We start from the raw sequence: 72,089 nt of genomic DNA, 5'->3' as shown, positions 1-72,089 counted from the left end.
CTAACCTAACCATCACTGAAATTAAAATAATTCGAGATTGTAAGATTTACACAAAACTCGCTTATTTCACAAAACTTAACCCAACGTAACCCAACCCTCACCGAAATTAAAGAATTCGACATTGCCAAAATATCCACAAATCGTGCTTACTTCTCCAAACCTAACCCAACCTAACCTAACCATCACCGAAATCAAAAAAATGGACATTGCATAAATATACATAAAACGTGCTTACTTCACGAAACCTAACCCAAACTAACCTAACCTTCACCGAAATCAAATAATTCGAGATTGTAAGATTTACACAAAACTCGCTTATATCACCAAACTTTACCCAACCTAACCTAACCATCACCGAAATTAAAGAATTCGACATTGCCAAAATATCCACAAAACGTGCTTACTTCACTAAACCTAACCTAACCTTACCTAACCGTCACCGAAATCAAAGAATTCGACATTGCAAAAATATACAAAAAACGTGCTTACTTCTCCAATCCTAACCCAACCTAACCTAACCATCACCGAAATCAATGAATTCGACATTGCAAAAATATACACAAATCGTGCTCACCTCACCGAACCTAACCCAACCTTACCGAACCATCTCCAAATTCAAAGAATTCGACATTGCCAAAATATCCACAAAACGTTCATACCTCACTAAACCTAACCCAACCTAACCTTTCCATCGCCGAAATCAAAGAATTGGACATTGCAAAAATATACACCAAGCGTGTTTACTTCACGAAACCTAACCCAACCTAACCTAGCCATCATAGAAATCAAAGAATTCAAGATTGTAAGATTTACACAAAACTCGCTTATTTCACAAAACTTAACCCAACCTAACCCAACCCTCACCGAAATGAAAGAATTCGACATTGCCAAAATATCCACAAATCGTGCTTACTTCTCCAAACCTAACCCAACCTAACCTTACCATCACCGAAATCAAAAAAATGGACATTGCATAAATATACATAAAACGTGCTTACTTCTCGAAACCTAACCCAACCTAACCTAACCGTCACCGAAATCAAATAATTCGAGATTGTAAGATTTACACAAAACTCGCTTATTTCACCAAACCTAACCCAACCTAACCTAACCCTCCCCAAAATAAAGAATTCGACATTGCCAAAATATCCACAAAACTTGCTTACTTCACCAAACCTAACCCAACCTAACCTAACCATCACCGAAATCAAATAATTTGAAATTGTAAGATTTACACAAAACTTGCTTATTTCACCAAACCTAACCCAACCTAACCTAACCGTCACCGAAATTAAAGAATTCGACATTGCCAAAATATCCACAAAACGTGCTTACTTCACCAAACCTCACCCAACCTAACCTAACCATCACCGAAATCAAATAATTCGAGATTGTAAGATTTACACAAAACTCGCTTATTTCACCAAACCTAACCCAACCTAACCTAACCCTCACCGAAATGAAAGAATTCGACATTGCCAAAATATCCACAAATCGTGCTTACTTCTCCAAACCTAACCCAACCTAACCTTACCATCACCGAAATCAAAAAAATGGACATTGCATAAATATACATAAAACGTGCTTACTTCTCGAAACCTAACCCAACCTAACCTAACCGTCACCGAAATCAAATAATTCGAGATTGTAAGATTTACACAAAACTCGCTTATTTCACCAAACCTAACCCAACCTAACCTAACCCTCCCCAAAATAAAGAATTCGACATTGCCAAAATATCCACAAAACTTGCTTACTTCACCAAACCTAACCCAACCTAACCTAACCATCACTGAAATTAAAATAATTCGGGATTGTAAGATTTACACAAAACTTGCTTATTTCACCAAACCTAACCCAACCTAACCTAACCATCACCGAAATCAAATAATTCGAGATTGTAAGATTTACACAAAACTCGCTTATTTCACAAAACTTAACCCAACCTAACCCAACCCTCACCGAAATTAAAGAATTCGACATTGCCAAAATATCCACAAATCGTGCTTACTTCTCCAGACCTAACCCAACCTAACCTAACCTTCACCGAAATCAAATAATTCAAGATTGTAAGATTTACACAAAACTTGCTTATTTCACCAAACCTAACCCAACCTTACCTAACCGTCACCGAAATTAAAGAATTCGACATTGCCAAAATATCCACAAAACGTGCTTACTTCACCAAACCTAACCCAACCTAACCTAACCATCACCGAAATCAAATAATTCGAGATTGTAAGATTTACACAAAACTCGCTTATATCACCAAACTTTACCCAACCTAATTTAACCATCACCGAAATTAAAGAATTCGACATTGCCAAAATATCCACAAAACGTGCTTACTTCACTAAACCTAACCTAACCTTACCTAACTATCACCGAAATCAAAGAATTCGACATTGCAAAAATATACAAAAAACGTGCTTACTTCTCCAATCCTAACCCAACCTAACCTAACCATCACCGAAATCAATGAATTCGACATTGCAAAAATATACACAAATCGTGCTCACCTCACCGAACCTAACCCAACCTTACCGAACCATCTCCAAATTCAAAGAATTCGACATTGCCAAAAAATCCACAAAACGTTCATACCTCACTAAACCTAACCCAACCTAACCTTTCCATCGCCGAAATCAAAGAATTGGACATTGCAAAAATATACACCAAGCGTGTTTACTTCACGAAACCTAACCCAACCTAACCTAGCCATCATAGAAATCAAAGAATTCAAGATTGTAAGATTTACACAAAACTCGCTTATTTCACAAAACTTAACCCAACCTAACCCAACCCTCACCGAAATGAAAGAATTCGACATTCCAAAAATATCCACAAATCGTGCTTACTTCTCCAAACCTAACCCAACCTAACCTTACCATCACCGAAATCAAAAAAATGGACATTGCATAAATATACATAAAACGTGCTTACTTCTCGAAACCTAACCCAACCTAACCTAACCGTCACCGAAATCAAATAATTCGAGATTGTAAGATTTACACAAAACTCGCTTATTTCACCAAACCTAACCCAACCTAACCTTACCCTCCCCAAAATAAAGAATTCGACATTGCCAAAATATCCACAAAACTTGCTTACTTCACCAAACCTAACCCAACCTAACCTAACCATTACCGAAATCAAATAATTCGAAATTGTAAGATTTACACAAAACTTGCTTATTTCACCAAACGTAACCCAACCTAACCTAACCGTCACCGAAATTAAAGAATTCGACATTGCCAAAATATCCACAAATCGTGCTTTCTTCTCCAAACCTAACCCAACCTAACCTAACCTTCACCGAAATCAAATAATTCGAGATTGTAAGATTTACACAAAACTCGCTTATTTCACAAAACTTAACCCAACCTAACCCAACCCTCACCGAAATTAAAGAATTCGACATTGCCAAAATATCCACAAATCGTGCTTACTTCTCCAAACCTAACCCAACCAAACTAACCTTCACCGAAATCAAATAATTCGAGATTGTAAGATTTACACAAAACTTGCTTATTTCACCAAACCTAACCCAACCTTACCTAACCGTCACCGAAATTAAAGAATTTGACATTGCCAAAATATCCACAAAACGTGCTTACTTCACCAAACCTAACCCAACCTAACCTAACCATCACCGAAATCAAATAATTCGAGATTGTAAGATTTACACAAAACTCGCTTATTTCACCAAACCTAACCCAACCTAACCTAACCCTCACCGAAATTAAAGAATTCGACATTGCCAAAATATCCACAAAACGTCCTTACTTCACCAAACCTAACTCAACCTAACCTAACCATCACCGAAATCAAATAATTCGAGATTGTACGATTTACACAAAACTTGCTTATTTCACCAAACCTAACCCAACCTAACCTAACCGTCACCGAAATTAAAGAATTTGACATTGCCAAAATATCCACAAAACGTGCTTACTTCACCAAACCTAACCCAACCTAACCTAACCATCACCGAAATCAAATAATTCGAGATTGTAAGATTTACACAAAACTCGCTTATATCACCAAACTTAAACTAACCTAACCTTACTTTCACCGAAATCAAAGAATTCGACATTGCAAAAATATACACAAAACGTGCTTACTTCTCCAATCCTAACCCAACCTAACCTAACCATCACCGAAATCAATGAATTCGACATTGCAAAAATATACACAAATCGTGCTCACCTCACCGAACCTAACCCAACCTTACCGAACCATCACCAAATTCAAAGAATTCGACATTGCCAAAATATCCACAAAACGTTCATACCTCACTAAACCTAACCCAACCTAACCTTTCCATCGCCGAAATCAAAGAATTGGACATTGCAAAAATACACACCAAGCGTGTTTACGTCACGAAACCTAACCCAACCTAACCTAACCTTCACTGAAATTAAAATAATTCGAAATTGTAAGATTTACACAAAACTCGCTTATTTCACAAAACTTAACCCAACCTAACCCAACCCTCACCGAAATTAAAGAATTCGACATTGCCAAAATATCCACAAAACGTGCTTACTTCACCAAACCTAACCCAACGTAACCTAACCATCACCGAAATCAAATAATTCGAGATTGTAAGATTTACACAAAACTTGCTTATTTCACCAAACCTAACCCTACCTTACCTAACCGTCACCGAAATTAAAGAATTTGACATTGCCAAAATATCCACAAAACGTGCTTACTTCACCAAACCTAACCCAACCTAACCTAACCATCACCGAAATCAAATAATTCGAGATTTTAAGATTTACACAAAACTCGCTTATTTCACCAAACCTAACCCAACCTAACCTAACCCTCACCGAAATTAAAGAATTCGACATTGCCAAAATATCCACAAAACGTGCTTACTTCACCAAACCTAACCCAACCTAACCTAACCATCACCGAAATCAAATAATTCGAGATTGTAAGATTTACACAAAACTTGCTTATTTCATCAAACCTAACCCAACCCAACCTAACCGTCACCGAAATTAAAGAATTCGACATTGCCAAAATATCCACAAATCGTGCTTACTTCACCAAACCTAACCCAACCTAACCTAACCATCACCGAAATCAAATAATTCGAGATTGTAAGATTTACACAAAACTCGCTTATTTCACAAAACTTAACCCAACCTAACCCAACCCTCACCGAAATTAAAGAATTCGACATTGCCAAAATATCCACAAATCGTGCTTTCTTCTCCAAATCTAACCCAACCTAACCTAACCTTCACCGAAATCAAATAATTCGAGATTGTAAGATTTACACAAAACTTGCTTATTTCACCAAACCTAACCCAACCTTACCTAACCGTCACCGAAATTAAAGAATTTGACATTGCCAAAATATCCACAAAACGTGCTTACTTCACCAAACCTAGCACAACCTTACCTAACCATCACCGAAATCAAATAATTCGAGATTGTAAGATTTACACAAAACTTGCTTATTTCACCAAACCTAACCCAACCTTACCTAACCGTCACCGAAATTAAAGAATTCGACATTGCCAAAATATCCACAAAACGTGCTTACTTCACCAAACCTAACTCAACCTAACCTAACCATCACCGAAATCAAATAATTGGACATTGTAAGATTTACACAAAACTTGCTTATTTCACCAAACCTAACCCAACCTTACCTAACCGTCACCGAAATTAAAGAATTCGACATTGCCAAAATATCCACAAAACGTGCTTACTTCACCAAACCTAACCCAACCTAACCTAACCATCACCGAAATCAAATAATTCGAGATTGTAAGATTTACACAAAACTTGCTTATTTCACCAAACCTAACCCAACCTAACCTAACCGTCACCGAAATTAAAGAATTCGACATTGCCAAAATATCCACAAAACGTGCTTACTTCACCAAACCTAACCCAACCTTACCTAACCATCACCTAAATCAAATAATTCGAGATTGTAAGATTTACACAAAACTCGCTTATTTCACAAAACTTAACCCAACCCTCATCGAAATTAAAGAATTCGACATTGCTTAAATATCCACAAATCGTGCTTACTTCTCCAAACCTAACCCAACCTAACCTAACCTTCACTGAAATCAAATAATTCGAGATTGTAAGATTTACACAAAACTCGCATATATCACCAAACTTAACCCAACCTAACCTAACCATCACCGAAATTAAAGAATTCGACATTGCCAAAATATCCACAAAACGTGCTTACTTTACTAAACCTAACCTTACTATCACCGAAATCAAAGAATTCGACATTGCAAAAATATACACAAAACGTGCTTACTGCTCCAATCCTAACCCAACCTAACCTAACCAACACCGAAATCAAATAATTCGAGATTGTAAGATTTACACAAAACTCGCTTATTTCACAAAACTTAAGGCAACCTAACCCAACCCTCACCGAAATTAAAGAATTCGACATTACCAAAATATCCACAAATCGTGCTTACTTCTCCAAACCTAACCCAACCTAACCTAACCTTCACCGAAATCAAATAATTCGAGATTGTAAGATTTACACAAAACTTGCTTATTTCACCAAACCTAACCCAACCTAACCTAACCCTCACCGAAATTAAAGAATTCGACATTGCCAAAATATCCACAAAACGTGCTTACTTCACCAAACCTAACTCAACCTAACCTAACCATCACCGAAATCAAATAATTCGAGATTGTAAGATTTACACAAAACTTGCTTATTTCACCAAACCTAACCCAACCTAACCTAACCGTCACCGAAATTAAAGAATTTGACATTGCCAAAATATCCACAAAACGTGCTTACTTCACCAAACCTAACCCAACCTAACCTAACCATCACCGAAATCAAATAATTCGAGATTGTAAGATTTACACAAAACTCGCTTATATCACCAAACTTAACCTAACCTAACCTAACTTTCACCGAAATCAAAGAATTCGACATTGCAAAAATATACACAAAACGTGCTTACTTCTCCAATCCTAACCCAACCTAACCTAACCATCACCGAAATCAATGAATTCGACATTGCAAAAATATACACAAATCGTGCTCACCTCACCGAACCTAACCCAACCTTACCGAACCATCACCAAATTCAAAGAATTCGACATTGCCAAAATATCCACAAAACGTTCATACCTCACTAAACCTAACCCAACCTAACCTTTCCATCGCCGAAATCAAAGAATTGGACATTGCAAAAATATACACCTAGCGTGATTACGTCACGAAACCTAACCCAACCTAACCTAACCATCACTGAAATTAAAATAATTCGAGATTGTAAGATTTACACAAAACTTGTTTATTTCACCAAACCTAACCCAACCTAACCTAACCGTCACCGAAATTAAAGAATTCGACATTCCAAAAATATCCACAAAACGTGCTTTCTTCACCCAAACCTAACCCAACCTAACCTAACCATCACCGAAATCAAATAATTCGAGATTGTAAGATTTACACAAAACTCGCTTATTTCACAAAACTTAACCCAACCTAACCCAACCCTCACCGAAATTAAAGAATTCGACATTGCCAAAATATCCACAAATCGTGCTTACTTCTCCAAACCTAACCCAACCTAACCTAACCTTCACCGAAATCAAATAATTCGATATTGTAAGATTTACACAAAAATTGCTTATTTCACCAAACCTAACCCAACCTAACCTAACCTTCACCGAAATCAAATAATTCGATATTGTAAGATTTACACAAAACTTGCTTATTTCACCAAACCTAACCCAACCTAACCTAACCGTCACCGAAATTAAAGAATTCGACATTGCCAAAATATCCACAAATCGTGCTTTCTTCTCCAAACCTAACCCAACCTAACCTAACCTTCACCGAAATCAAATAATTCGAGATTGTAAGATTTACACAAAACTCGTTTATTTCACAAAACTTAACCCAACCTAACCCAACCCTCACCGAAATTAAAGAATTCGACATTGCCAAAATATCCACAAATCGTGCTTACTTCTCCAAACCTAACCCAACCAAACTTACCTTCACCGAAATCAAATAATTCGAGATTGTCAGATTTACACAAAACTTGCTTATTTCACCAAACCTAACCCAACCTTACCTAACCGTCACCGAAATTAAAGAATTCGACATTGCCAAAATATCCACAAAACGTGCTTACTTCACCAAACCTAACCCAACCTTACCTAACCATCACCTAAATCAAATAATTCGAGATTGTAAGATTTACACAAAACTCGCTTATTTCACAAAACTTAACCCAACCTAACCCAACCCTCACCGAAATTAAAGAATTCGACATTGCCAAAATATCCACAAATCGTGCTTACTTCTCCAAACCTAACCCAACCAAACTAACCTTCACCGAAATCAAATAATTCGAGATTGTAAGATTTACACAAAACTTGCTTATTTCACCAAACCTAACCCAACCTTACCTAACCGTCACCGAAATTAAAGAATTCGACATTGCCAAAATATCCACAAAACGTGCTTACTTCACCAAACCTAACCCAACCTAACCTAACCATCACCGAAATCAAATAATTCGAGATTGTAAGATTTACACAAAACTTGCTTATTTCACCAAACCTAACCCAACCTTACCTAACCGTCACCGAAATTAAAGAATTCGACATTGCCAAAATATCCACAAAACGTGCTTTCTTCTCCAAACCTAACCCAACCTAACCTAACCTTCACTGAAATCAAATAATTCGAGATTGTAAGATTTACACAAAACTCGCATATATCACCAAACTTAACCCAACCTAACCTAACCATCACCGAAATTAAAGAATTCGACATTGCCAAAATATCCACAAAACGTGCTTACTTTACTAAACCTAACCTTACTATCACCGAAATCAAAGAATTCGACATTGCAAAAATATACACAAAACGTGCTTACTGCTCCAATCCTAACCCAACCTAACCTAACCAACACCGAAATCAAATAATTTGAGATTGTAAGATTTACACAAAACTTGCTTATTTCACCAAACCTAACCCAACCTAACCTAACCCTCACCGAAATTAAAGAACTCGACATTGCCAAAATATCCACAAAACGTGCTTACTTCACCAAACCTAACCCAACCTAACCTAACCATCACCGAAATCAAATAATTCGAGATTGTAAGATTTACACAAAACTTGCTTATTTCACCAAATCTAACCCAACCTAACCTAACGATCACCGAAATTAAAGAATTCGACATTGCCAAAATATCCACAAAACGTGCTTACTTCACTAAACCTAACCTAACTATCACCGAAATCAAAGAATTCGACATTGCAAAAATATACACAAAACGTGCTTACTTCTCCAATCCTAACCCAACCTAACCTAACCATCACCGAAATCAAATAATTCGAGATTGTAAGATTTACACAAAACTCGCTTATTTCACAAAACTTAACCCAACCTAACCCAACCCTCACCGAAATAAAAGAATTCGACATTGCCAAAATATCCACAAAACATGCTTACTTCACCAAACCTTACCCAACCTAACCTTACCATCACCGAAATCAAATAATTCGAGATTGTAAGATTTACACAAAACTTGCTTATTTCACCAAACCTAACCCAACCTAACCTTACTATCACCGAAATCAAAGGATTCGACATTGCAAAAATATACACAAAACGTGCTTACTTCTCCAATCCTAACCCAACCTAACCTAACCAACACCGAAATCAAATAATTCGAGATTGTAAGATTTACACAAAACTTGCTTATTTCACCAAACCTAACCCAACCTAACCTTACCATCACCGAAATCTAACCTAACTAAACCTAACCTAACCTAACCTAACCTAACCTAACCTAACCTAACCTAACCTAACCTAACCCTCACCGAAATTAAAGAATTCGACATTGCCAAAATATCCACAAAACGTGCTTACTTCACCAAACCTAACCCAACCTAACCTTACCATCACCGAAATCAAATAATTCGAGATTGTAAGATTTACACAAAACTCGCTTATTTCACAAAACTTAACCCAACCTAACCCAACCCTCATCGAAATTAAAGAATTCGACATTGCCAAAATATCCACAAATCGTGCTTACTTCTCCAAACCTAACCCAACCTAACCTAACCATCACCGAAATCAAATAATTCGAGATTGTAAGATTTACACAAAACTCGCTTATTTCACAAAACTTAACCCAACCTTACCCAACCCTCACCGAAATTAAAGAATTCGACATTGCCAAAATATCCACAAAACGTGCTGTCTTCACCAAACCTAACCCAACCTAACCTAACCATCACCGAAATCAAATAATTCGAGATTGTAAGAATTACACAAAACTCGCTTATTTCACCAAACCTAACGCAACCTAACCTAACCCTCACCGAAATTAAAGAATTCGACATTGCCAAAATATCCACAAAACGTGCTTACTTCACCAAACCTAACGCAACCTAACCTAACCATCACCGAAATCAAATAATTCGAGATTGTAAGATTTACACAAAACTTGCTTATTTCACCAAACCTAACCCAACCTAACCTTACCGTCACCGAAATTAAAAAATTTGACATTGCCAAAATATCCACAAAACGTGCTTACTTCACCAAACCTAACCCAACCTAACCTTACCCTCACCGAAATCAAATAATTCGAGATTGTAAGATTTACACAAAACTCGCTTATATCACCAAACTTAACCTAACCTAACCTAACTTTCACCGAAATCAAAGAATTCGACATTGCAAAAATATACACAAAACGTGCTTACTTCTTCAATCCTAACCCAATCTAACCTAACCATCACCGAAATCAATGAATTCGACATTGCAAAAATATACACAAATCGTGCTCACCTCACCGAACCTAACCCAACCTTACCGAACCATCACCAAATTCAAAGAATTCGACATTGCCAAAATATCCACAAAACGTTCATACCTCACAAAACCTAACCCAACCTAACCTTTCCATCGCCGAAATCAAAGAATTGGACATTGCAAAAATACACACCAAGCGTGTTTACGTCACGAAACCTAACCCAACCTAACCTAACCTTCACTGAAATTAAAATAATTCGAGATTGTAAGATTTACACAAAACTTGTTTATTTCACCAAACCTAACCCAACCTAACCTAACCGTCACCGAAATTAAAGAATTCGACATTCCAAAAATATCCACAAAACGTGCTTTCTTCACCAAACCTAACCCAACCTAACCTAACCATCACCGAAATCAAATAATTCGAGATTGTAAGATTTACACAAAACTCGCTTATTTCACAAAACTTAACCCAACCTAACCCAACCCTCACCGAAATTAAAGAATTCGACATTGCCAAAATATCCACAAAACGTGCTTACTTCACCAAACCTAACCCATTCTAACCTAACCATCACCGAAATCAAATAATTCGAGATTGTAAGATTTACACAAAACTTGCTTATTTCACCAAACCTAACCCAACCTTACCTAACCGTCACCGAAATTAAAGAATTTGACATTGCCAAAATATCCACAAAACGTGCTTACTTCACCAAACCTAACCCAACCTAACCTAACCATCACCGAAATCAAATAATTCGAGATTGTAAGATTTACACAAAACTTGCTTATTTCACCAAACCTAACCCAACCTAACCTAACCCTCACCGAAATTAAAGAATTCGACATTGCCAAAATATCCACAAAACGTGCTTACTTCACCAAACCTAACCCAACCTAACCTAACCATCACCGAAATCAAATAATTCGAGATTGTAAGATTTACACAAAACTTGCTTATTTCACCAAATCTAACCCAACCTAACCTAACGATCACCGAAATTAAAGAATTCGACATTGCCAAAATATCCACAAAACGTGCTTACTTCACTAAACCTAACCTAACTATCACCGAAATCAAAGAATTCGACATTGCAAAAATATACACAAAACGTGCTTACTTCTCCAATCCTAACCCAACCTAACCTAACCATCACCGAAATCAAATAATTCGAGATTGTAAGATTTACACAAAACTCGCTTATTTCACAAAACTTAACCCAACCTAACCCAACCCTCACCGAAATAAAAGAATTCGACATTGCCAAAATATCCACAAAACATGCTTACTTCACCAAACCTTACCCAACCTAACCTTACCATCACCGAAATCAAATAATTCGAGATTGTAAGATTTACACAAAACTTGCTTATTTCACCAAACCTAACCCAACCTAACCTTACCATCACCGAAATCTAACCTAACTAAACCTAACCTAACCTAACCTAACCTAACCTAACCTAACCTAACCTAACCTAACCTAACCCTCACCGAAATTAAAGAATTCGACATTGCCAAAATATCCACAAAACGTGCTTACTTCACCAAACCTAACCCAACCTATCCTTACCATCACCGAAATCAAATAATTCGAGATTGTAAGATTTACACAAAACTCGCTTATTTCACAAAACTTAACCCAACCTAACCCAACCCTCATCGAAATTAAAGAATTCGACATTGCCAAAATATCCACAAATCGTGCTTACTTCTCCAAACCTAACCCAACCTTACCTAACCATCACCGAAATCAAATAATTCGAGATTGTAAGATTTACACAAAACTCGCTTATTTCACAAAACTTAACCCAACCTTTCCCAACCCTCACCGAAATTAAAGAATTCGACATTGCCAAAATATCCACAAAACGTGCTGTCTTCATCAAACCTAACCCAACCTAACCTAACCATCACCGAAATCAAATAATTCGAGATTGTAAGAATTACACAAAACTCGCTTATTTCACCAAACCTAACCCAACCTAACCTAACCCTCACCGAAATTAAAGAATTCGACATTGCCAAAATATCCACAAAACGTGCTTACTTCACCAAACCTAACGCAACCTAACCTTACCATCACCGAAATCAAATAATTCGAGATTGTAAGATTTACACAAAACTTGCTTATTTCACCAAACCTAACCCAACCTAACCTAACCGTCACCGAAATTAAAGAATTTGACATTGCCAAAATATCCACAAAACGTGCTTACTTCACCAAACCTAACCCAACCTAACCTTACCCTCACCGAAATCAAATAATTCGAGATTGTCAGATTTACACAAAACTCGCTTATATCACCAAACTTAACCTAACCTAACCTAACTTTCACCGAAATCAAAGAATTCGACATTGCAAAAATATACACAAAACGTGCTTACTTCTCCAATCCTAACCCAATCTAACCTAACCATCACCGAAATCAATGAATTCGACATTGCAAAAATATACACAAATCGTGCTCACCTCACCGAACCTAACCCAACCTTACCGAACCATCACCAAATTCAAAGAATTCGACATTGCCAAAATATCCACAAAACGTTCATACCTCACAAAACCTAACCCAACCTAACCTTTCCATCGCCGAAATCAAAGAATTTGACATTGCAAAAATACACACCAAGCGTGTTTACGTCACGAAACCTAACCCAACCTAACCTAACCTTCACTGAAATTAAAATAATTCGAGATTGTAAGATTTACACAAAACTTGTTTATTTCACCAAACCTAACCCAACCTAACCTAACCGTCACCGAAATTAAAGAATTCGACATACCAAAAATATCCACAAAACGTGCTTTCTTCACCAAACCTAACCCAACCTAACCTAACCATCACCGAAATCAAATAATTCGAGATTGTAAGATTTACACAAAACTCGCTTATTTCACAAAACTTAACCCAACCTAACCCAACCCTCACCGAAATTAAAGAATTCGACATTGCCAAAATATCCACAAAACGTGCTTACTTCACCAAACCTAACCCATTCTAACCTAACCATCACCGAAATCAAATAATTCGAGATTGTAAGATTTACACAAAACTTGCTAATTTCACCAAACCTAACCCAACCTTACCTAACCGTCACCGAAATTAAAGAATTTGACATTGCCAAAATATCCACAAAACGTGCTTACTTCACCAAACCTAACCCAACCTAACCTAACCATCACCGAAATCAAATAATTCGAGATTGTAAGATTTACACAAAACTTGTATATTTCACCAAACCTAACCCAACCTAACCTAACCGTCACCGAAATTAAAGAATTCGACATTCCAAAAATATCCACAAAACGTGCTTTCTTCACCCAAACCTAACCCAACCTAACCTAACCATCACCGAAATCAAATAATTCGAGATTGTAAGATTTACACAAAACTCGCTTATTTCACAAAACTTAACCCAACCTAACCCAACCCTCACCGAAATTAAAGAATTCGACATTGCCAAAATATCCACAAATCGTGCTTACTTCTCCAAACCTAACCCAACCTAACCTAACCTTCACCGAAATCAAATAATTCGATATTGTAAGATTTACACAAAAATTGCTTATTTCACCAAACCTAACCCAACCTAACCTAACCTTCACCGAAATCAAATAATTCGATATTGTAAGATTTACACAAAACTTGCTTATTTCACCAAACCTAACCCAACCTTACCTAACCGTCACCGAAATTAAAGAATTTGACATTGCCAAAATATCCACAAGACGTGCTTACCTAACCGTCACCGAAATTAAAGAATTTGACATTGCCAAATTATCCACAAAACGTGCTTACTTCACCAAACCTAACCCAACCTAACCTAACCATCACCGAAATCAAGAAATTCGAGATTGTAAGATTTACACAAAACTCGCTTATTTCACAAAACTTAACCCAACCTAACCCAACCCTCACCGAAATTAAAGAATTCGACATTGCCAAAATATCCACATAACGTGCTTACTTCACCAAACCTAACCCAACCTAACCTAACCTTCACCGAAATCAAATAATTCGATATTGTAAGATTTACACAAAACTTGCTTATTTCACCAAACCTAACCCAACCTTACCTAACCGTCACCGAAATTAAAGAATTTGACATTGCCAAAATATCCACAAGACGTGCTTACCTAACCGTCACCGAAATTAAAGAATTTGACATTGCCAAATTATCCACAAAACGTGCTTACTTCACTTAACCTAACCCAACCTAACCTAACCATCACCGAAATCAAATAATTCGAAATTGTAAGATTTACACAAAACTCGCTTATTTCACAAAACTTAACCCAACCTTACCCAACCCTCACCGAAATTAAAGAATTCGACATTGCCAAAATATCCACAAAACGTGCTGTCTTCACCAAACCTAACCCAACCTAACCTAACCATCACCGAAATCAAATAATTCGAGATTGTAAGAATTTCACAAAACTCGCTTATTTCACCAAACCTAACCCAACCTAACCTAACCCTCACCGAAATTAAAGAATTCGACATTGCCAAAATATCCACAAAACGTGCTTACTTCACCAAACCTAACGCAACCTAACCTAACCATCACCGAAATCAAATAATTCGAGATTGTAAGATTTACACAAAACTTGCTTATTTCACCAAACCTAACCCAACCTAACCTAACCGTCACCGAAATTAAAGAATTTGACATTGCCAAAATATCCACAAAACGTGCTTACTTCACCAAACCTAACCCAACCTAACCTTACCCTCACCGAAATCAAATAATTCGAGATTGTAAGATTTACACAAAACTCGCTTATATCACCAAACTTAACCTAACCTAACCTAACTTTCACCGAAATCAAAGAATTCGACATTGCAAAAATATACACAAAACGTGCTTACTTCTCCAATCCTAACCCAATCTAACCTAACCATCACCGAAATCAATGAATTCGACATTGCAAAAATATACACAAATCGTGCTCACCTCACCGAACCTAACCCAACCTTACCGAACCATCACCAAATTCAAAGAATTCGACATTGCCAAAATATCCACAAAACGTTCATACCTCACAAAACCTAACCCAACCTAACCTTTCCATCGCCGAAATCAAAGAATTGGACATTGCAAAAATACACACCAAGCGTGTTTACGTCACGAAACCTAACCCAACCTAACCTAACCTTCACTGAAATTAAAATAATTCGAGATTGTAAGATTTACACAAAACTTGTTTATTTCACCAAACCTAACCCAACCTAACCTAACCGTCACCGAAATTAAAGAATTCGACATTCCAAAAATATCCACAAAACGTGCTTTCTTCACCAAACCTAACCCAACCTAACCTAACCATCACCGAAATCAAATAATTCGAGATTGTAAGATTTACACAAAACTCGCTTATTTCACAAAACTTAACCCAACCTAACCCAACCCTCACCGAAATTAAAGAATTCGACATTGCCAAAATATCCACAAAACGTGCTTACTTCACCAAACCTAACCCATTCTAACCTAACCATCACCGAAATCATATAATTCGAGATTGTAAGATTTACACAAAACTTGCCTATTTCACCAAACCTAACCCAACCTTACCTAACCGTCACCGAAATTAAAGAATTTGACATTGCCAAAATATCCACAAAACGTGCTTACTTCACCAAACCTAACCCAACCTAACCTAACCATCACCGAAATCAAATAATTCGAGATTGTAAGATTTACACAAAACTCGCTTATTTCACCAAACCTAACCCAACCTAACCTAACCCTCACCGAAATTAAAGAATTCGACATTGCCAAAATATCCACAAAACGTGCTTACTTCACCAAACCTAACCCAACCTAACCTAACCATCACCGAAATCAAATAATTCGAGATTGTAAGATTTACACAAAACTTGCTTATTTCACCAAACCTAACCCAACCCAACCTAACCGTCACCGAAATTAAAGAATTCGACATTGCCAAAATATCCACAAATCGTGCTTACTTCACCAAACCTAACCCAACCTAACCTAACCATCACCGAAATCAAATAATTCGAGATTGTAAGATTTACACAAAACTCGCTTATTTCACAAAACTTAACCCAACCTAACCCAACCCTCACCGAAATTAAAGAATTCGACATTGCCAAAATATCCACAAATCGTGCTTACTTCTCCAAACCTAACCCAACCTAACCTAACCTTCACCGAAATCAAATAATTCGAGATTGTAAGATTTACACAAAACTTGCTTATTTCACCAAACCTAACCCAACCTTACCTAACCGTCACCGAAATTAAAGAATTTGACATTGCCAAAATATCCACAAGACGTGCTTACCTAACCGTCACCGAAATTAAAGAATTTGACATTGCCAAATTATCCACAAAACGTGCTTACTTCACCAAACCTAACCCAACCTAACCTAACCATCACCGAAATCAAATAATTCGAGATTGTAAGATTTACACAAAACTTGTATATTTCACCAAACCTAACCCAACCTAACCTAACCGTCACCGAAATTAAAGAATTCGACATTCCAAAAATATCCACAAAACGTGCTTTCTTCACCCAAACCTAACCCAACCTAACCTAACCATCACCGAAATCAAATAATTCGAGATTGTAAGATTTACACAAAACTCGCTTATTTCACAAAACTTAACCCAACCTAACCCAACCCTCACCGAAATTAAAGAATTCGACATTGCCAAAATATCCACAAATCGTGCTTACTTCTCCAAACCTAACCCAACCTAACCTAACCTTCACCGAAATCAAATAATTCGATATTGTAAGATTTACACAAAAATTGCTTATTTCACCAAACCTAACCCAACCTAACCTAACCTTCACCGAAATCAAATAATTCGATATTGTAAGATTTACACAAAACTTGCTGATTTCACCAAACCTAACCCAACCTTACCTAACCGTCACCGAAATTAAAGAATTTGACATTGCCAAAATATCCACAAGACGTGCTTACCTAACCGTCACCGAAATTAAAGAATTTGACATTGCCAAATTATCCACAAAACGTGCTTACTTCACCAAACCTAACCCAACCTAACCTAACCATCACCGAAATCAAATAATTCGAGATTGTAAGATTTACACAAAACTCGCTTATTTCACAAAACTTAACCCAACCTAACCCAACCCTCACCGAAATTAAAGAATTCGACATTGCCAAAATATCCACAAATCGTGCTTACTTCTCCAAACCTAACCCAACCTAACCTAACCTTCACCGAAATCAAATAATTCGATATTGTAAGATTTACACAAAAATTGCTTATTTCACCAAACCTAACCCAACCTAACCTAACCGTCACCGAAATTAAAGAATTCGACATTCCAAAAATATCCACAAAACGTGCTTTCTTCACCCAAACCTAACCCAACCTAACCTAACCATCACCGAAATCAAATAATTCGAGATTGTAAGATTTACACAAAACTCGCTTATTTCACAAAACTTAACCCAACCTAACCCAACCCTCACCGAAATTAAAGAATTCGACATTGCCAAAATATCCACAAATCGTGCTTACTTCTCCAAACCTAACCCAACCTAACCTAACCTTCACCGAAATCAAATAATTCGATATTGTAAGATTTACACAAAAATTGCTTATTTCACCAAACCTAACCCAACCTAACCTAACCTTCACCGAAATCAAATAATTCGATATTGTAAGATTTACACAAAACTTGCTTATTTCACCAAACCTAACCCAACCATACCTAACCGTCACCGAAATTAAAGAATTCGACATTGCCAAAATATCCACAAAACGTGCTTACTTCACCAAACCTAACCCAACCTAACCTAACCATCACCGAAATCAAATAATTCGAGATTGTAAGATTTACACAAAACTTGCTTATTTCACCAAACCTAACCCAACCCAACCTAACCGTCACCGAAATTAAAGAATTCGACATTGCCAAAATATCCACAAATCGTGCGTACTTCACCAAACCTAACCCAACTTAACCTAACCATCACCGAAATCAAATAATTCGAGATTGTAAGATTTACACAAAACTCGCTTATTTCACAAAACTTAACCCAACCTAACCCAACCCTCACCGAAATTAAAGAATTCGACATTGCCAAAATATCCACAAATCGTGCTTACTTCTCCAAACCTAACCCAACCTAACCTAACCTTCACCGAAATCAAATAATTCGATATTGTAAGATTTACACAAAAATTGCTTATTTCACCAAACCTAACCCAACCTAACCTAACCTTCACCGAAATCAAATAATTCGATATTGTTAGATTTACACAAAACTTGCTTATTTCACCAAACCTAACCCAACCTAACCTAACCGTCACCGAAATTAAAGAATTCGACATTGCCAAAATATCCACAAATCGTGCTTACTTCTCCAAACCTAACCCAACCAAACTAACCTTCACCGAAATCAAATAATTCAAGATTGTAAGATTTACACAAAACTTGCTTATTTCACCAAACCTAACCCAACCTTACCTAACCGTCACCGAAATTAAAGAATTTGACATTGCCAAAATATCCACAAACCGTGCTTACTTCACCAAACCTAACCCAACCTAACCTAACCATCACCGAAATCAAATAATTCGAGATTGTAAGATTTACACAAAACTCGCTTATTTCACCAAACCTAACCCAACCTAACCTAACCCTCACCGAAATTAAAGAATTCGACATTGCCAAAATATCCACAAAACGTGCTTACTTCACCAAACCTAACCCAACCTAACCTAACCATCACCGAAATCAAATAATTCGAGATTGTAAGATTTACACAAAACTCGTTTATTTCACAAAACTTAACCCAACCTAACCCAACCCTCACCGAAATTAAAGAATTCGACATTGCCAAAATATCCACAAATCGTGCTTACTTCTCCAAACCTAACCCAACCTAACCTAACCTTCACCGAAATCAAATAATTCGATATTGTAAGATTTACACAAAAATTGCTTATTTCACCAAACCTAACCCAACCTAACCTAACCTTCACCGAAATCAAATAATTCGATATTGTAAGATTTACACAAAACTTGCTTATTTCACCAAACCTAACCCAACCTTACCTAACCGTCACCGAAATTAAAGAATTTGACATTGCCAAAATATCCACAAGACGTGCTTACCTAACCGTCACCGAAATTAAAGAATTTGACATTGCCAAATTATCCACAAAACGTGCTTACTTCACCAAACCTAACCCAACCTAACCTAACCATCACCGAAATCAAATAATTCGAGATTGTAAGATTTACACAAAACTTGTTTATTTCACCAAACCTAACCCAACCTAACCTAACCGTCACCGAAATTAAAGAATTCGACATTCCAAAAATATCCACAAAACGTGCTTTCTTCACCCAAACCTAACCCAACCTAACCTAACCATCACCGAAATCAAATAATTCGAGATTGTAAGATTTACACAAAACTCGCTTATTTCACAAAACTTAACCCAACCTAACCCAACCCTCACCGAAATTAAAGAATTCGACATTGCCAAAATATCCACAAATCGTGCTTACTTCTCCAAACCTAACCCAACCTAACCTAACCTTCACCGAAATCAAATAATTCGATATTGTAAGATTTACACAAAAATTGCTTATTTCACCAAACCTAACCCAACCTAACCTAACCTTCACCGAAATCAAATAATTCGATATTGTAAGATTTACACAAAACTTGCTTATTTCACCAAACCTAGCCCAACCTAACCTAAACGTCACCGAAATTAAAGAATTCGACATTGCCAAAATATCCACAAAACGTGCTTACTTCACCAAACCTAACCCAACCTAACCTAACCATCACCGAAATCAAATAATTCGAGATTGTAAGATTTACACAAAACTTGCTTATTTCACCAAACCTAACCCAACCCAACCTAACCGTCACCGAAATTAAAGAATTCGACATTGCCAAAATATCCACAAATCGTGCGTACTTCACCAAACCTAACCCAACCTAACCTAACCATCACTGAAATCAAATAATTCGAGATTGTAAGATTTACACAAAACTCGTTTATTTCACAAAACTTAACCCAACCTAACCCAACCCTCACCGAAATTAAAGAATTCGACATTGCCAAAATATCCACAAATCGTGCTTACTTCTCCAAACCTAACCCAACCTAACCTAACCTTCACCGAAATCAAATAATTCGAGATTGTAAGATTTACACAAAACTTGCTTATTTCACCAAACCTAACCCAACCTTACCTAACCGTCACCGAAATTAAAGAATTTGACATTGCCAAAATATCCACAAGACTTGCTAACCTAACTGTCACCGAAATTAAAGAATTTGACATTGCCAAATTATCCACAAAACGTGCTTACTTCACCAAACCTAACCCAACCTAACCTAACCATCACCGAAATCAAATAATTCGAGATTGTAAGATTTACACAAAACTTGTTTATTTCACCAAACCTAACCCAACCTAACCTAACCGTCACCGAAATTAAAGAATTCGACATTCCAAAAATATCCACAAAACGTGCTTTCTTCACCCAAACCTAACCCAACCTAACCTAACCATCACCGAAATCAAATAATTCGAGATTGTAAGATTTACACAAAACTCGCTTATTTCACAAAACTTAACCCAACCTAACCCAACCCTCACCGAAATTAAAGAATTCGACATTGCAAAAATATCCACAAATCGTGCTTACTTCTCCAAACCTAACCCAACCTAACCTAACCTTCACCGAAATCAAATAATTCGATATTGTAAGATTTACACAAAAATTGCTTATTTCACCAAACCTAACCCAACCTAACCTAACCTTCACCGAAATCAAATAATTCGATATTGTTAGATTTACACAAAACTTGCTTATTTCACCAAACCTAACCCAACCTAACCTAACCGTCACCGAAATTAAAGAATTCGACATTGCCAAAATATCCACAAATCGTGCTTACTTCTCCAAACCTAACCCAGCCAAACTAACCTTCACCGAAATCAAATAATTCAAGATTGTAAGATTTACACAAAACTTGCTTATTTCACCAAACCTAACCCAACCTTACCTAACCGTCACCGAAATTAAAGAATTTGACATTGCCAAAATATCCACAAACCGTGCTTACTTCACCAAACCTAACCCAACCTAACCTAACCATCACCGAAATCAAATAATTCGAGATTGTAAGATTTACACAAAACTCGCTTATTTCACCAAACCTAACCCAACCTAACCTAACCCTCACCGAAATTAAAGAATTCGACATTGCCAAAATATCCACAAAACGTGCTTACTTCACCAAACCTAACTCAACCTAACCTAACCATCACCGAAATCAAATAATTCGAGATTGTAAGATTTACACAAAACTTGCTTATTTCACCAAACCTAACCCAACCTAACCTAACCGTCACCGAAATTAAAGAATTTGACATTGCCAAAATATCCACAAAACGTGCTTACTTCACCAAACCTAACCCAACCTAACCTAACCATCACCGAAATCAAATAATTCGAGATTGTAAGATTTACACAAAACTCGCTTATTTCACAAAACTTAACCCAACCTAACCCAACCCTCACCGAAATTAAAGAATTCGACATTGCCAAAATATCCACAAATCGTGCTTTCTTCTCCAAACCTAACCCAACCTAACCTAACCTTCACCGAAATCAAATAATTCGAGATTGTAAGATTTACACAAATATCGCTTATTTCACAAAACTTAACCCAACCTAACCCAACCCTCACCGAAATTAAAGAATTCGACATTGCCAAAATAACAACAAAACGTGCTTACTTCACCATACCTAACCCAACCTAACCTAACCATCACCGAAATCAAATAATTCGAGATTGTAAGATTTACACAAAACTTGCTTATTTCACCAAACCTTACCCAACCTAACCTAACTATCACCGAAATCAAAGAATTCGACATTGCAAAAAAATACACAAAACGTGCTTACTTCTCCAATCCTAACCCAACCTAACCTAACCAACACCGAAATCAAATAATTCGAGATTGTAAGATTTACACAAAACTTGCTTATTTCACCAAACCTAACCCAACCTAACCTAACCCTCACCGAAATTAAAGAATTCGACATTGCCAAAATATCCACAAAACGTGCCTTCTTCACAAAACCTAACCCAACCTAACCTTACCATCACCGAAATCAAATAATTCGAGATTGTAAAATTTACACAAAACTCGCTTATTTCACAAAACTTAACCCAACCTAACCCAACCCTCATCGAAATTAAAGAATTCGACATTGCCAAAATATCCACAAATCGTGCTTACTTCTCCAAACCCAACCCAACCTAACCTAACCTTCACCGAAATCAAATAATTGGATATTGTAAGATTTACACAAAAATTGCTTATTTCACCAAACCTAACAAAACCTAACCTAACCTTCACCGAAATCAAATAATTCGATATTGTAAGATTTACACAAAACTTGCTTATTTCACCAAACCTAACCCAACCTAACCTAACCGTCACCGAAATTAAAGAATTCGACATTGCCAAAATATCCACAAAACGTGCTTACTTCACCAAACCTAACCCAACCTAACCTAACCATCACCGAAATCAAATAATTCGAGATTGTAAGATTTACACAAAACTCGCTTATTTCACAAAACTTAACCCAACCTTACCCAACCCTCACCGAAATTAAAGAATTCGACATTGCCAAAATATCCACAAAACGTGCTTACTTCACCAAACCTAACCCAACCTAACCTAACCATCACCGAAATCAAATAATTCGAGATTGTAAGATTTACACAAAACTTGCTTATTTCACCAAACCTAACCCAACCTAACCTAACCGTCACCGAAATTAAAGAATTCGACATTGCCAAAGTATCCACAAAACGTGCTTACTTCACCAAACCTAACCCAACCTAACCTAACCATCACCGAAATCAAATAATTCGAGATTGTAAGATTTACACAAAACTCGCTTATTTCACAAAACTTAACCCAACCCTCATCGAAATTAAAGAATTCGACATTGCTAAAATATCCACAAATCGTGCTTACTACTCCAAACCTAACCCAACCTAACCTAACCTTCACTGAAATCAAATAATTCGAGATTGTAAGATTTACACAAAACTCGCATATATCACCAAACTTAACCCAACCTAACCTAACCATCACCGAAATTAAAGAATTCGACATTGCCAAAATATCCACAAAACGTGCTTACTTTACTAAACCTAACCTAACTATCACCGAAATCAAAGAATTCGACATTGCAAAAATATACACAAAACGTGCTTACTGCTCCAATCCTAACCCAACCTAACCTTTTTTTTTTTTTTTTTTTTTTTTTTTTTTTTTTTTTTTTTTTTTTTTTCCTATGCGTGGGAGGAGAAAATCTTCAATAAGACTCCCTCTAGTCCGCACTAGAGGGAAGTGTCAGATTTTTACTGACTAAAAAACTCCCCCGACTCACCTCACCCCTTTGGGGACCCCACTCGTTGGTGGATTGCTTCCGCAGGGGCTGATTTCGTCCTTGTTGGCTTCTCCTTTTTGTGCGGATCCCTCCTTTCCAGTTCATCTAGTTGACCCGCTTGGTTTCTGTTTCCTGAAAAACATTCATTTGCAGTATTAATCATAGGCTGGTAATAGTATATCTATATCTATGGGTTGACATCTATTCATTTCCTTCTATAAGTCTTTCCGCTTTCCTTAGCCGTTCGGCCTCCTCCTTCTGCTTCATGACGCTCCTTGCGAACTCTGCGAATGCTTCCCAAGAGGCTACGTCTTTAGTGATGTTCTGTGCTATGTCTTCAGTGTTGACCGGGGTGCTTTCTTCGAGTGTCGCTCTTTCAGATTCCCATGCAGGGCATACGAGGAGTGTATGTTCTGCGTCATCTCTGATTGATGCACAGTGGTGACATCCTGCTGTCGTTTCCTTTCCGATGCGGTTGAGGAATGCTCCGAAACACCCATGGCTGGTTAGTAGCTGGGTTGTGTGGTAGTCCGGTTTTGCGCTTTTCCTCCTTGTCCAGGCTGCGATTGATGGGATCAGTCGATGTGTCCATCTACCTTTGTCTGCGCCGTCCCAGCGGACCTGCCATTCCGTCATGAGCTCCGCCCGTGCCGTCGCTCTTACTTTTTTCGTTCCCTCCTTTCTTCCCTCGTATACCTTCTTTCTTTCATGTGCCAGTAGGTCGATGGGTGGTACTCCAGCAATAACCAGTACTGCGCACTCAGATACTGTTGTATATGCCGATACGATTCTCAGTACGCCCCTGCGTTGTACTCTTGCGAGGTATTTCCTGGTTCTCTCCACTGCCATGCTGGGCGCCCATATTGGTGCACCGTATAGGATCACCGAGTGCACTACGCTGTTGAGTAGTTTTCTTCGGCATGGTTTGGGCCCTCCGATGTTGGGCATTAGTCGTCCGATGTTGTTGACAGCTCTTGCCGCTTTCTCCGCGGCATGCTCAGCTTGTTTCTTAAAGGTTAATTTGTCATCTAGAATTATTCCAAGATAAGTCAAATACCTTTTTAGTCTCACGTCGTATCCCGAAATGGTGATTTTCGGGGGTTCGATTTTTCTTTTTCTGGTGAACAAAACCGCCTCGGTTTTTTGTGGTGCAAGCTGTAGTCCGGCTTCCGTCATCCAGTCGTTCACCAGGTCGAGAGTGTCGTTTGTGGCGGTCTCGAGGTCCGTTATTTTCCTAGCCACAACAATGATAGCTACGTCGTCTGCAAAACCCACCAGCTTCGCTCCTCCTGGAAGTCTTAATTTAAGAAGTGAGTCGTACATTATGTTCCATAATGTTGGTCCCATGACAGAGCCCTGTGGAACACCAGAGGAGATCTTGCGTTCTGCCAGTCTTGTGATCAGAACCCTCTCCGACAGGTAACTTCCTATTATTCTTACAAGGTAGTCTGGTATTCCACCGAGCTCCGATAGAGCCGACATTATTTTATCCCATCTGGCAGAATTGAAAGCATTTTTAACGTCCAGTGTCACCATTATGCAGTGACTGCTCGTTTTTAATGTTCCACTATGAGCGTCTTTTATTGTCTTTATGACCTCGGCTATTGCGTCTACCGTGGACCGACCGGGTCTGAACCCGTATTGCTGCGAACATAACCCGCCTTCCGTCTCCGTCGTCTTCGCTACTCTCTGTAATATGAGGCGCTCGAGGAGTTTGCCCAATCCGTCCAACATGCACAGTGGCCGGTATGACGACGGCTCCTCCGGTGGTTTGTTGCCCTTGGGTATGAGCACGAGTTTCTGCCTTTTCCATATTTTTGGGAATTCTCCGCTCTTGAGGCAGCTGTTGAATGTCCGCAGCAATGTTTTCGGGCAGACTTTAGCCGATATGCGGAGAATTTCATTCGGTATTCCGTCAGGTCCAGGTGATTTGTCAGTGGACAGCCGTTTTGTTGCCGAGTATAGTTCACCCAGTGTAAACTCTGGGATGTCTTCGGGCTCTATGATCCACGCTTGTGGTGTCGTCTCTTTGTGTGTAGGGAAAAGGTGTGAAACTATCGTTTCCAAATTTCCATCTCTGTTTAAGAAGGGAATTTGGCGGTGGCCGGACAGCTTACCACGGACCATACGATACGCTTGGCCCCATGGGTCCAGGTCCACCGTCGCTATGAGTTGTTCCCACATCAACTTTTTACTCCTCCTGATTGCGTAGGTGACTGCTCTTCTCGCTTCTTTGTGGGCTTCGCTTGCGGTTTCGATGGCCGTTTGGTCGTCTTCGTGGCCTGATCTGTGTCTTCGTTCAGTCCGACAGTGCTCTCTTCGTTTTCTTGTGCAGGTTCTTCGCAGCTCTGCAATTTCGTCGTTCCACCAATATTGTGGTTTCCGTCCCACTCCACCCTTCTTCGGCATCGAGGCCTCGCAAGCCCGAGTGATCGCTGCCGTTGTCTCTTTGCAAAGTTCTGTTCCAGTTGTGGTATCTTGAATACGGCCACACTCGAACTTGAGCGTCTCTTCGCACGTTTTAGTGTCTAGCTTGCCGACGGCCCACCTTGTCGGCTCGGTCTTATGCGGGGTCGAATCGGTCGTTCTTGTGTCTCTTAGCTCGTATGAGATGTATTGGTGGTCGCTTAGTGTTGTGTCGCTGAGCACCTCCCAGTTGGTAATGCGGCCAATGGTGTCCTCGTCCGCGAAAGCGACGTCGACTATGGAGCCAGTGCTTCCTCTGACGAAGGTATTTGCACTTCCGGTGTTCAGGACATGCAGGTTTAGTCTGGCCATTGTGTCAGCTAGTAGGCGACCGCGCTCATCGGTGATAGGTGATTCCCACTCTGTAGACTTTGCATTGAAGTCTCCGGCAACGACCACTCGTCCTGTGCTCCTGCTGACGCTCGCCTCCAATTCGTGCAAAAACAGTACGAAGTCCGAGACCGAGGCGTTCGGCGAACAGTAACAGCTGTAGAACCGCACGCCCCGCACCCGAACCCAGACTGCACCTACCTGTGGTGTTCCTGCCTCTGTGATTATCCCGCTTCCGCGTGAGATGTAGATCGCCGAGCGCTGGGTTGTGTCGGCGAACCAATCTCCATTTAATGGGCGATGTTGTTCGCTTATTATTGTGATGTCAATTTTTTTCTCATAGATGGTCTGCAGGAGGAGGTCCTGCGCAACCCTGCAATGGTTAAGGTTTACCTGGAGGACTCTTATTTTTCCATTTGCAGCCATTATGTTTGTGTCTTCCCCTTCCTCTGTCTCTCCAGTTCGGTTTTGTATGCAGGACACTTGGGTGTCCCTGCCATGTGCTGTGTGTCCGTGCCGCGGTCTTTGCAGACAATGCAGCACAGACTGTTCTCGCATTTGGCCGCTATGTGGCCTCCTTTACCACATCGGCGACACAGTTGGGACCTGTCACTTCCGCTGCAGGTGGCTGCCAAGTGTCCGTACTCCTGGCACTTGTAACAGCGGACCGCTTCTATGTGCTGTCGTACGCGGCAGTTTACCCATCCTACGCGAAGCTTACCTTTTTTTAGGATTGTACGTGCTTTGTCGCTTGCCATCTTTACAACTGCGACTCTTGTTCCGTTGTAAGTGTTGAATAGGCTGACCACTTCAGCCTCCTCGACTGTAAGCGTTCCCAGTACTGGTTTGAGGGCGTCCATCACATCTTGGCGCTCTTCTCCTTCATCCAGGTCCCGCACCTCTATCTTCACCATCGTCGTTAATCTCCTGACCGTTGTGTCGTCACCTAGTGCTGTTTTAATGGCGTCTGCTAGCGTTGTGGGGTTGCCGCCGTTCCTTTCCAGTTCCATTAGGATCATACCGTTCCGGGTTTTTCTGATGCGGTCCACCTGGCATCCAGTTGCAGCGATGTCTACGGTGGTTCTTATTTTTTTGAGAATATCCGCGTACGTGTTGTTATTACTTTCGCTTCGCTTCAGTGTTATCGCTTCGGTTTTTGGGCGCGGTATAGTCAGTTTGGGTTTTTTCTGCTGGACCTTGTTTTGTTGTTGTCGTTGCTGCTGCGTCTGCGGCTGTGGATACGGCTGTGGGCGCTGCTGCTGTTTTTCTTCCTGTTGCGCTTGCTCCTGTTCCTGTTGCTTCTGTAGCGGCTTCTGGGGCTTCCACTTTTGCTTCCGCTGCTGTTTCCGTTGGGTCTTCCACTCTTCGGTCTCGGTCTGAGTGTTTTTCTCTGTCGTCTCTGTCGCCGTGCTCGCGTCGGAAGCTTTAGATGCAGTTTTGTTGATTTTATTCTTTTTCTGCTCTTCCTCGGCTAGGCTTGTCACTAATCTGCGTACTAGGCTAATTTGGGTTTTAATGTTTTCCTTCGTGTTTTTGGCGTTTGACACAAACTCCACGAGCATGTCCATTTCCACTTTTATTCTGTTTATTGGATCCATAATTTGTTGCTGTGGCTTTTCGTTGCTCATTGTCATTCATTTATTTATTTATTTATTTTAAACAGACCATTGTGGCTTAACAGGAATTCCTGAAGCGCTAAAGCCTAAAGTGCCACACTGGTCAAAAAAAAAATATAACACAAAAAAGAAAAAACAAAATACCAATTAAACATAAACATAAATACATTCATACATAAACATGAAGAATAGCATTTATAATGACAGATAAAGTAAATGGACATTCATATCAGCAGATAATCCACGATGTGTCGTTTGTTGTGGTCAGCTGGTCTAAGAATCAGCTGTGCATGTAATGATGTTACGTCTCTCGCGTATGGGGGCAGGTAGTCACGCGCATGTATGTCAGCTGTTCATAGTGCGAACTATGTATGTCGGCGGTTCGTTCCCGGTGACGTTTACTTCTTACGATTTTTTGCGGTAAAGATTTTTAATTGTGGCCATAGATGTCGCTAGTGAATAAATAATTTAATTTAAGGTTTTGATCTTAATTGACCATAGATGTCGCTAGTGTATAAATAATTTAATTAAGGTTTTAATCTAAATTGACCATAGGTGTCGCTAGTGAGTAAATAATTTAATTACGGTTTTAATCTAAATTGACCATAGGTGTCGCTAGTGAATAAATAATTTAATTAGAGTTTTAATCTTAATTGGTTTTGCAGATAATTATTTATATTTGTTTATTTATTTGTATGAATGCCGTGTTGTACAGTGGGTGCTTTGCAGCGATCGTCTGTGGCAAGCGGCTCGCCGGCGCCCCCACGATTTGACAGCTAGTCAGCTGATCGTGTTCGTGTCGCGATCGAAACCGGCGTGGTGTAGTCAGATGGTCTAGGAATGTATTGTATTGTATTGTATTACACGTAATATTACAACAATTTGCGGATGTTTCACTGGCTTTATTCACAGTGTAGCCACCTTTGCCTGAGGCAGGCGTGAAATATAATTGGCTGTCACGCTATTTGACAGCTAGTCAGCTGATCGTATTCGTGTCACGATCGGAACCGGCGTGGTGTGGTACAGCTGTTCAAGCGATGTATTGTATTGTATTACACGTGATATAACGACGATTTGCGGGCGTTTCACTGGCTTTTTTCACAGTGTAGCCACCTTTGACAGTGACTGGCAGCTCCCCGCGCCCCCGAGAAATGTCAATGGTTGTCGCGCGATTTGACAGATAGTCAGCTGGTCGTATTCGTATAGCGATCGGGACCGGCGTGCGTGGTCAGATGATTAGCGATGTTGTGTTACACGCGATATAACGACAATTTGCAAAGTGTCAATTATTATTATCGCTATGTGCGTGGTGTTTCGACAACTGTCGGTGTGTTATGGGTTGTGTGGTAGTTATAACAACGTGGCGGCCTGGTTTTTTTTTTTTTTTACATGCAAACACACAGCCTCTCCTACCTCCTTCAGATACGTCTGATACTACTGGCACAGACGCAGTGAAGTGCCAATGGCCCCTCCTGACTCCTAGTTGCGACTCCTGGCTTCTAGTAGCGGTAGCGGTTCTGGACTGTGTAGACAGCCGGCGTCGGTGCTCGGCCGAGAGAGCGCGCACAGACACGTCCACTCGCTCCCACTGTCCGCGCGCTACCAACCCAACCTAACCTAACCAACACCGAAATCAAATAATTCGAGATTGTAAGATTTACACAAAACTCGCTTATTTCACCAAACCTAACCCAACCTAACCTAACCCTCACCGAAATTAAAGAATTCGACATTGCCAAAATATCCACAAAACGTGCTTACTTCACCAAACCTAACTCAACCTAACCTAACCATCACCGAAATCAAATAATTCGAGATTGTAAGATTTACACAAAACTTGCTTATTTCACCAAACCTAACCCAACCTAACCTAACCGTCACCGAAATTAAAGAATTTGACATTGCCAAAATATCCACAAAACGTGCTTACTTCACCAAACCTAACCCAACCTAACCTAACCATCACCGAAATCAAATAATTCGAGATTGTAAGATTTACACAAAACTCGCTTATATCACCAAACTTAACCTTACCTAACCTAACTTTCACCGAAATCAAAGAATTCGACATTGCAAAAATATACACAAAACGTGCTTACTTCTCCAATCCTAACCCAACCTAACCTAACCATCACCGAAATCAATGAATTCGACATTGCAAAAATATACACAAATCGTGCTCACCTCACCGAACCTAACCCAACCTTACCGAACCATCACCAAATTCAAAGATTTCGACATTGCCAAAATATCCACAAAACGTTCATACCTCACTAAACCTAACCCAACCTAACCTTTCCATCGCCGAAATCAAAGAATTGGACATTGCAAAAATACACACCAAGCGTGTTTACGTCACGAAACCTAACCCAACCTAACCTTACCTTCACTGAAATTAAAATAATTCGAGATTGTAAGATTTACACAAAACTTGTTTATTTCACCAAACCTAACCCAACCTAACCTAACCGTCACCGAAATTAAAGAATTCGACATTCCAAAAATATCCACAAAACGTGCTTTCTTCACCAAACCTAACCCAACCTAACCTAACCATCACCGAAATCAAGAAATTCGAGATTGTAAGATTTACACAAAACTCGCTTATTTCACAAAACTTAACCCAACCTAACCCAACCCTCACCGAAATTAAAAATTCGACATTGCCAAAATATCCACAAATCGTGCTTTCTTCTCCAAACTTAACCCAACCTAACCTAACCTTCACCGAAATCAAATAATTCGAGATTGTAAGATTTACACAAAACTCGCTTATTTCACAAAACTTAACCCAACCTAACCCAACCCTCACCGAAATTAAAGAATTCGACATTCCAAAAATATCCACAAAACGTGCTTTCTTCACCCAAACCTAACCCAACCTAACCTAACCATCACCGAAATCAAATAATTCGAGATTGTAAGATTTACACAAAACTCGCTTATTTCACAAAACTTAACCCAACCTAACCCAACCCTCACCGAAATTAAAGAATTCGACATTGCCAAAATATCCACAAATCGTGCTTACTTCTCCAAACCTAACCCAACCTAACCTAACCTTCACCGAAATCAAATAATTCGATATTGTAAGATTTACACAAAAATTGCTTATTTCACCAAACCTAACCCAACCTAACCTAACCTTCACCGAAATCAAATAATTCGATATTGTAAGATTTACACAAAACTTGCTTATTTCACCAAACCTAACCCAACCTAACCTAACCGTCACCGAAATTAAAGAATTCGACATTGCCAAAATATCCACAAATCGTGCTTTCTTCTCCAAACCTAACCCAACCTAACCTAACCTTCACCGAAATCAAATAATTCGAGATTGTAAGATTTACACAAAACTTGCTTATTTCACCAAACCTAACCCAACCTAACCTAACCGTCACCGAAATTAAAGAATTCGACATTGCCAAAATATCCACAAAACGTGCTTACTTCACCAAACCTAACCCAACCTAACCTAACCATCACCGAAATCAAATAATTCGAGATTGTAAGATTTACACAAAACTTGCTTATTTCACCAAACCTAACCCAACCTAACCTAACCGTCACCGAAATTAAAGAATTCGACATTGCCAAAGTATCCACAAAACGTGCTTACTTCACCAAACCTAACCCAACCTAACCTAACCATAACCGAAATCAAATAATTCGAGATTGTAAGATTTACACAAAACTCGCTTATTTCACAAAACTTAACCCAACCCTCATCGAAATTAAAGAATTCGACATTGCTAAAATATCCACAAATCGTGCTTACTACTCCAAACCTAATCCAACCTAACCTAACCTTCACTGAAATCAAATAATTCGAGATTGTAAGATTTACACAAAACTCGCATATATCACCAAACCTAACCCAACCTAACCTAACCCTCACCGAAATTAAAGAATTCGACATTGCCAAAATATCCACAAAATGTGCTTACTTCACCAAACCTAACTCAACCTAACCTAACCATCACCGAAATGAAATAATTCGAGATTGTAAGATTTACACAAAACTTGCTTATTTCACCAAACCTAACCCAACCTAACCTAACCGTCACCGAAAATAAAGAATTCGACATTCCAAAAATATCCACAAAACGTGCTTTCTTCACCAAACCTTACCCAACCTAACCTAACCATCACCGAAATCAAGAAATTCGAGATTGTAAGATTTACACAAAACTCGCTTATTTCACAAAACTTAACCCAACCTAACCCAACCCTCACCGAAATTAAAGAATTCGACATTGCCAAAATATCCACATAACGTGCTTACTTCACCAAACCTAACCCAACCTAACCTAACCATCACCGAAATCAAATAATTCGAGATTGTAAGATTTACACAAAACTTGCTTATTTCACCAAACCTAACCCAACCTTACCTAACCGTCACCGAAATTAAAGAATTTGACATTGCCAAAATATCCACAAAACGTGCTTACTTCACCAAACCTAACCCAACCTAACCTAACCATCACCGAAATCAAATAATTCGAGATTGTAAGATTTACACAAAACTCGCTTATTTCACCAAACCTAACCCAACCTAACCTAACCCTCACCGAAATTAAAGAATTCGACATTGCCAAAATATCCACAAAACGTGCTTACTTCACCAAACCTAACCCAACCTAACCTAACCATCACCGAAATCAAATAATTCGAGATTGTAAGATTTACACAAATATCGCTTATTTCACAAAACTTAACCCAACCTAACCCAACCCTCACCGAAATTAAAGAATTCGACATTGCCAAAATATCCACAAATCGTGCTTACTTCTCCAAACCTAACCCAACCTAACCTAACCTTCACCGAAATCAAATAATTCGAGATTGTAAGATTAACACAAAACTCGCTTATATCACCAAACTTAACCTAACCTAACCTAACTTTCACCGAAATCAAAGAATTCGACATTGCAAAAATATACACAAAACGTGCTTACTTCTCCAATCCTAACCCAACCTAACCTAACCATCACCGAAATCAATGAATTCGACATTGCAAAAATATACACAAATCGTGCTCACCTCACCGAACCTAACCCAACCTTACCGAACCATCACCAAATTCAAAGAATTCGACATTGCCAAAATATCCACAAAACGTTCATACCTCACTAAACCTAACCCAAACTAACCTTTCCATCGCCGAAATCAAAGAATTGGACATTGCAAAAATACACACCAAGCGTGTTTACGTCACGAAACCTAACCCAACCTAACCTAACCTTCACTGAAATTAAAATAATTCGAGATTGTTAGATTGACACAAAACTTGTTTATTTCACCAAACCTAACCCAACCTAACCTAACCGTCACCGAAATTAAAGAATTCGACATTCCAAAAATATCCACAAAACGTGCTTTCTTCACCAAACCTAACCCAACCTAACCTAACCATCACCGAAATCAAATAATTCGGGATTGTAAGATTTTCACAAAACTCGCTTATTTCACAAAACTTAACCCAACCTAACCCAACCCTCACCGAAATTAAAGAATTCGACATTGCCAAAATATCCACAAAACGTGCTTACTTCACCAAACCTAACCCATCCTAACCTTACCATCACCGAAATCAAATAATTCGAGATTGTAAGATTTACACAAAACTCGCTTATTTCACAAAACTTAACCCAACCTAACCCAACCCTCACCGAAATTCAAGAATTCGACATTGCCAAAATATCCACAAATCGTGCTTACTTCTCCAAACCTAACCCAACCTTACCTAACCTTCACCGAAATCAAATAATTCGATATTGTAAGATTTACACAAAACTTGCTTATTTCACCAAACCTAACCCAACCTAACCTAACTATCACCGAAATCAAAGAATTCGACATTGCAAAAATATACACAAAACGTGCTTACTTCTCCAATCCTAACCCAACCTAACCTAACCAACACCGAAATCAAATAATTCGAGATTGTAAGATTTACACAAAACTTGCTTATTTCACCAAACCTAACCCAACCTAACCTAACCGTCACCGAAATTAAAGAATTCGACATTGCCAAAATATCCACAAAACGTGCTTACTTCACCAAACCTAACCCAACCTTACCTAACCATCACCTAAATCAAATAATTCGAGATTGTAAGATTTACACAAAACTCGCTTATTTCACAAAACTTAACCCAACCCTCATCGAAATTAAAGAATTCGACATTGCTAAAATATCCACAAATCGTGCTTACTTCTCCAAACCTAACCCAACCTAACCTAACCTTCACTGAAATCAAATAATTCGAGATTGTAAGATTTACACAAAACTCGCATATATCACCAAACTTAACCCAACCTAACCTAACCATCACCGAAATTAAAGAATTCGACATTGCCAAAATATCCACAAAACGTGCTTACTTTACTAAACCTTACCTAACTATCACCGAAATCAAAGAATTCGACATTGCAAAAATATACAAAAAACGTGCTTACTGCTCCAATCCTAACCCAACCTAACCTAACCAACACCGAAATCAAATAATTCGAGATTGTAAGATTTACACAAAACTTGCTTATTTCACCAAACCTAACCCAACCTAACCTAACCCTCACCGAAATTAAAGAATTCGACATTGCCAAAATATCCACAAAACGTGCCTACTTCACAAAACCTAACCCAACCTAACCTTACCATCACCGAAATCAAATAATTCGAGATTGTAAAATTTACACAAAACTCGCTTATTTCACAAAACTTAACCCAACCTAACCCAACCCTCATCGAAATTAAAGAATTCGACATTGCCAAAATATCCACAAATCGTGCTTACTTCTCCAAACCTAACCCAACCTAACCTAACCTTCACCGAAATCAAATAATTCGATATTGTAAGATTTACACAAAAATTGCTTATTTCACCAAACCTAACAAAACCTAACCTAACCTTCACCGAAATCAAATAATTCGATATTGTAAGATTTACACAAAACTTGCTTATTTCACCAAACCTAACCCAACCTAACCTAACCGTCACCGAAATTAAAGAATTCGACATTGCCAAAATATCTACAAAACGTGCTTACTTCACCAAACCTAACCCAACCTAACCTAACCATCACCGAAATCAAATAATTAGAGATTGTAAGATTTACACAAAACTCGCTTATTTCACAAAACTTAACCCAACCTTACCCAACCCTCACCGAAATTAAAGAATTCGACATTGCCAAAATATCCACAAAACGTGCTTACTTCACCAAACCTAACCCAACCTAACCTAACCATCACCGAAATCAAATAATTCGAGATTGTAAGATTTACACAAAACTTGCTTATTTCACCAAACCTAACCCAACCTAACCTAACCGTCACCGAAAATAAAGAATTCGACATTCCAAAAATATCCACAAAACGTGCTTTCTTCACCAAACCTTACCCAACCTAACCTAACCATCACCGAAATCAAGAAATTTGAGATTGTAAGATTTACACAAAACTCGCTTATTTCACAAAACTTAACCCAACCTAACCCAACCCTCACCGAAATTAAAGAATTCGACATTGCCAAAATATCCACATAACGTGCTTACTTCACCAAACCTAACCCAACCTAACCTAACCATCACCGAAATCAAATAATTCGAGATTGTAAGATTTACACAAAACTTGCTTATTTCACCAAACCTAACCCAACCTTACCTAACCGTCACCGAAATTAAAGAATTTGACATTGCCAAAATATCCACAAAACGTGCTTACTTCACCAAACCTAACCCAACCTAACCTAACCATCACCGAAATCAAATAATTCGAGATTGTAAGATTTACACAAAACTCGCTTATTTCACCAAACCTAACCCAACCTAACCTAACCCTCACCGAAATTAAAGAATTCGACATTGCCAAAATATCCACAAAACGTGCTTACTTCACCAAACCTAACCCAACCTAACCTAACCATCACCGAAATCAAATAATTCGAGATTGTAAGATTTACACAAAACTCGCTTATTTCACAAAACTTAACCCAACCTAACCCAACCCTCACCGGAATTAAAGAATTCGACATTGCCAAAATATCCACAAATTGTGCTTTCTTCTCCAAACCTAACCCAACCTAACCTAACCTTCACCGAAATCAAATAATTCGAGATTGTAAGATTTACACAAATATCGCTTATTTCACAAAACTTAACCCAACCTAACCCAACCCTCACCGAAATTAAAGAATTCGACATTGCCAAAATATCCACAAATCGTGCTTACTTCTCCAAACCTAACCCAACCTAACCTAACCTTCACCGAAATCAAATAATTCGAGATTGTAAGATTAACACAAAACTCGCTTATATCACCAAACTTAACCTAACCTAACCTAACTTTCACCGAAATCAAAGAATTCGACATTGCAAAAATATACACAAAACGTGCTTACTTCTCCAATCCTAACCCAACCTAACCTAACCATCACCGAAATCAATGAATTCGACATTGCAAAAATATACACAAATCGTGCTCACCTCACCGAACCTAACCCAACCTTACCGAACCATCACCAAATTCAAAGAATTCGACATTGCCAAAATATCCACAAAACGTTCATACCTCACTAAACCTAACCCAAACTAACCTTTCCATCGCCGAAATCAAAGAATTGGACATTGCAAAAATACACACCAAGCGTGTTTACGTCACGAAACCTAACCCAACCTAACCTAACCTTCACTGAAATTAAAATAATTCGAGATTGTTAGATTGACACAAAACTTGTTTATTTCACCAAACCTAACCCAACCTAACCTAACCGTCACCGAAATTAAAGAATTCGACATTCCAAAAATATCCACAAAACGTGCTTTCTTCACCAAACCTAACCCAACCTAACCTAACCATCACCGAAATCAAATAATTCGGGATTGTAAGATTTTCACAAAACTCGCTTATTTCACAAAACTTAACCCAACCTAACCCAACCCTTACCGAAATTAAAGAATTCGACATTGCCAAAATATCCACAAAACGTGCTTACTTCACCAAACCTAACCCATCCTAACCTTACCATCACCGAAATCAAATAATTCGAGATTGTAAGATTTACACAAAACTCGCTTATTTCACAAAACTTAACCCAACCTAACCCAACCCTCACCGAAATTCAAGAATTCGACATTGCCAAAATATCCACAAATCGTGCTTACTTCTCCAAACCTAACCCAACCTTACCTAACCTTCACCGAAATCAAATAATTCGATATTGTAAGATTTACACAAAACTTGCTTATTTCACCAAACCTAACCCAACCTAACCTAACTATCACCGAAATCAAAGAATTCGACATTGCAAAAATATACACAAAACGTGCTTACTTCTCCAATCCTAACCCAACCTAACCTAACCAACACCGAAATCAAATAATTCGAGATTGTAAGATTTACACAAAACTTGCTTATTTCACCAAACCTAACCCAACCTAACCTAACCGTCACCGAAATTAAAGAATTCGACATTGCCAAAATATCCACAAAACGTGCTTACTTCACCAAACCTAACCCAACCTTACCTAACCATCACCTAAATCAAATAATTCGAGATTGTAAGATTTACACAAAACTCGCTTATTTCACAAAACTTAACCCAACCCTCATCGAAATTAAAGAATTCGACATTGCTAAAATATCCACAAATCGTGCTTACTTCTCCAAACCTAACCCAACCTAACCTAACCTTCACTGAAATCAAATAATTCGAGATTGTAAGATTTACACAAAACTCGCATATATCACCAAACTTAACCCAACCTAACCTAACCATCACCGAAATTAAAGAATTCGACATTGCCAAAATATCCACAAAACGTGCTTACTTTACTAAACCTAACCTAACTATCACCGAAATCAAAGAATTCGACATTGCAAAAATATACAAAAAACGTGCTTACTGCTCCAATCCTAACCCAACCTAACCTAACCAACACCGAAATCAAATAATTCGAGATTGTAAGATTTACACAAAACTTGCTTATTTCACCAAACCTAACCCAACCTAACCTAACCCTCACCGAAATTAAAGAATTCGACATTGCCAAAATATCCACAAAACGTGCCTACTTCACAAAACCTAACCCAACCTAACCTTACCATCACCGAAATCAAATAATTCGAGATTGTAAAATTTACACAAAACTCGCTTATTTCACAAAACTTAACCCAACCTAACCCAACCCTCATCGAAATTAAAGAATTCGACATTGCCAAAATATCCACAAATCGTGCTTACTTCTCCAAACCTAACCCAACCTAACCTAACCTTCACCGAAATCAAATAATTCGATATTGTAAGATTTACACAAAAATTGCTTATTTCACCAAACCTAACAAAACCTAACCTAACCTTCACCGAAATCAAATAATTCGATATTGTAAGATTTACACAAAACTTGCTTATTTCACCAAACCTAACCCAACCTAACCTAACCGTCACCGAAATTAAAGAATTCGACATTGCCAAAATATCTACAAAACGTGCTTACTTCACCAAACCTAACCCAACCTAACCTAACCATCACCGAAATCAAATAATTAGAGATTGTAAGATTTACACAAAACTCGCTTATTTCACAAAACTTAACCCAACCTTACCCAACCCTCACCGAAATTAAAGAATTCGACATTGCCAAAATATCCACAAAACGTGCTTACTTCACCAAACCTAACCCAACCTAACCTAACCATCACCGAAATCAAATAATTCGAGATTGTAAGATTTACACAAAACTTGCTTATTTCACCAAACCTAACCCAACCTAACCTAACCGTCACCGAAATTAAAGAATTCGACATTGCCAAAATATCCACAAAACGTGCTTACTTCACCAAACCTAACCCAACCTAACCTAACCATCACCGAAATCAAATAATTCGAGATTGTAAGATTTACACAAAACTTGCTTATTTCACCAAACCTAACCCAACCTAACCTAACCGTCACCGAAATTAAAGAATTCGACATTGCCAAAGTATCCACAAAACGTGCTTACTTCACCAAACCTAACCCAACCTAACCTAACCATCACCGAAATCAAATAATTCGAGATTGTAAGATTTACACAAAACTCGCTTATTTCACAAAACTTAACCCAACCCTCATCGAAATTAAAGAATTCGACATTGCTAAAATATCCACAAATCGTGCTTACTACTCCAAACCTAATCCAACCTAACCTAACCTTCACTGAAATCAAATAATTCGAGATTGTAAGATTTACACAAAACTCGCTTATTTCACAAAACTTAACCCAACCTAACCCAACCCTCACCGGAATTAAAGAATTCGACATTGCCAAAATATCCACAAATCGTGCTTTCTTCTCCAAACCTAACCCAACCTAACCTAACCTTCACCGAAATCAAATAATTCGAGATTGTAAGATTTACACAAATATCGCTTATTTCACAAAACTTAACCCAACCTAACCCAACCCTCACCGAAATTAAAGAATTCGACATTGCCAAAATATCCACAAAACGTGCTTACTTCACCAAACCTAACCCAACCTAACCTAACCATCACCGAAATCAAATAATTAGAGATTGTAAGATTTACACAAAACTCGCTTATTTCACAAAACTTAACCCAACCTTACCCAACCCTCACCGAAATTAAAGAATTCGACATTGCCAAAATATCCACAAAACGTGCTTACTTCACCAAACCTAACCCAACCTAACCTAACCATCACCGAAATCAAATAATTCGAGATTGTAAGATTTACACAAAACTTGCTTATTTCACCAAACCTAACCCAACCTAACCTAACCGTCACCGAAATTAAAGAATTCGACATTGCCAAAATATCCACAAAACGTGCTTACTTCACCAAACCTAACCCAACCTAACCTAACCATCACCGAAATCAAATAATTCGAGATTGTAAGATTTACACAAAACTTGCTTATTTCACCAAACCTAACCCAACCTAACCTAACCGTCACCGAAATTAAAGAATTCGACATTGCCAAAGTATCCACAAAACGTGCTTACTTCACCAAACCTAACCCAACCTAACCTAACCATCACCGAAATCAAATAATTCGAGATTGTAAGATTTACACAAAACTCGCTTATTTCACAAAACTTAACCCAACCCTCATCGAAATTAAAGAATTCGACATTGCTAAAATATCCACAAATCGTGCTTACTACTCCAAACCTAATCCAACCTAACCTAACCTTCACTGAAATCAAATAATTCGAGATTGTAAGATTTACACAAAACTCGCATATATCACCAAACCTAACCCAACCTAACCTAACCCTCACCGAAATTAAAGAATTCGACATTGCCAAAATATCCACAAAACGTGCTTACTTCACCAAACCTAACTCAACCTAACCTAACCATCACCGAAATCAAATAATTCGAGATTGTAAGATTTACACAAAACTTGCTTATTTCACCAAACCTAACCCAACCTAACCTAACCGTCACCGAAAATAAAGAATTCGACATTCCAAAAATATCCACAAAACGTGCTTTCTTCACCAAACCTTACCCAACCTTACCTAACCATCACCGAAATCAAAAAATTCGAGATTGTAAGATTTACACAAAACTCGCTTATTTCACAAAACTTAACCCAACCTAACCCAACCCTCACCGAAATTAAAGAATTCGACATTGCCAAAATATCCACATAACGTGCTTACTTCACCAAACCTAACCCAACCTAACCTAACCATCACCGAAATCAAATAATTCGAGATTGTAAGATTTACACAAAACTTGCTTATTTCACCAAACCTAACCCAACCTTACCTAACCGTCACCGAAATTAAAGAATTTGACATTGCCAAAATATCCACAAAACGTGCTTACTTCACCAAACCTAACCCAACCTAACCTAACCATCACCGAAATCAAATAATTCGAGATTGTAAGATTTACAAAAAACTCGCTTATTTCACCAAACCTAACCCAACCTAACCTAACCCTCACCGAAATTAAAGAATTCGACATTGCCAAAATATCCACAAAACGTGCTTACTTCACCAAACCTAACCCAACCTAACCTAACCATCACCGAAATCAAATAATTCGAGATTGTAAGATTTACACAAAACTCGCTTATTTCACAAAACTTAACCCAACCTAACCCAACCCTCACCGGAATTAAAGAATTCGACATTGCCAAAATATCCACAAATCGTGCTTTCTTCTCCAAACCTAACCCAACCTAACCTAACCTTCACCGAAATCAAATAATTCGAGATTGTAAGATTTACACAAATATCGCTTATTTCACAAAACTTAACCCAACCTAACCCAACCCTCACCGAAATTAAAGAATTCGACATTGCCAAAATATCCACAAATCGTGCTTACTTCTCCAAACCTAACCCAACCTAACCTAACCTTCACCGAAATCAAATAATTCGAGATTGTAAGATTAACACAAAACTCGCTTATATCACCAAACTTAACCTAACCTAACCTAACTTTCACCGAAATCAAAGAATTCGACATTGCAAAAATATACACAAAACGTGCTTACTTCTCCAATCCTAACCCAACCTAACCTAACCATCACCGAAATCAATGAATTCGACATTGCAAAAATATACACAAATCGTGCTCACCTCACCGAACCTAACCCAACCTTACCGAACCATCACCAAATTCAAAGAATTCGACATTGCCAAAATATCCACAAAACGTTCATACCTCACTAAACCTAACCCAAACTAACCTTTCCATCGCCGAAATCAAAGAATTGGACATTGCAAAAATACACACCAAGCGTGTTTACGTCACGAAACCTAACCCAACCTTACCTAACCTTCACTGAAATTAAAATAATTCGAGATTGTTAGATTGACACAAAACTTGTTTATTTCACCAAACCTAACCCAACCTAACCTAACCGTCACCGAAATTTAAGAATTCGACATTCCAAAAATATCCACAAAACGTGCTTTCTTCACCAAACCTAACCCAACCTAACCTAACCATCACCGAAATCAAATAATTCGGGATTGTAAGATTTTCACAAAACTCGCTTATTTCACAAAACTTAACCCAACCTAACCCAACCCTCACCGAAATAAAAGAATTCGACATTGCCAAAATATCCACAAAACGTGCTTACTTCACCAAACCTAACCCATCCTAACCTTACCATCACCGAAATCAAATAATTCGAGATTGTAAGATTTACACAAAACTCGCTTATTTCACAAAACTTAACCCAACCTAACCCAACCCTCACCGAAATTCAAGAATTCGACATTGCCAAAATATCCACAAATCGTGCTTACTTCTCCAAACCTAACCCAACCTTACCTAACCTTCACCGAAATCAAATAATTCGATATTGTAAGATTTACACAAAACTTGCTTATTTCACCAAACCAAACCCAACCTAACCTAACTATCACCGAAATCAAAGAATTCGACATTGCAAAAATATACACAAAACGTGCTTACTTCTCCAATCCTAACCCAACCTAACCTAACCAACACCGAAATCAAATAATTCGAGATTGTAAGATTTACACAAAACTTGCTTATTTCACCAAACCTAACCCAACCTAACCTAACCGTCACCGAAATTAAAGAATTCGACATTGCCAAAATATCCACAAAACGTGCTTACTTCACCAAACCTAACCCAACCTTACCTAACCATCACCTAAATCAAATAATTCGAGATTGTAAGATTTACACAAAACTCGCTTATTTCACAAAACTTAACCCAACCCTCATCGAAATTAAAGAATTCGACATTGCTAAAATATCCACAAATCGTGCTTACTTCTCCAAACCTAACCCAACCTAACCTAACCTTCACTGAAATCAAATAATTCGAGATTGTAAGATTTACACAAAACTCGCATATATCACCAAACTTAACCCAACCTAACCTAACCATCACCGAAATTAAAGAATTCGACATTGCCAAAATATCCACAAAACGTGCTTACTTTACTAAACCTAACCTAACTATCACCGAAATCAAAGAATTTGACATTGCAAAAATATACACAAAACGTGCTTACTGCTCCAATCCTAACCCAACCTAACCTAACCAACACCGAAATCAAATAATTCGAGATTGTAAGATTTACACAAAACTTGCTTATTTCACCAAACCTAACCCAACCTAACCTAACCCTCACCGAAATTAAAGAATTCGACATTGCCAAAATATCCACAAAACGTGCCTACTTCACAAAACCTAACCCAACCTAACCTTACCATCACCGAAATCAAATAATTCGAGATTGTAAAATTTACACAAAACTCGCTTATTTCACAAAACTTAACCCAACCTAACCCAACCCTCACCGAAATTCAAGAATTCGACATTGCCAAAATATCCACAAATCGTGCTTACTTCTCCAAACCTAACCCAACCTTACCTAACCTTCACCGAAATCAAATAATTCGATATTGTAAGATTTACACAAAACTTGCTTATTTCACCAAACCTAACCCAACCTAACCTAACTATCACCGAAATCAAAGAATTCGACATTGCAAAAATATACACAAAACGTGCTTACTTCTCCAATCCTAACCCAACCTAACCTAACCAACACCGAAATCAAATAATTCGAGATTGTAAGATTTACACAAAACTTGCTTATTTCACCAAACCTAACCCAACCTAACCTAACCGTCACCGAAATTAAAGAATTCGACATTGCCAAAATATCCACAAAACGTGCTTACTTCACCAAACCTAACCCAACCTTACCTAACCATCACCGAAATCAAATAATTCGAGATTGTAAGATTTACACAAAACTCGCTTATTTCACAAAACTTAACCCAACCCTCATCGAAATTAAAGAATTCGACATTGCTAAAATATCCACAAATCGTGCTTACTACTCCAAACCTAACCCAACCTAACCTAACCTTCACTGAAATCAAATAATTCGAGATTGTAAGATTTACACAAAACTCGCATATATCACCAAACTTAACCCAACCTAACCTAACCATCACCGAAATTAAAGAATTCGACATTGCCAAAATATCCACAAAACGTGCTTACTTTACTAAACCTAACCTAACTATCACCGAAATCAAAGAATTCGACATTGCAAAAATATACACAAAACGTGCTTACTGCTCCAATCCTAACCCAACCTAACCTTTTTTTTTTTTTTTTTTTTTTTTTTTTCCTATGCGTGGGAGGAGAAAATCTTCAATAAGACTCCCTCTAGTCCGCACTAGAGGGAAGTGTCAGATTTTTACTGACTAAAAAACTCCCCCGACTCACCTCACCCCTTTGGGGACCCCACTCGTTGGTGGATTGCTTCCGCAGGGGCTGATTTCGTCCTTGTTGGCTTCTCCTTTTTGTGCGGATCCCTCCTTTCCAGTTCATCTAGTTGACCCGCTTGGTTTCTGTTTCCTGAAAAACATTCATTTGCAGTATTAATCATAGGCTGGTAATAGTATATCTATATCTATGGGTTGACATCTATTCATTTCCTTCTATAAGTCTTTCCGCTTTCCTTAGCCGTTCGGCCTCCTCCTTCTGCTTCATGACGCTCCTTGCGAACTCTGCGAATGCTTCCCAAGAGGCTACGTCTTTAGTGATGTTCTGTGCTATGTCTTCAGTGTTGACCGGGGTGCTTTCTTCGAGTGTCGCTCTTTCAGATTCCCATGCAGGGCATACGAGGAGTGTATGTTCTGCGTCATCTCTGATTGATGCACAGTGGTGACATCCTGCTGTCGTTTCCTTTCCGATGCGGTTGAGGAATGCTCCGAAACACCCATGGCTGGTTAGTAGCTGGGTTGTGTGGTAGTCCGGTTTTGCGCTTTTCCTCCTTGTCCAGGCTGCGATTGATGGGATCAGTCGATGTGTCCATCTACCTTTGTCTGCGCCGTCCCAGCGGACCTGCCATTCCGTCATGAGCTCCGCCCGTGCCGTCGCTCTTACTTTTTTCGTTCCCTCCTTTCTTCCCTCGTATACCTTCTTTCTTTCATGTGCCAGTAGGTCGATGGGTGGTACTCCAGCAATAACCAGTACTGCGCACTCAGATACTGTTGTATATGCCGATACGATTCTCAGTACGCCCCTGCGTTGTACTCTTGCGAGGTATTTCCTGGTTCTCTCCACTGCCATGCTGGGCGCCCATATTGGTGCACCGTATAGGATCACCGAGTGCACTACGCTGTTGAGTAGTTTTCTTCGGCATGGTTTGGGCCCTCCGATGTTGGGCATTAGTCGTCCGATGTTGTTGACAGCTCTTGCCGCTTTCTCCGCGGCATGCTCAGCTTGTTTCTTAAAGGTTAATTTGTCATCTAGAATTATTCCAAGATAAGTCAAATACCTTTTTAGTCTCACGTCGTATCCCGAAATGGTGATTTTTGGGGGTTCGATTTTTCTTTTTCTGGTGAACAAAACCGCCTCGGTTTTTTGTGGTGCAAGCTGTAGTCCGGCTTCCGTCATCCAGTCGTTCACCAGGTCGAGAGTGTCGTTTGTGGCGGTCTCGAGGTCCGTTATTTTCCTAGCCACAACAATGATAGCTACGTCGTCTGCAAAACCCACCAGCTTCGCTCCTCCTGGAAGTCTTAATTTAAGAAGTGAGTCGTACATTATGTTCCATAATGTTGGTCCCATGACAGAGCCCTGTGGAACACCAGAGGAGATCTTGCGTTCTGCCAGTCTTGTGATCAGAACCCTCTCCGACAGGTAACTTCCTATTATTCTTACAAGGTAGTCTGGTATTCCACCGAGCTCCGATAGAGCCGACATTATTTTATCCCATCTGGCAGAATTGAAAGCATTTTTAACGTCCAGTGTCACCATTATGCAGTGACTGCTCGTTTTTAATGTTCCACTATGAGCGTCTTTTATTGTCTTTATGACCTCGGCTATTGCGTCTACCGTGGACCGACCGGGTCTGAACCCGTATTGCTGCGAACATAACCCGCCTTCCGTCTCCGTCGTCTTCGCTACTCTCTGTAATATGAGGCGCTCGAGGAGTTTGCCCAATCCGTCCAACATGCACAGTGGCCGGTATGACGACGGCTCCTCCGGTGGTTTGTTGCCCTTGGGTATGAGCACGAGTTTCTGCCTTTTCCATATTTTTGGGAATTCTCCGCTCTTGAGGCAGCTGTTGAATGTCCGCAGCAATGTTTTCGGGCAGACTTTAGCCGATATGCGGAGAATTTCATTCGGTATTCCGTCAGGTCCAGGTGATTTGTCAGTGGACAGCCGTTTTGTTGCCGAGTATAGTTCACCCAGTGTAAACTCTGGGATGTCTTCGGGCTCTATGATCCACGCTTGTGGTGTCGTCTCTTTGTGTGTAGGGAAAAGGTGTGAAACTATCGTTTCCAAATTTCCATCTCTGTTTAAGAAGGGAATTTGGCGGTGGCCGGACAGCTTACCACGGACCATACGATACGCTTGGCCCCATGGGTCCAGGTCCACCGTCGCTATGAGTTGTTCCCACATCAACTTTTTACTCCTCCTGATTGCGTAGGTGACTGCTCTTCTCGCTTCTTTGTGGGCTTCGCTTGCGGTTTCGATGGCCGTTTGGTCGTCTTCGTGGCCTGATCTGTGTCTTCGTTCAGTCCGACAGTGCTCTCTTCGTTTTCTTGTGCAGGTTCTTCGCAGCTCTGCAATTTCGTCGTTCCACCAATATTGTGGTTTCCGTCCCACTCCACCCTTCTTCGGCATCGAGGCCTCGCAAGCCCGAGTGATCGCTGCCGTTGTCTCTTTGCAAAGTTCTGTTCCAGTTGTGGTATCTTGAATACGGCCACACTCGAACTTGAGCGTCTCTTCGCACGTTTTAGTGTCTAGCTTGCCGACGGCCCACCTTGTCGGCTCGGTCTTATGCGGGGTCGAATCGGTCGTTCTTGTGTCTCTTAGCTCGTATGAGATGTATTGGTGGTCGCTTAGTGTTGTGTCGCTGAGCACCTCCCAGTTGGTAATGCGGCCAATGGTGTCCTCGTCCGCGAAAGCGACGTCGACTATGGAGCCAGTGCTTCCTCTGACGAAGGTATTTGCACTTCCGGTGTTCAGGACATGCAGGTTTAGTCTGGCCATTGTGTCAGCTAGTAGGCGACCGCGCTCATCGGTGATAGGTGATTCCCACTCTGTAGACTTTGCATTGAAGTCTCCGGCAACGACCACTCGTCCTGTGCTCCTGCTGACGCTCGCCTCCAATTCGTGCAAAAACAGTACGAAGTCCGAGACCGAGGCGTTCGGCGAACAGTAACAGCTGTAGAACCGCACGCCCCGCACCCGAACCCAGACTGCACCTACCTGTGGTGTTCCTGCCTCTGTGATTATCCCGCTTCCGCGTGAGATGTAGATCGCCGAGCGCTGGGTTGTGTCGGCGAACCAATCTCCATTTAATGGGCGATGTTGTTCGCTTATTATTGTGATGTCAATTTTTTTCTCATAGATGGTCTGCAGGAGGAGGTCCTGCGCAACCCTGCAATGGTTAAGGTTTACCTGGAGGACTCTTATTTTTCCATTTGCAGCCATTATGTTTGTGTCTTCCCCTTCCTCTGTCTCTCCAGTTCGGTTTTGTATGCAGGACACTTGGGTGTCCCTGCCATGTGCTGTGTGTCCGTGCCGCGGTCTTTGCAGACAATGCAGCACAGACTGTTCTCGCATTTGGCCGCTATGTGGCCTCCTTTACCACATCGGCGACACAGTTGGGACCTGTCACTTCCGCTGCAGGTGGCTGCCAAGTGTCCGTACTCCTGGCACTTGTAACAGCGGACCGCTTCTATGTGCTGTCGTACGCGGCAGTTTACCCATCCTACGCGAAGCTTACCTTTTTTTAGGATTGTACGTGCTTTGTCGCTTGCCATCTTTACAACTGCGACTCTTGTTCCGTTGTAAGTGTTGAATAGGCTGACCACTTCAGCCTCCTCGACTGTAAGCGTTCCCAGTACTGGTTTGAGGGCGTCCATCACATCTTGGCGCTCTTCTCCTTCATCCAGGTCCCGCACCTCTATCTTCACCATCGTCGTTAATCTCCTGACCGTTGTGTCGTCACCTAGTGCTGTTTTAATGGCGTCTGCTAGCGTTGTGGGGTTGCCGCCGTTCCTTTCCAGTTCCATTAGGATCATACCGTTCCGGGTTTTTCTGATGCGGTCCACCTGGCATCCAGTTGCAGCGATGTCTACGGTGGTTCTTATTTTTTTGAGAATATCCGCGTACGTGTTGTTATTACTTTCGCTTCGCTTCAGTGTTATCGCTTCGGTTTTTGGGCGCGGTATAGTCAGTTTGGGTTTTTTCTGCTGGACCTTGTTTTGTTGTTGTCGTTGCTGCTGCGTCTGCGGCTGTGGATACGGCTGTGGGCGCTGCTGCTGTTTTTCTTCCTGTTGCGCTTGCTCCTGTTCCTGTTGCTTCTGTAGCGGCTTCTGGGGCTTCCACTTTTGCTTCCGCTGCTGTTTCCGTTGGGTCTTCCACTCTTCGGTCTCGGTCTGAGTGTTTTTCTCTGTCGTCTCTGTCGCCGTGCTCGCGTCGGAAGCTTTAGATGCAGTTTTGTTGATTTTATTCTTTTTCTGCTCTTCCTCGGCTAGGCTTGTCACTAATCTGCGTACTAGGCTAATTTGGGTTTTAATGTTTTCCTTCGTGTTTTTGGCGTTTGACACAAACTCCACGAGCATGTCCATTTCCACTTTTATTCTGTTTATTGGATCCATAATTTGTTGCTGTGGCTTTTCGTTGCTCATTGTCATTCATTTATTTATTTATTTATTTTAAACAGACCATTGTGGCTTAACAGGAATTCCTGAAGCGCTAAAGCCTAAAGTGCCACACTGGTCAAAAAAAAAATATAACACAAAAAAGAAAAAACAAAATACCAATTAAACATAAACATAAATACATTCATACATAAACATGAAGAATAGCATTTATAATGACAGATAAAGTAAATGGACATTCATATCAGCAGATAATCCACGATGTGTCGTTTGTTGTGGTCAGCTGGTCTAAGAATCAGCTGTGCATGTAATGATGTTACGTCTCTCGCGTATGGGGGCAGGTAGTCACGCGCATGTATGTCAGCTGTTCATAGTGCGAACTATGTATGTCGGCGGTTCGTTCCCGGTGACGTTTACTTCTTACGATTTTTTGCGGTAAAGATTTTTAATTGTGGCCATAGATGTCGCTAGTGAATAAATAATTTAATTTAAGGTTTTGATCTTAATTGACCATAGATGTCGCTAGTGTATAAATAATTTAATTAAGGTTTTAATCTAAATTGACCATAGGTGTCGCTAGTGAGTAAATAATTTAATTACGGTTTTAATCTAAATTGACCATAGGTGTCGCTAGTGAATAAATAATTTAATTAGAGTTTTAATCTTAATTGGTTTTGCAGATAATTATTTATATTTGTTTATTTATTTGTATGAATGCCGTGTTGTACAGTGGGTGCTTTGCAGCGATCGTCTGTGGCAAGCGGCTCGCCGGCGCCCCCACGATTTGACAGCTAGTCAGCTGATCGTGTTCGTGTCGCGATCGAAACCGGCGTGGTGTAGTCAGATGGTCTAGGAATGTATTGTATTGTATTGTATTACACGTAATATTACAACAATTTGCGGATGTTTCACTGGCTTTATTCACAGTGTAGCCACCTTTGCCTGAGGCAGGCGTGAAATATAATTGGCTGTCACGCTATTTGACAGCTAGTCAGCTGATCGTATTCGTGTCACGATCGGAACCGGCGTGGTGTGGTACAGCTGTTCAAGCGATGTATTGTATTGTATTACACGTGATATAACGACGATTTGCGGGCGTTTCACTGGCTTTTTTCACAGTGTAGCCACCTTTGACAGTGACTGGCAGCTCCCCGCGCCCCCGAGAAATGTCAATGGTTGTCGCGCGATTTGACAGATAGTCAGCTGGTCGTATTCGTATAGCGATCGGGACCGGCGTGCGTGGTCAGATGATTAGCGATGTTGTGTTACACGCGATATAACGACAATTTGCAAAGTGTCAATTATTATTATCGCTATGTGCGTGGTGTTTCGACAACTGTCGGTGTGTTATGGGTTGTGTGGTAGTTATAACAACGTGGCGGCCTGGTTTTTTTTTTTTTTTACATGCAAACACACAGCCTCTCCTACCTCCTTCAGATACGTCTGATACTACTGGCACAGACGCAGTGAAGTGCCAATGGCCCCTCCTGACTCCTAGTTGCGACTCCTGGCTTCTAGTAGCGGTAGCGGTTCTGGACTGTGTAGACAGCCGGCGTCGGTGCTCGGCCGAGAGAGCGCGCACAGACACGTCCACTCGCTCCCACTGTCCGCGCGCTACCAACCCAACCTAACCTAACCAACACCGAAATCAAATAATTCGAGATTGTAAGATTTACACAAAACTCGCTTATTTCACCAAACCTAACCCAACCTAACCTAACCCTCACCGAAATTAAAGAATTCGACATTGCCAAAATATCCACAAAACGTGCTTACTTCACCAAACCTAACTCAACCTAACCTAACCATCACCGAAATCAAATAATTCGAGATTGTAAGATTTACACAAAACTTGCTTATTTCACCAAACCTAACCCAACCTAACCTAACCGTCACCGAAATTAAAGAATTTGACATTGCCAAAATATCCACAAAACGTGCTTACTTCACCAAACCTAACCCAACCTAACCTAACCATCACCGAAATCAAATAATTCGAGATTGTAAGATTTACACAAAACTCGCTTATATCACCAAACTTAACCTTACCTAACCTAACTTTCACCGAAATCAAAGAATTCGACATTGCAAAAATATACACAAAACGTGCTTACTTCTCCAATCCTAACCCAACCTAACCTAACCATCACCGAAATCAATGAATTCGACATTGCAAAAATATACACAAATCGTGCTCACCTCACCGAACCTAACCCAACCTTACCGAACCATCACCAAATTCAAAGATTTCGACATTGCCAAAATATCCACAAAACGTTCATACCTCACTAAACCTAACCCAACCTAACCTTTCCATCGCCGAAATCAAAGAATTGGACATTGCAAAAATACACACCAAGCGTGTTTACGTCACGAAACCTAACCCAACCTAACCTTACCTTCACTGAAATTAAAATAATTCGAGATTGTAAGATTTACACAAAACTTGTTTATTTCACCAAACCTAACCCAACCTAACCTAACCGTCACCGAAATTAAAGAATTCGACATTCCAAAAATATCCACAAAACGTGCTTTCTTCACCAAACCTAACCCAACCTAACCTAACCATCACCGAAATCAAGAAATTCGAGATTGTAAGATTTACACAAAACTCGCTTATTTCACAAAACTTAACCCAACCTAACCCAACCCTCACCGAAATTAAAGAATTCGACATTCCAAAAATATCCACAAAACGTGCTTTCTTCACCCAAACCTAACCCAACCTAACCTAACCATCACCGAAATCAAATAATTCGAGATTGTAAGATTTACACAAAACTCGCTTATTTCACAAAACTTAACCCAACCTAACCCAACCCTCACCGAAATTAAAGAATTCGACATTGCCAAAATATCCACAAATCGTGCTTACTTCTCCAAACCTAACCCAACCTAACCTAACCTTCACCGAAATCAAATAATTCGATATTGTAAGATTTACACAAAAATTGCTTATTTCACCAAACCTAACCCAACCTAACCTAACCTTCACCGAAATCAAATAATTCGATATTGTAAGATTTACACAAAACTTGCTTATTTCACCAAACCTAACCCAACCTAACCTAACCGTCACCGAAATTAAAGAATTCGACATTGCCAAAATATCCACAAATCGTGCTTTCTTCTCCAAACCTAACCCAACCTAACCTAACCTTCACCGAAATCAAATAATTCGAGATTGTAAGATTTACACAAAACTTGCTTATTTCACCAAACCTAACCCAACCTAACCTAACCGTCACCGAAATTAAAGAATTCGACATTGCCAAAATATCCACAAAACGTGCTTACTTCACCAAACCTAACCCAACCTAACCTAACCATCACCGAAATCAAATAATTCGAGATTGTAAGATTTACACAAAACTTGCTTATTTCACCAAACCTAACCCAACCTAACCTAACCGTCACCGAAATTAAAGAATTCGACATTGCCAAAGTATCCACAAAACGTGCTTACTTCACCAAACCTAACCCAACCTAACCTAACCATCACCGAAATCAAATAATTCGAGATTGTAAGATTTACACAAAACTCGCTTATTTCACAAAACTTAACCCAACCCTCATCGAAATTAAAGAATTCGACATTGCTAAAATATCCACAAATCGTGCTTACTACTCCAAACCTAATCCAACCTAACCTAACCTTCACTGAAATCAAATAATTCGAGATTGTAAGATTTACACAAAACTCGCATATATCACCAAACCTAACCCAACCTAACCTAACCATCACCGAAATTAAAGAATTCGACATTGCCAAAATATCCACAAAATGTGCTTACTTCACCAAACCTAACTCAACCTAACCTAACCATCACCGAAATGAAATAATTCGAGATTGTAAGATTTACACAAAACTTGCTTATTTCACCAAACCTAACCCAACCTAACCTAACCGTCACCGAAAATAAAGAATTCGACATTCCAAAAATATCCACAAAACGTGCTTTCTTCACCAAACCTTACCCAACCTAACCTAACCATCACCGAAATCAAGAAATTCGAGATTGTAAGATTTACACAAAACTCGCTTATTTCACAAAACTTAACCCAACCTAACCCAACCCTCACCGAAATTAAAGAATTCGACATTGCCAAAATATCCACATAACGTGCTTACTTCACCAAACCTAACCCAACCTAACCTAACCATCACCGAAATCAAATAATTCGAGATTGTAAGATTTACACAAAACTTGCTTATTTCACCAAACCTAACCCAACCTTACCTAACCGTCACCGAAATTAAAGAATTTGACATTGCCAAAATATCCACAAAACGTGCTTACTTCACCAAACCTAACCCAACCTAACCTAACCATCACCGAAATCAAATAATTCGAGATTGTAAGATTTACACAAAACTCGCTTATTTCACAAAACTTAACCCAACCTAACCCAACCCTCACCGAAATTAAAGAATTCGACATTGCCAAAATATCCACAAATCGTGCTTACTTCTCCAAACCTAACCCAACCTAACCTAACCTTCACCGAAATCAAATAATTCGAGATTGTAAGATTAACACAAAACTCGCTTATATCACCAAACTTAACCTAACCTAACCTAACTTTCACCGAAATCAAAGAATTCGACATTGCAAAAATATACACAAAACGTGCTTACTTCTCCAATCCTAACCCAACCTAACCTAACCATCACCGAAATCAATGAATTCGACATTGCAAAAATATACACAAATCGTGCTCACCTCACCGAACCTAACCCAACCTTACCGAACCATCACCAAATTCAAAGAATTCGACATTGCCAAAATATCCACAAAACGTTCATACCTCACTAAACCTAACCCAAACTAACCTTTCCATCGCCGAAATCAAAGAATTGGACATTGCAAAAATACACACCAAGCGTGTTTACGTCACGAAACCTAACCCAACCTAACCTAACCTTCACTGAAATTAAAATAATTCGAGATTGTTAGATTGACACAAAACTTGTTTATTTCACCAAACCTAACCCAACCTAACCTAACCGTCACCGAAATTAAAGAATTCGACATTCCAAAAATATCCACAAAACGTGCTTTCTTCACCAAACCTAACCCAACCTAACCTAACCATCACCGAAATCAAATAATTCGGGATTGTAAGATTTTCACAAAACTCGCTTATTTCACAAAACTTAACCCAACCTAACCCAACCCTCACCGAAATTAAAGAATTCGACATTGCCAAAATATCCACAAAACGTGCTTACTTCACCAAACCTAACCCATCCTAACCTTACCATCACCGAAATCAAATAATTCGAGATTGTAAGATTTACACAAAACTCGCTTATTTCACAAAACTTAACCCAACCTAACCCAACCCTCACCGAAATTCAAGAATTCGACATTGCCAAAATATCCACAAATCGTGCTTACTTCTCCAAACCTAACCCAACCTTACCTAACCTTCACCGAAATCAAATAATTCGATATTGTAAGATTTACACAAAACTTGCTTATTTCACCAAACCTAACCCAACCTAACCTAACTATCACCGAAATCAAAGAATTCGACATTGCAAAAATATACACAAAACGTGCTTACTTCTCCAATCCTAACCCAACCTAACCTAACCAACACCGAAATCAAATAATTCGAGATTGTAAGATTTACACAAAACTTGCTTATTTCACCAAACCTAACCCAACCTAACCTAACCGTCACCGAAATTAAAGAATTCGACATTGCCAAAATATCCACAAAACGTGCTTACTTCACCAAACCTAACCCAACCTTACCTAACCATCACCTAAATCAAATAATTCGAGATTGTAAGATTTACACAAAACTCGCTTATTTCACAAAACTTAACCCAACCCTCATCGAAATTAAAGAATTCGACATTGCTAAAATATCCACAAATCGTGCTTACTTCTCCAAACCTAACCCAACCTAACCTAACCTTCACTGAAATCAAATAATTCGAGATTGTAAGATTTACACAAAACTCGCATATATCACCAAACTTAACCCAACCTAACCTAACCATCACCGAAATTAAAGAATTCGACATTGCCAAAATATCCACAAAACGTGCTTACTTTACTAAACCTAACCTAACTATCACCGAAATCAAAGAATTCGACATTGCAAAAATATACAAAAAACGTGCTTACTGCTCCAATCCTAACCCAACCTAACCTAACCAACACCGAAATCAAATAATTCGAGATTGTAAGATTTACACAAAACTTGCTTATTTCACCAAACCTAACCCAACCTAACCTAACCCTCACCGAAATTAAAGAATTCGACATTGCCAAAATATCCACAAAACGTGCCTACTTCACAAAACCTAACCCAACCTAACCTTACCATCACCGAAATCAAATAATTCGAGATTGTAAAATTTACACAAAACTCGCTTATTTCACAAAACTTAACCCAACCTAACCCAACCCTCATCGAAATTAAAGAATTCGACATTGCCAAAATATCCACAAATCGTGCTTACTTCTCCAAACCTAACCCAACCTAACCTAACCTTCACCGAAATCAAATAATTCGATATTGTAAGATTTACACAAAAATTGCTTATTTCACCAAACCTAACAAAACCTAACCTAACCTTCACCGAAATCAAATAATTCGATATTGTAAGATTTACACAAAACTTGCTTATTTCACCAAACCTAACCCAACCTAACCTAACCGTCACCGAAATTAAAGAATTCGACATTGCCAAAATATCTACAAAACGTGCTTACTTCACCAAACCTAACCCAACCTAACCTAACCATCACCGAAATCAAATAATTAGAGATTGTAAGATTTACACAAAACTCGCTTATTTCACAAAACTTAACCCAACCTTACCCAACCCTCACCGAAATTAAAGAATTCGACATTGCCAAAATATCCACAAAACGTGCTTACTTCACCAAACCTAACCCAACCTAACCTAACCATCACCGAAATCAAATAATTCGAGATTGTAAGATTTACACAAAACTTGCTTATTTCACCAAACCTAACCCAACCTAACCTAACCGTCACCGAAATTAAAGAATTCGACATTGCCAAAATATCCACAAAACGTGCTTACTTCACCAAACCTAACCCAACCTAACCTAACCATCACCGAAATCAAATAATTCGAGATTGTAAGATTTACACAAAACTTGCTTATTTCACCAAACCTAACCCAACCTAACCTAACCCTCACCGAAATTAAAGAATTCGACATTGCCAAAATATCCACAAAACGTGCTTACTTCACCAAACCTAACCCAACCTAACCTAACCATCACCGAAATCAAATAATTCGAGATTGTAAGATTTACACAAAACTCGCTTATTTCACAAAACTTAACCCAACCTAACCCAACCCTCACCGAAATTAAAGAATTCGACATTGCCAAAATATCCACAAATCATGCTTTCTTCTCCAAACCTAACCCAACCTAACCTAACCTTCACCGAAATCAAATAATTCGAGATTGTAAGATTTACACAAATATCGCTTATTTCACAAAACTTAACCCAACCTAACCCAACCCTCACCGAAATTAAAGAATTCGACATTGCCAAAATATCCACAAATCGTGCTTACTTCTCCAAACCTAACCCAACCTAACCTAACCTTCACCGAAATCAAATAATTCGAGATTGTAAGATTTACACAAAACTCGCTTATATCACCAAACTTAACCTAACCTAACCTAACTTTCACCGAAATCAAAGAATTCGACATTGCAAAAATATACACAAAACGTGCTTACTTCTCCAATCCTAACCCAACCTAACCTAACCATCACCGAAATCAATGAATTCGACATTGCAAAAATATACACAAATCGTGCTCACCTCACCGAACCTAACCCAACCTTACCGAACCATCACCAAATTCAAAGAATTCGACATTGCCAAAATATCCACAAAACGTTCATACCTCACTAAACCTAACCCAAACTAACCTTTCCATCGCCGAAATCAAAGAATTGGACATTGCAAAAATACACACCAAGCGTGTTTACGTCACGAAACCTAACCCAACCTAACCTAACCTTCACTGAAATTAAAATAATTCGAGATTGTTAGATTGACACAAAACTTGTTTATTTCACCAAACCTAACCCAACCTAACCTAACCGTCACCGAAATTAAAGAATTCGACATTCCAAAAATATCCACAAAACGTGCTTTCTTCACCAAACCTAACCCAACCTAACCTAACCATCACCGAAATCAAATAATTCGGGATTGTAGGATTTTCACAAAACTCGCTTATTTCACAAAACTTAACCCAACCTAACCCAACCCTCACCGAAATTAAAGAATTCGACATTGCCAAAATATCCACAAAACGTGCTTACTTCACCAAACCTAACCCATCCTAACCTTACCATCACCGAAATCAAATAATTCAAGATTGTAAGATTTACACAAAACTCGCTTATTTCACAAAACTTAACCCAACCTAACCCAACCCTCACCGAAATTCAAGAATTCGACATTGCCAAAATATCCACAAATCGTGCTTACTTCTCCAATCCTAACCCAACCTAACCTAACCAACACCGAAATCAAATAATTCGAGATTGTAAGATTTACACAAAACTTGCTTATTTCACCAAACCTAACCCAACCTAACCTAACCGTCACCGAAATTAAAGAATTCGACATTGCCAAAATATCCACAAAACGTGCTTACTTCACCAAACCTAACCCAACCTTACCTAACCATCACCTAAATCAAATAATTCGAGATTGTAAGATTTACACAAAACTCGCTTATTTCACAAAACTTAACCCAACCCTCATCGAAATTAAAGAATTCGACATTGCTAAAATATCCACAAATCGTGCTTACTTCTCCAAACCTAACCCAACCTAACCTAACCTTCACTGAAATCAAATAATTCGAGATTGTAAGATTTACACAAAACTCGCATATATCACCAAACTTAACCCAACCTAACCTAACCATCACCGAAATTAAAGAATTCGACATTGCCAAAATATCCACAAAACGTGCTTACTTTACTAAACCTAACCTAACTGTCACCGAAATCAAAGAATTCGACATTGCAAAAATATACACAAAACGTGCTTACTGCTCCAATCCTAACCCAACCTAACCTAACCAACACCGAAATCAAATAATTCGAGATTGTAAGATTTACACAAAACTTGCTTATTTCACCAAACCTAACCCAACCTAACCTAACCCTCACCGAAATTAAAGAATTCGACATTGCCAAAATATCCACAAAACGTGCCTACTTCACAAAACCTAACCCAACCTAACCTTACCATCACCGAAATCAAATAATTCGAGATTGTAAAATTTACACAAAACTCGCTTATTTCACAAAACTTAACCCAACCTAACCCAACCCTCATCGAAATTAAAGAATTCGACATTGCCAAAATATCCACAAATCGTGCTTACTTCTCCAAACCTAACCCAACCTAACCTAACCTTCACCGAAATCAAATAATTCGATATTGTAAGATTTACACAAAAATTGCTTATTTCACCAAACCTAACAAAACCTAACCTAACCTTCACCGAAATCAAATAATTCGATATTGTAAGATTTACACAAAACTTGCTTATTTCACCAAACCTAACCCAACCTAACCTAACCGTCACCGAAATTAAAGAATTCGACATTGCCAAAATATCTACAAAACGTGCTTACTTCACCAAACCTAACCCAACCTAACCTAACCATCACCGAAATCAAATAATTAGAGATTGTAAGATTTACACAAAACTCGCTTATTTCACAAAACTTAACCCAACCTTACCCAACCCTCACCGAAATTAAAGAATTCGACATTGCCAAAATATCCACAAAACGTGCTTACTTCACCAAACCTAACCCATCCTAACCTTACCATCACCGAAATCAAATAATTCGAGATTGTAAGATTTACACAAAACTCGCTTATTTCACAAAACTTAACCCAACCTAACCCAACCCTCACCGAAATTCAAGAATTCGACATTGCCAAAATATCCACAAATCGTGCTTACTTCTCCAAACCTAACCCAACCTTACCTAACCTTCACCGAAATCAAATAATTCGATATTGTAAGATTTACACAAAACTTGCTTATTTCACCAAACCTAACCCAACCTAACCTAACTATCACCGAAATCAAAGAATTCGACATTGCAAAAATATACACAAAACGTGCTTACTTCTCCAATCCTAACCCAACCTAACCTAACCAACACCGAAATCAAATAATTCGAGATTGTAAGATTTACACAAAACTTGCTTATTTCACCAAACCTAACCCAACCTAACCTAACCGTCACCGAAATTAAAGAATTCGACATTGCCAAAATATCCACAAAACGTGCTTACTTCACCAAACCTAACCCAACCTTACCTAACCATCACCTAAATCAAATAATTCGAGATTGTAAGATTTACACAAAACTCGCTTATTTCACAAAACTTAACCCAACCCTCATCGAAATTAAAGAATTCGACATTGCTAAAATATCCACAAATCGTGCTTACTTCTCCAAACCTAACCCAACCTAACCTAACCTTCACTGAAATCAAATAATTCGAGATTGTAAGATTTACACAAAACTCGCATATATCACCAAACTTAACCCAACCTAACCTAACCATCACCGAAATTAAAGAATTCGACATTGCCAAAATATCCACAAAACGTGCTTACTTTACTAAACCTAACCTAACTATCACCGAAATCAAAGAATTTGACATTGCAAAAATATACACAAAACGTGCTTACTTCTCCAATCCTAACCCAACCTAACCTAACCATCACCGAAATCAATGAATTCGACATTGCAAAAATATACACAAATCGTGCTCACCTCACCGAACCTAACCCAACCTTACCGAACCATCACCAAATTCAAAGAATTCGACATTGCCAAAATATCCACAAAACGTTCATACCTCACTAAACCTAACCCAAACTAACCTTTCCATCGCCGAAATCAAAGAATTGGACATTGCAAAAATACACACCAAGCGTGTTTACGTCACGAAACCTAACCCAACCTTACCTAACCTTCACTGAAATTAAAATAATTCGAGATTGTTACATTGACACAAAACTTGTTTATTTCACCAAACCTAACCCAACCTAACCTAACCGTCACCGAAATTAAAGAATTCGACATTCCAAAAATATCCACAAAACGTGCTTTCTTCACCAAACCTAACCCAACCTAACCTAACCATCACCGAAATCAAATAATTCGGGATTGTAAGATTTTCACAAAACTCGCTTATTTCACAAAACTTAACCCAACCTAACCCAACCCTCACCGAAATTAAAGAATTCGACATTGCCAAAATATCCACAAATCGTGCTTACTTCTCCAAACCTAACCCAACCTAACCTAACCTTCACCGAAATCAAATAATTCGAGATTGTAAGATTTACACAAAACTCGCTTATATCACCAAACTTAACCTAACCTAACCTAACTTTCACCGAAATCAAAGAATTCGACATTGCAAAAATATACACAAAACGTGCTTACTTCTCCAATCCTAACCCAACCTAACCTAACCATCACCGAAATCAATGAATTCGACATTGCAAAAATATACACAAATCGTGCTCACCTCACCGAACCTAACCCAACCTTACCGAACCATCACCAAATTCAAAGAATTCGACATTGCCAAAATATCCACAAAACGTTCATACCTCACTAAACCTAACCCAAACTAACCTTTCCATCGCCGAAATCAAAGAATTGGACATTGCAAAAATACACACCAAGCGTGTTTACGTCACGAAACCTAACCCAACCTTACCTAACCTTCACTGAAATTAAAATAATTCGAGATTGTTAGATTGACACAAAACTTGTTTATTTCACCAAACCTAACCCAACCTAACCTAACCGTCACCGAAATTAAAGAATTCGACATTCCAAAAATATCCACAAAACGTGCTTTCTTCACCAAACCTAACCCAACCTAACCTAACCATCACCGAAATCAAATAATTCGGGATTGTAAGATTTTCACAAAACTCGCTTATTTCACAAAACTTAACCCAACCTAACCCAACCCTCACCGAAATTAAAGAATTCGACATTGCCAAAATATCCACAAAACGTGCTTACTTCACCAAACCTAACCCATCCTAACCTTACCATCACCGAAATCAAATAATTCGAGATTGTAAGATTTACACAAAACTCGCTTATTTCACAAAACTTAACCCAACCTAACCCAACCCTCACCGAAATTCAAGAATTCGACATTGCCAAAATATCCACAAATCGTGCTTACTTCTCCAAACCTAACCCAACCTTACCTAACCTTCACCGAAATCAAATAATTCGATATTGTAAGATTTACACAAAACTTGCTTATTTCACCAAACCTAACCCAACCTAACCTAACCGTCACCGAAATTAAAGAATTCGACATTCCAAAAATATCCACAAAACGTGCTTTCTTCACCAAACCTAACCCAACCTAACCTAACCATCACCGAAATCAAATAATTCGGGATTGTAAGATTTTCACAAAACTCGCTTATTTCACAAAACTTAACCCAACCTAACCCAACCCTCACCGAAATTAAAGAATTCGACATTGCCAAAATATCCACAAAACGTGCTTACTTCACCAAACCTAACCCATCCTAACCTTACCATCACCGAAATCAAATAATTCGAGATTGTAAGATTTACACAAAACTCGCTTATTTCACAAAACTTAACCCAACCTAACCCAACCCTCACCGAAATTCAAGAATTCGACATTGCCAAAATATCCACAAATCGTGCTTACTTCTCCAAACCTAACCCAACCTTACCTAACCTTCACCGAAATCAAATAATTCGATATTGTAAGATTTACACAAAACTTGCTTATTTCACCAAACCTAACCCAACCTAACCTAACTATCACCGAAATCAAAGAATTCGACATTGCAAAAATATACACAAAACGTGCTTACTTCTCCAATCCTAACCCAACCTAACCTAACCAACACCGAAATCAAATAATTCGAGATTGTAAGATTTACACAAAACTTGCTTATTTCACCAAACCTAACCCAACCTAACCTAACCGTCACCGAAATTAAAGAATTCGACATTGCCAAAATATCCACAAAACGTGCTTACTTCACCAAACCTAACCCAACCTTACCTAACCATCACCTAAATCAAATAATTCGAGATTGTAAGATTTACACAAAACTCGCTTATTTCACAAAACTTAACCCAACCCTCATCGAAATTAAAGAATTCGACATTGCTAAAATATCCACAAATCGTGCTTACTTCTCCAAACCTAACCCAACCTAACCTAACCTTCACTGAAATCAAATAATTCGAGATTGTAAGATTTACACAAAACTCGCATATATCACCAAACTTAACCCAACCTAACCTAACCATCACCGAAATTAAAGAATTCGACATTGCCAAAATATCCACAAAACGTGCTTACTTTACTAAACCTAACCTAACTATCACCGAAATCAAAGAATTTGACATTGCAAAAATATACACAAAACGTGCTTACTGCTCCAATCCTAACCCAACCTAACCTAACCAACACCGAAATCAAATAATTCGAGATTGTAAGATTTACACAAAACTTGCTTATTTCACCAAACCTAACCCAACCTAACCTAACCCTCACCGAAATTAAAGAATTCGACATTGCCAAAATATCCACAAAACGTGCCTACTTCACAAAACCTAACCCAACCTAACCTTACCATCACCGAAATCAAATAATTCGAGATTGTAAAATTTACACAAAACTCGCTTATTTCACAAAACTTAACCCAACCTAACCCAACCCTCATCGAAATTAAAGAATTCGACATTGCCAAAATATCCACAAATCGTGCTTACTTCTCCAAACCTAACCCAACCTAACCTAACCTTCACCGAAATCAAATAATTCGATATTGTAAGATTTACACAAAACTTGCTTATTTCACCAAACCTAACCCAACCTAACCTAACCGTCACCGAAATTAAAGAATTCGACATTCCAAAAATATCCACAAAACGTGCTTTCTTCAACAAACCTAACCCAACCTAACCTAACCATCACCGAAATCAAATAATTCGGGATTGTAAGATTTTCACAAAACTCGCTTATTTCACAAAACTTAACCCAACCTAACCCAACCCTCACCGAAATTAAAGAATTCGACATTGCCAAAATATCCACAAAACGTGCCTACTTCACAAAACCTAACCCAACCTAACCTTACCATCACCGAAATCAAATAATTCGAGATTGTAAAATTTACACAAAACTCGCTTATTTCACAAAACTTAACCCAACCTAACCCAACCCTCATCGAAATTAAAGAATTCGACATTGCCAAAATATCCACAAATCGTGCTTACTTCTCCAAACCTAACCCAACCTAACCTAACTTTCACCGAAATCAAATAATTCGATATTGTAAGATTTACACAAAACTTGCTTATTTCACCAAACCTAACCCAACCTAACCTAACCGTCACCGAAATTAAAGAATTCGACATTCCAAAAATATCCACAAAACGTGCTTTCTTCACCAAACCTAACCCAACCTAACCTAACCATCACCGAAATCAAATAATTCGGGATTGTAAGATTTTCACAAAACTCGCTTATTTCACAAAACTTAACCCAACCTAACCCAACCCTCACCGAAATTAAAGAATTCGACATTGCCAAAATATCCACAAAACGTGCTTACTTCACCAAACCTAACCCATCCTAACCTTACCATCACCGAAATCAAATAATTCGAGATTGTAAGATTTACACAAAACTCGCTTATTTCACAAAACTTAACCCAACCTAACCCAACCCTCACCGAAATTCAAGAATTCGACATTGCCAAAATATCCACAAATCGTGCTTACTTCTCCAAACCTAACCCAACCTTACCTAACCTTCACCGAAATCAAATAATTCGATATTGTAAGATTTACACAAAACTTGCTTATTTCACCAAACCTAACCCAACCTAACCTAACTATCACCGAAATCAAAGAATTCGACATTGCAAAAATATACACAAAACGTGCTTACTTCTCCAATCCTAACCCAACCTAACCTAACCAACACCGAAATCAAATAATTCGAGATTGTTAGATTTACACAAAACTTGCTTATTTCACCAAACCTAACCCAACCTAACCTAACCGTCACCGAAATTAAAGAATTCGACATTGCCAAAATATCCACAAAACGTGCTTACTTCACCAAACCTAACCCAACCTTACCTAACCATCACCTAAATCAAATAATTCGAGATTGTAAGATTTACACAAAACTCGCTTATTTCACAAAACTTAACCCAACCCTCATCGAAATTAAAGAATTCGACATTGCTAAAATATCCACAAATCGTGCTTACTTCTCCAAACCTAACCCAACCTAACCTAACCTTCACTGAAATCAAATAATTCGAGATTGTAAGATTTACACAAAACTCGCATATATCACCAAACTTAACCCAACCTAACCTAACCATCACCGAAATTAAAGAATTCGACATTGCCAAAATATCCACAAAACGTGCTTACTTTACTAAACCTAACCTAACTATCACCGAAATCAAAGAATTTGACATTGCAAAAATATACACAAAACGTGCTTACTGCTCCAATCCTAACCCAACCTAACCTAACCAACACCGAAATCAAATAATTCGAGATTGTTAGATTTACACAAAACTTGCTTATTTCACCAAACCTAACCCAACCTAACCTAACCCTCACCGAAATTAAAGAATTCGACATTGCCAAAATATCCACAAAACGTGCCTACTTCACAAAACCTAACCCAACCTAACCTTACCATCACCGAAATCAAATAATTCGAGATTGTAAAATTTACACAAAACTCGCTTTTTTCACAAAACTTAACCCAACCTAACCCAACCCTCATCGAAATTAAAGAATTCGACATTGCCAAAATATCCACAAATCGTGCTTACTTCTCCAAACCTAACCCAAACTAACCTAACCTTCACCGAAATCAAATAATTCGATATTGTAAGATTTACACAAAACTCGCTTATTTCACAAAACTTAACCCAACCCTCATCGAAATTAAAGAATTCGACATTGCTAAAATATCCACAAATCGTGCTTACTACTCCAAACCTAACCCAACCTAACCTAACCATCACCGAAATCAAATAATTCGAGATTGTAAGATTTACACAAAACTTGCTTATTTCACCAAACCTAACCCAACCTAACCTAACCGTCACCGAAATTAAAGAATTCGACATTGCCAAAATATCCACAAAACGTGCTTACTTCACCAAACCTAACCCAACCTAACCTAACCATCACCGAAATCAAATAATTCGAGATTGTAAGATTTACACAAAACTTGCTTATTTCACCAAACCTAACCCAACCTAACCTAACCGTCACCGAAATTAAAGAATTCGACATTGCCAAAATATCCACAAAACGTGCTTACTTCACCAAACCTAACCCAACCTAACCTAACCATCACCGAAATCAAATAATTCGAGATTGTAAGATTTACACAAAACTTGCTTATTTCACCAAACCTAACCCAACCTAACCTAACCGTCACCGAAATTAAAGAATTCGACATTGCCAAAGTATCCACAAAACGTGCTTACTTCACCAAACCTAACCCAACCTAACCTAACCATCACCGAAATCAAATAATTCGAGATTGTAAGATTTACACAAAACTCGCTTATTTCACAAAACTTAACCCAACCCTCATCGAAATTAAAGAATTCGACATTGCCAAAATATCCACAAAACGTGCTTACTTTACTAAACCTAACCTAACTATCACCGAAATCAAAGAATTCGACATTGCAAAAATATACACAAAACGTGCTTACTGCTCCAATCCTAACCCAACCTAACCTAACCAACACCGAAATCAAATAATTCGAGATTGTAAGATTTACACAAAACTTGCTTATTTCACCAAACCTAACCCAACCTAACCTAACCCTCACCGAAATTAAAGAATTCGACATTGCCAAAATATCCACAAAACGTGCTTACTTCTCCAATCCTAACCCAACCTAACCTAACCAACACCGAAATCAAATAATTCGAGATTGTAAGATTTACACAAAACTTGCTTATTTCACCAAACCTAACCCAACCTAACCTAACCCTCACCGAAATTAAAGAATTCGACATTGCCAAAATATCCACAAAACGTGCCTACTTCACAAAACCTAACCCAACCTAACCTTACCATCACCGAAATCAAATAATTCGAGATTGTAAAATTTACACAAAACTCGCTTATTTCACAAAACTTAACCCAACCTAACCCAACCCTCATCGAAATTAAAGAATTCGACATTGCCAAAATATCCACAAATCGTGCTTACTTCTCCAAACCTAACCCAACCTAACCTAACCTTCACCGAAATCAAATAATTCGATATTGTTAGATTTACACAAAAATTGCTTATTTCACCAAACCTAACAAAACCTAACCTAACCTTCACCGAAATCAAATAATTCGATATTGTAAGATTTACACAAAACTTGCTTATTTCACCAAACCTAACCCAACCTAACCTAACCGTCACCGAAATTAAAGAATTCGACATTGCCAAAATATCCACAAAACGTGCTTACTTCACCAAACCTAACCCAACCTAACCTAACCATCACCGAAATCAAATAATTAGAGATTGTAAGATTTACACAAAACTCGCTTATTTCACAAAACTTAACCCAACCTTACCCAACCCTCACCGAAATTAAAGAATTCGACATTGCCAAAATATCCACAAAACGTGCTTACTTCACCAAACCTAACCCAACCTAACCTAACCATCACCGAAATCAAATAATTCGAGATTGTAAGATTTACACAAAACTTGCTTATTTCACCAAACCTAACCCAACCTAACCTAACCGTCACCGAAATTAAAGAATTCGACATTGCCAAAATATCCACAAAACGTGCTTACTTCACCAAACCTAACCCAACCTAACCTAACCATCACCGAAATCAAATAATTCGAGATTGTAAGATTTACACAAAACTTGCTTATTTCACCAAACCTAACCCAACCTAACCTAACCGTCACCGAAATTAAAGAATTCGACATTGCTAAAATATCCACAAATCGTGCTTACTACTCCAAACCTTACCCAACCTAACCTAACCTTCACTGAAATCAAATAATTCGAGATTGTAAGATTTACACAAAACTCGCATATATCACCAAACTTAACCCAACCTAACGTAACCATCACCGAAATTAAAGAATTCGACATTGCCAAAATATCCACAAAACGTGCTTACTTTACTAAACCTAACCTAACTATCACCGAAATCAAAGAATTCGACATTGCAAAAATATACACAAAACGTGCTTACTGCTCCAATCCTTACCCAACCTAACCTAACCAACACCGAAATCAAATAATTCGAGATTGTAAGATTTACACAAAACTTGCTTTTTTCACCAAACCTAACCCAACCTAACCTAACCCTCACCGAAATTAAAGAATTCGACATTGCCAAAATATCCACAAAACGTGCTTACTTCACCAAACCTAACCCAACCTAACCTAACCATCACCGAAATCAAATAATTCGAGATTGTAAGATTTACACAAAACTTGCTTATTTCACCAAACCTAACCCAACCTAACCTAACCATCACCGAAATTAAAGAATTCGACATTGCCAAAATATCCACAAAACGTGCTTACTTCACTAAACCTAACCTAACTATCACCGAAATCAAAGAATTCGACATTGCAAAAATATACACAAAACGTGCTTACTTCTCCAGTCCTAACCCAACCTAACCTAACCATCACCGAAATCAAATAATTCGAGATTGTAAGATTTACACAAAACTCGCTTATTTCACAAAACTTAACCCAACCTAACCCAACCCTCACCGAAATAAAAGAATTCGACATTGCCAAAATATCCACAAATCGTGCTTACTTCTCCAAACCTAACCCAACCTTACCTAACCTTCACCGAAATCAAATAATTCGATATTGTAAGATTTACACAAAACTTGCTTATTTCACCAAACCTAACCCAACCTAACCTAACTATCACCGAAATCAAAGAATTCGACATTGCCAAAATATTCACAAAACGTGCTTACTTCTCCAATCCTAACCCAACCTAACCTAACCAACACCGAAATCAAAAAATTCGAGATTGTAAGATTTACACAAAACTTGCTTATTTTACCAAACCTAACCCAACCTAACCTAACCCTCACCGAAATTAAAGAATTCGACATTGCCAAAATATCCACAAAACGTGCTTACTTCACCAAACCTAACCCAACCTAACCTTACCATCACCGAAATCAAATAATTCGAGATTGTAAGATTTACACAAAACTCGCTTATTTCACAAAACTTAACCCAACCTAACCCAACCCTCATCGAAATTAAAGAATTCGACATTGCCAAAATATCCACAAATTGTGCTTACTTCTCCAAACCTAACCCAACCTAACCTAACCATCACCGAAATCAAATAATTCGAGATTGTAAGATTTACACAAAACTCGCTTATTTCACAAAACTTAACCCAACCTTACCCAACCCTCACCGAAATTAAAGAATTCGACATTGCCAAAATATCCACAAATCGTGCTTTCTTCACCAAACCTAACCCAACCTACCCTAACCATCACCGAAATCAAATAATTCGAGATTGTAAGATTTACACAAAACTCGCTTATTTCACAAAACTTAACCCAACCTAACCCAACCCTCACCGAAATTAAAGAATTCGACATTGCCAAAATATCCACAAATCGTGCTTTCTTCTCTAAACCTAACCCAACCTAACCTAACCTTCACCGAAATCAAATAATTCGAGATTGTAAGATTTACACAAAACTCGCTTATTTCACAAAACTTAACCCAACCTAACCCAACCCTCACCGAAATTAAAGAATTCGACATTGCCAAAATATCCACAAATCGTGCTTACTTCTCCAAACCTAACCCAACCTAACCTAACCTTCACCGAAATCAAATAATTCGAGATTGTAAGATTTACACAAAACTCGCTTATATCACCAAACTTAACCTAACCTAACCTAACTTTCACCGAAATCAAAGAATTCGACATTGCATAAATATACACAAAACGTGCTTTCTTCTCCAATCCTAACCCAACCTAACCTAACCATCACCGAAATCAATGAATTCGACATTGCAAAAATATACACAAATCGTGCTCACCTCACCGAACCTAACCCAACCTTACCGAACCATCACCAAATTCAAAGAATTCGACATTGCCAAAATATCCACAAAACGTTCATACCTCACTAAACCTAACCCAACCTAACCTTTCCATCGCCGAAATCAAAGAATTGGACATTGCAAAAATATACACCAAGCGTGATTACGTCACGAAACCTAACCCAACCTAACCTAACCATCACTGAAATTAAAATAATTCGAGATTGTAAGATTTACACAAAACTTTTTTATTTCACCAAACCTAACCCAACCTAACCTAACCGTCACCGAAATTAAAGAATTCGACATTCCAAAAATATCCACAAAACGTGCTTTCTTCACCCAAACCTAACCCAACCTAACCTAACCATCACCGAAATCAAATAATTCGAGATTGTAAGATTTACACAAAACTCGCTTATTTCACAAAACTTAACCCAACCTAACCCAACCCTCACCGAAATTAAAGAATTCGACATTGCCAAAATATCCACAAATCGTGCTTACTTCTCCAAACCTAACCCAACCTAACCTAACCTTCACCGAAATCAAATAATTCGATATTGTAAGATTTACACAAAAATTGCTTATTTCACCAAACCTAACCCAACCTAACCTAACCTTCACCGAAATCAAATAATTCGATATTGTAAGATTTACACAAAACTTGCTTATTTCACCAAACCTAACCCAACCTAACCTAAGCGTCACCGAAATTAAAGAATTTGACATTGCCAAAATATCCACAAATCGTGCTTTCTTCTCCAAACCTAACCCAACCTAACCTAACCTTCACCGAAATCAAATAATTCGAGATTGTAAGATTTACACAAAACTCGTTTATTTCACAAAACTTAACCCAACCTAACCCAACCCTCACCGAAATTAAAGAATTCGACATTGCCAAAATATCCACAAATCGTGCTTACTTCTCCAAACCTAACCCAACCAAACTAACCTTCACCGAAATCAAATAATTCGAGATTGTAAGATTTACACAAAACTTGCTTATTTCACCAAACCTAACCCAACCTAACCTAACCGTCACCGAAATTAAAGAATTTGACATTGCCAAAATATCCACAAAACGTGCTTACTTCACCAAACCTAACCCAACCTAACCTAACCATCACCGAAATCAAATAATTCGAGATTGTAAGATTTACACAAAACTCGCTTATATCACCAAACTTAACCTTACCTAACCTAACTTTCACCGAAATCAAAGAATTCGACATTGCTAAAATATACACAAAACGTGCTTACTTCTCCAATCCTAACCCAACCTAACCTAACCATCACCGAAATCAATGAATTCGTTCGACATTGCAAAAATATACACAAATCGTGCTCACCTCACCGAACCAACCCAACCTTACCGAACCATCACCAAATTCAAGAATTCGACATTGCCAAAATATCCACAAAACGTTCATACCTCACTAAACCTAACCCAACCTAACCTTTCCATCGCCGAAATCAAAGAATTGGACATTGCAAAAATACACACCAAGCGTGTTTACGTCACGAAACCTAACCCAACCTAACCTTACCTTCACTGAAATTAAAATAATTCGAGATTGTAAGATTTACACAAAACTTGTTTATTTCACCAAACCTAACCAACCTAACCTAACCGTCACCGAAATTAAAGAATTCGACATTCCAAAAATATCCACAAAACGTGCTTTCTTCACCAAACCTAACCCAACCTAACCTAACCATCACCGAAATCAAGAAATTCGAGATTGTAAGATTTACACAAAACTCGCTTATTTCACAAAACTTAACCCAACCTAACCCAACCCTCACCGAAATTAAAAATTCGACATTGCCAAATATCCACAAATCGTGCTTCTTCTCCAAACTTAACCCAACCTAACCTAACCTTCACCGAAATCAAATTATTCGAGATTGTAAGATTTACACAAAACTCGCTTATTTCACAAAACTTAACCCAACCTAACCCAACCCTCACCGAAATTAAAGAATTCGACATTCCAAAAATATCCACAAAACGTGCTTTCTTCACCCAAACCTAACCCAACCTAACCTAACCATCACCGAAATCAAATAATTCGAGATTGTAAGATTTACACAAAACTCGCTTATTTCACAAAACTTAACCCAACCTAACCCAACCCTCACCGAAATTAAAGAATTCGATATTGCCAAAATATCCACAAATCGTGCTTACTTCTCCAAACCTAACCCAACCTAACCTAACCTTCACCGAAATCAAATAATTCGATATTGTAAGATTTACACAAAAATTGCTTATTTCACCAAACCTAACCCAACCTAACCTAACCTTCACCGAAATCAAATAATTCGATATTGTAAGATTTACACAAAACTTGCTTATTTCACCAAACCTAACCCAACCTAACCTAAGCGCCACCGAAATTAAAGAATTTGACATTGCCAAAATATCCACAAATCGTGCTTTCTTCTCCAAACCTAACCCAACCTAACCTAACCTTCACCGAAATCAAATAATTCGAGAT

The sequence above is a fragment of the Arctopsyche grandis genome, chromosome 5 (genome assembly GCF_051622035.1).
Source record: "Arctopsyche grandis isolate Sample6627 chromosome 5, ASM5162203v2, whole genome shotgun sequence".
NCBI classification, from domain to species: domain Eukaryota; kingdom Metazoa; phylum Arthropoda; class Insecta; order Trichoptera; family Hydropsychidae; genus Arctopsyche; species Arctopsyche grandis.
The sequence above is the reverse complement of the archived record's forward strand: the minus strand, read 5'-3'. Positions refer to the sequence as shown.